Raw genomic sequence first — 59,721 nt, 5'->3', positions numbered from 1 at the left:
CAGTGAAAACCGCTCGGCCAAACCCTCATCCTTAGAAAAGACTGGTTCAATAACCGAGCTAAGTTGTTACAATTTTTTCTGACTGCGACCCCTCCACACGTTGTAAAGTTCACGAAGTATGCTCGCTGTGATCACACATCGCACACAAACTTTTATTAGGGCAATGAATACATCGCTTTACTGGGCGAAAGACAGTCTCGGGGACACAGGCTCGAAAATTCGGTAGGTTTTCCATCGGATTCGAACTCGCAAAGTACGGCACCCAGTCACCTAAGAAATAAAATATCTAATGACACAGTAGAACTCAGTTGAATTAAGTTACTTTTATTATATTCAAAACAGAATGACATTAAAATATATTGGCTTGAGGCAAGGAAGACGGTCTTGAAACAAAGTACTGTAAGTCTCGGTTAGGGTACACCCAAACATGCACATGAAGCAAGAAACGGTAGATAGTCTGAGCTACATTGGAGTGATCAGAATCCGAAACAGAATACATAAAAAATAAATTTGAATTTTGATTGTGATTTCGATCTACACAGGGGGCACCAACCTCTATGCAAACTCTTTCACAAATGAGCGTTTACCTAGCAAAAGGGTCAGTGGAAGTTATAATGCACTGGTATCTGTGAGAACAGTATCAATCCTGGCCGACATCTTCATTGTCAAAGTGTGTACAGCTTGATGTGGTCTGGCATCTAAAGCACAGGACACAGAAATTCATCTGATTACTGATCTAACTAAAAGGATCATGGATAGAGTTGAAAAAAGGGTCTCTTCCTGAAATACTTCTATTTTTTACTAATACATTCATGACTGGCCCTCCGTGTTCAGACCAACACACATATATAAATACGCTCTAATAAACCGATGTACACAATCTACTCATGGAAGGGGACTTTGCGCGTCTTCGTGTCTTCCACGCAAAATATTCACAAACGAATCACGTGATCTCTATGCTCATCAGGGACAGGCTACGCACTCGTCCGAACAGACTGAAATAGAAAAAAAATAGGGAAACATAGATTTAACACCCACTAAGGCAGTTTCCTTGTGCACTAATATGCAATGGCCATAATCTGACCGAGTTTTCTCTGAACTTGACATACAGTGTGCTGGCAGTAATTATATGTGTCAACTTTTTTTGAGATGGGATCGAATACAAAGTTAAAGAGTTACTACTCTCTCATTGGTGGAAATTACGTTTTTCATAAACGTTCTGACAGCGAATATACTATTGGAATACCTGTATAATTGTCGGTTACGGTCAGTTTATATAATTTAGGTCTTGTGTGTCACAGATATAATATTAGACTCCCTTGAAGACGTTAGCCCCAAGACGAACAATTTCTAAATTTTGGGCATATAATGCAGTCTCGGCCAAGAAGAAAACTTGTTAACGTACATGGCGCCGGCTTATATCATGTGTAGTGTCGTTCGTGTCTCGAAATCAAAAGATGTAAATTTATTTCGCAACCTTCCCCTCAAAAAAGTTTAAACCGTTTTCCTTAATCATGGCGATAAGATCCCTGATATTTTTCTGATATCAATGTAATAAAGCTACAAGTCACAGGACACCGCTCTGTTAGCACTCCATATTTACACTTACCGTCGTATTCACAAATGTATGACTTTGGTCTGTAGTTACAATAGTCGTCGTCCCAGGAAAAGTTCCTTGCTTTCCTGTAATCAAATGGGAAAAAATGAAATTAAGGGGATGGAGTTTCTCTAGTCAGTGAGCTTTAACCCAGGAATACACGCTCCTGAATATAAGACGGGCTTGTGCTTGCAATTCCCAGCCATAGTACAGCAGGGTGTAGACAGACAGATAGCCTCGGTTTCAGCTGAAAACTGTGTGTCCCTAACGACTCTTAAAGCTTCGCTCTACCTTAACGTTTCCATTGGGAGTGTTTTATGTTTTATGCATGCCACAGACACTGGCCCCAGAGGGAGTAGCCATGCTGTTCCTTGAGTTTATTACTTGGTTTGTACAGGTTTTCCTTCAAAAGATACACGTTGGACATTTAAATACCACACAAACTGCAACCCTAGGCCTAGTCTTTGTGTGTAGACTGATTAAAATTTAGTATCATGAATGGACCTATTACAGTCTCGAAAGTCGCTTGTCAAGTGATACTGTGATACTGCTGACACATCCTCATAACACAGAAATTCATTGATCAACTTATCACCTGTACTAACGAATAGATAAGTTCTCAGATATTTTTTACGTTGGAAGGCCAATAAGTCCATTCAACCTTATCATCGATGGCTTCCCATTATCTCAGTCGACAAACAAGTGCACTTTATTACTCCCTTGGGCCATGATTTTAGCCCTACATACATTATTCGTTGTGAGTCGATCCGCAGGCTGTTTGATTCGATCAAATCTTTGCCGAGCAAAACAGCGAGAAGTGATGACAGACAGACGCTTGCGTCGGGCACACCTGTTGAGCTTAGCAGCATCCATCGGTAAATTGGCGAATTTTCTATCACATAGTTGACTTGGAAAGTACGTGTTCCAATGGCGTCACTTGTTTCACAGTGGTGTTAGTTTCATTAAACAAAATCAATGTTTGTATCATTTTACTTTCACTTACCAAAGTTGTACGCAGTCTTGTCCCTCGGGATCCCGCTTCATGTTGTCGTCTGGTTGATCATCGGTCCAGTCCTGGAAGACGTTACAGTCATCGGCGTAGAAAGGGTGTCCATCGGAGGTCATAAGGGTGCCCTCTTCCTCAATATCGTTGATGCCAATCCAAATGCCAGAACCGACGTATCTTTTAACAGCGCTTCTGTTCAGGTATGCTTTCATGAACGAGGATGTTCTGGCATCGCGGATAACGGCTAGTCGCCCGCCATCGTCTTCGCATGCCTGCCGAGCCTCGTCCCAGAACAGAGATGGTTCGATGAAGAGCTTGTATTGGAGACTCACGCACAGTGGCCCAAAGGTGGTCGGCACTTAAAAATCAAACAAACAAACAAACGATGTTAGCCCTTTGAATATTCTCAGAATGGGATTTAATTTATGAGAAAACCTGGGTAATTCCGCTGCCAAATGCTTAGTATAATTTTTTCATGTCAACCCATGGAGTTTCCTGTCTTCGTTTGTTTTACTGTACAATTATTCTCTGCTTGACAGTGGTAGCACGAAATTTTGGCTTTTGTAAGCTGACACAAGTTTTTTTGTACGCAGAGAAACTTTGCCATCCTCACCACCATATTGTGTATCTTACTTTGATTGAAAAGTAATCATTGTCTTTGCATGCTACACATAATACTTCTTCCCTTAGAAGGAACCTTTGAACCACGGGACATATCTCAGATTAATCTCTCACATATTTTACAAATAACACCCTTGTGCGTCTTTACATGATAAAGCCGATAGCGAGTGTGAAAATGAATCGATTGTACTCGAAAGAGCAATTAAAGATTTACAGATATCATCATTATCACTCAGGAGAGAAACATGCCTTCCCGTTTACAGAAACTTCACGAAGCAAGTAAACGAAAATATTCTCCATCTGTACGGTTTTCTAAGTTTTAATTTGATTTGTGGAAGAAGTTTGCAAGTACCAAACAACCACGGCTCTAGGCTACTTCAATGTCAAGTCAAGTTATATGACCGATGCAAGCAAACCTGTCGCATCTAAGAACTTGATTGTGTTTCGTTGCTGGCGCGTGACCGATCAATTAATTAGCCAATTGCTACACAGCACTTGATTGCTGTTAGTGTTACGGTCATGGCGGTCACGAAAGCCAAGCTGAAGTGCTTTGCAGCTTGATGTAAAATACTTTTTACACATCTTCAGAGTACTTTGGGCGGATAAATTATAAAAAACGATACTTGATTATCGTTTAAAAATTTCGTAAAACAATTCAAGAGCTAGTATAAGGAAAACATTGAAACGTATGTAGCTTTTTAATTAACTATAACCATCATTGGCTAAATCAGCACACCCGGATTTAACTGTTTATCGCGGACTGACAGAAGATGGCCAATCACAGCACCGCTGCTTTCAAATGTATCGCAGCTGTTGTAAGATATGGAAATTCTGTTCTTGATCTTCCCCCATTTCTTATGCATACTAGCGGCTTTTGCCGTGTATCGAACCACAAGCGACTGTGGTTGCGGGCCTCGTATAGCAGTTATGCGTTAGTACTGTGTGGTTCCAGTACGAAAGAACAATGGCAAAGCTTTACTAATTGATTCGTATTTTGTTTCTTTGTTAAGCCGATTGGGACCTCGCCTTTTTGTTCAAAATAATTGAAACGGAGAGATTGAAATTGACCATGGTGACCTCACGGCGGGATGGCTATAAATTTTACTACACAGTAACCAATATAGCGATGACGTACGGAGTAAATTCCAATGAAATAAACTACGAATTTTCCCGGGTTGATGGCGTATGATGGTCTTTCACCGCCTAGATACTGGTATCTTCGATCGAATATAACGCAGTTGCTTTGTAGGAGTATGGGGTTATGTAGCAAGATGGACCGAATGAGTTTATTTTATTATCATCATATACTTAAGTTTTCTGGAATGGCTAAGAAAAGTGACACGAAGCAAACTACAAGGAAGAAACCTGTTTTGTAGATTTTTTTTTAGGTCTGACTCCTAATTATGTTACGTGCCACAACTAACTCACCCCGACCGAACCGAATACAGCTGGCAACGAGTTTTAATGAGAGGCACGGAACAACTGGAATTTTTAGAGCATCACAATGAAGTTTACGAGTTCAGGTGGCCAAGCAGCTAACGACAATAGCGGTATGAAGAGGCCGTGGGCATTGAAAAGGGATGCATCTAAATGTACAAACATCGGCATGCCGTTGCCGTAGATACGTTTATTACGAAAACGACCATTTCTTCTGTGGCGGAGATTCTTTATGTGCAGTCGTCCAAATCGAAAATGTGGAGCTATTTGCACTCAACCACAAATGGCTTTGGCACTCAATTGCAAACACATTTGTCGTGTTGGTATGAACAGATGTCTTTCATGTCGTATTTAAATGTCGTAAGGGGGGCCTAAGATATTCGGGGGAGGGGGCTTGGAAGGTTGACTCCGGAGCATTATTTTTTTCTCCCTGCTTCACCGAAATTATTTTTCAACTGTTTGAATTCTGGCATCTTTGTTTTCACTTCCCCGTCAGCTACTGGATCTACATCCGTCAAGAGGCGCAAACAGCAAAAAGCAAAAGCTGGTCGCTTCGACTTTCAAAGTTTTAAAGAGTTGCTAATTTGTAGTCGCCGGGGAAATCATTCTCGCTCCGTTTTCGTAACAGAAACTACTAAATGCTGATATACAAGTGATGGCTACTCACGTTCCTGGTCAAGCTCGCGTTCCAGATCTTCCACAGGTTCCTGACTGAGAGCGCGTTCTTTGTATCCAGAGAGCTTTCTTGCAAATTCCTCTTTCGTGAGTCCGACTGCTTCACCGGTCAAACTAGATGCGATGAACGCCACCAATAGAAATGTTACTACACCCATGCTGCTTTTTCCAAGTAACCGGACTTTTTTTCCTGTTTGAGGTAAAAGAGAACGAAAAGGGGAATCTGAATCAAATGTAACTGACAAGGATAAAAGCCATATGAGTTTAGGTGTCACTTGATGGTATTGATTAAAATATGTATTTGGTGGTTTTGGCGTTCTGCTCTTGGCAAAGAGGAACTTTTTTCTGAATGACCGTAAACCTATCTGTGGATGTCAATCAGAGAGAGAGAGAGAGAGAGAGAGAGAGAGAGAGAGAGAGAGAGAGAGAGAGAGAGAGAGAGAGAGAGAGAGAGAGGGGGGTGGAGGGAGGAGGGAGGGAGGGGAAGAAATGGACAGACAGAACGGGTTAGAGCGGGAACAAAGACGAAGAAAAGAGCACCTGTAGGAAAGAGAATAAAAGTGTTTACTTGAAAAGAGCGAAAATAGACGATTTCCCATATACTTACCTTATAACTTTCGTGTCACCAAAACTTCGAGTTTGTTCCTCTTCACAATGTTCTGCCCTCTTCTCTGGTCTGCAAGTCTACCGTGTTGCAGTATCGCTCGGTATTTATAGCATTTGGTTTGAAGACATGAAACTGATTAACAAAGTTGCATAACATGTCAACCCTAATCCTTTATGGCCAGTGGTCCAAAAGGGAACATTCACTACCCCCGAAAAATTAGAATATTCTTTGTGACGTATCCTTTGAAAGTAAGACATTTTATTGCTCAAGGAATTCCTAGGACACTGAGAAACACGTCGGTTTGTGTTTGTGTGTTTGTAATTGCAATACTTAATGTAAAAAACCCGACGTACTGCGTCATATGTGTGACGTCATCGACATAATTCTGTCGGCAATAACTGGTGGAACAAGGCGTAAACTTCATATTACGTCTTGTTCATTTTTATTGTTCTTTTTTCTTTCTGTTTTTTCTTCTCTTGATGAAAGCTCTTCCTGTCATGGATCGGATTTATGTGATTTAGTTTTCCTCCGAATCGCATGTGAATCATTACCTATTCTTCCAGATGCAATATCACACTCGAATCTGACATCAATGGTGATGCGGATCAAAAATGTTAAAAGATGTGCTTGCGTCACAAGTGTAAAAGAGAAACGTCATTAGCTTTTTCGATGTTTGCTGAGCAATGTTGTGGTGTTGCTTTTAGACCGTATATCCGATAAATTATCTCAGCTTTCTTTTACTACCATGTATGTGCACATCATTTGGTTTAGTCACAGTTTCTACAAAGTGGTAGGGCAAGACTGGTGCAGGCAGCCAAAATAGCTGAGTGTAAACTCCATCTGTTACTTCTGGGGAAGTTATAATAACGATTTTTATTTATTTGCTTTTTTGTTTCTTACTGTTAGCACAGTTAAGCCAGATGGTCAACGCATATTTAATTCTTCCTACATGTGTAAATTTCTCCCTCGCATATCACCTGGCTGTGTCCGAAGACCGCTTTTTCCCCTTGGGGCGCAAGACACTAGCTGGTTATAACGCTCGAGCTAACGGAACAAAAACGGACACCACTCGCCATTTAGGTGTGCGGTAAAGTTGACAGAAGCTTAACACTTCATCCTTTCAGAGCGGTAAAATGCACGCCCCTTTCGACAGGGAAGGAGTGTACACTTGAACCAGTGTGTGGAGGGACTGTGTTTGAAGTTAACCAGGCGACAAAGATTTCGCTGAAAACTCATTGTGGCTAAGAGTCAACTGCATGAACATGCAAGTACATTTTCATACTACCAATTTGAGTCGCGCTGCGATGTGAACGCGTCAAAGACTTTTGTCGTTGTCCATTATTTCATAAATAAAAGGTGAAAATACAGATGCGACGATGCTATCACAGATAGACTTATACGTTTCACTTGTTCTTTTCAACCGTTCTGATGCTCATTTGAAAATGAAACCTAAAGTTAAACTCAGCAATGAAACTGTTTCGACCTTCTCCATTCGCCCGTCTTCGCCATTCGCCAAACTACACAAACGAAACATATCTCTTTCACCCTCGTGCACAAGCGCGGGTGCCCAATCGTAACGCAGACGTGGCCTCACCCACAAACCCTAAAATAGTGTTAGCAGGGCTCGCAATTTTTTAAAAAACCGGATGCATTACGGTAAATGTCCTGCAAGTATTTGGAATGACGGGACAACGTTTAGGGGGGGGGGATCGTTTTAATCAGCCATCAAAACCCAATTTGAAGTACATTGTGCGACAATGTAAAGGAATCCTCCTAAGCCGGTTATTCAACTCTGAGAGAATAGTGAATACGTATCCTGGGTGACAGCTAAGTCAATCCACGCATGGTCACAGTGAGTGAGACAATTGTTTAACATAGAAAGAAAAGTGGACGGGATGTTCTTACTGGTCTTTAGGTCTTGCTGAAACTTTATTTGATGTAGTCTTGTATCTATAGCTTGACTTGACGTCTGTTCATTGTTGTCAACGTCATGGCACATTCCGCAATGGCATCGATTCCAATGTTGGTAAAAGCAAGGCGTCACGTGGCGTGGTTGAGATTCTAATTATAGTAAGGTGCAGCGAAAAGAGCAGTATATTATCGTCACTGTATTACTCGCCATGGGGAGAGGGAGAGGAGGGGGCAGACATCGGAAAAGAGACAGAGACACAGGCTAACAGAGACAAATAGTAAGAATAAGCTGAACTTAGAGAAATCGGGAGATAGGACCAGACCGACAAAGGCGGACACATACGCAGAGAGACTGATGGGCAGACTGACATAAAGACGAACGGGTAGACAGACAGATTGACTGAGATGCACACGACAGAGACGGACACCCAGGGAGATTTACAAACCCACGGTCCCTGTGATAGAGGGACCGTGACACACCGAAACTGCACGTCGCACACAAACGAAACCTATATTAGGGAGCGTTCAGTTTTTACGGCCTGGGGGGGGGGGGCCGGCAAAATCTTGTCGCCGGTGTTCAAAAAAATATAGACCCCCCTGCATTTTTTGTGAAAAACAGATGACCCCCCCTTTGTCAGACGAAAAAAATTGATGACCCCCCCCCCCTGAAAAATAACCAAAACCCATATGTCAAATTTACCCGCATGGTTTGGATTTGAACTCCGGTACGCGGCGCACTTTATTCGTGTAGCAGAGATGCCAGTGCACAAACTTCTCAGCCACATCCATTGAAACGTCTGTTAATTAGGACGACTGTAAGGCAATTTTTAACTTCATTTCCATAGACAACTCATGTCTATGGACATTGTATAAAGTAAACTTTATTGGAGTGGTTCGCCAAAGGCAGCCATGGGCCATTACGTAAAGTCAACTTTATTCTAGTGGGCCACCAAAGGTGGCACGCCGGTAAAGAGGGTCGATCATTGCTATTGCATAAAGTAGACTTTACTGGACAGGGCCGCTGAAGGCGCGCGGCCATTACCATTATTCAGTGCATGATCCCAGGGGTCCCTCAAAAATGTTTCTAATACAAGCCGCGGCTTCAATTGGGAATTTTACGGTAAGATTGCCGTGGGGTATTACATAAAGTCAATTTATTGTAATTGGCCGCCGCAGGCGGCCCGCCGGTAAAGAGGGTCAATCATGGCCATGGCATAAAGTGAACCTAATTGGAATGGGCCGCCAAAGGCGTCTGCCCGTTAAGAGGGTCATGGGTAATACATAATGTATATTTATTGTAGTGGGCCGCCGAAGGCGGCCCGCCGGTAAAGAGGGTCGATCATGGCCATGGCATAAAGTGAACTTTATTGTTGGTATAATGTTTTTGAAAATGTGGTGACCCCCCCTTTCCTACCAGTGAAAAAGCGATGACCCCCCCCTTTGCGGATTCCAAAATTACAATGACCCCCCCCCCCCCGGGATTTTTGCCGCCCCCCGGCCGTAAAAACTGAACGGTCCCTTAAATCTCTTTCACACATGTGCACAAGCGCGAGTCAGGCAAGCCTAACCCGCAAACCCTAAAATCGATGTTCGTAGGGCTTGCAATTTGTTTTCAAACTGAAAGTTTTACTGCAAATGTCATACTAATTGGAATGACGTGATAGCGTTTGGGAGATAGTTTTAATTGGCCATCCAAACCCCAATTTTGAAGTACTTAGCGCGACAATGTGGAAATCCCCCTAAGTCTGTCATTGAACTCTAATAGAATAATGAGTATCCCCAGAGACAGCTAAGTCACTCCATGCATTGTCAGGTCACAGTAAGTAAGTTATTGTTTAAACATAGAAAGAAAAGCGGACGCGATGTTCTTACTAGTCTTACGTCTTGTTGAAACTTTATTTGATGTAGTCTTGTTGTCTGACGTCCGTTCACTGTTGCCGACGTCATAAAACATTCCGCGATGGCATTGATTCCAAAGTTCGTAAAGAATGGCGTTGCGTGAAGAATGTTGACATTCTAATTGTGATAAGGCGCAGCGAAAAGGGCAGTATACTCGCCATGAGGAGAGAGAGAGAGGGGGGGGGGCATCAGAAAAGAGATAGAGACAGACACACAGAGACAAGAAGAACAAGTCGAACAGACAGAAATCGGCAGATAGAAGTGGACAGACAAATGCAGACTCATAGAGAAAGACAGAAAGGCAGACTGACAGGGATAGAGACAGACGGGTAGACAGAGAAACTGACCAACTGAGGCATATAGACAGTGATCATTATCACATCGCCAAATTACTCCTATGTCAATGAACATGGCCCTGATGAGGTGTCTGCCTTAGAGTATTTAACTTTCGAACTTGACTTTCCAAACTTCCCATTAGGGTGTTGATGGCATACTCGATGTATGACGTGCTTTCAATTAAAAAGCTGTCCCCAAATATCTGAGTTTCTTCGGCCTCGGGGCCGATGGATTCTTAGGGAGTCACCCTGGTTTTGACTTTGGTGATGGGGGCGGGGGTCACTATGTTTTTGAAATGCTCAATAGGGGATCAGTGTGTTTTGAATTCCAACATGGGCTTATAGTTGCCTAAAGTACATCGTACCAGCCACGAATTTCATCATTCAGTTGCATTTTTCGGCGCGCCCTTTGGGCGCGTAACTTTAATATATCAGACAGATATATCAGAGATATCTCGATGTTTGCATATTGGAAGTCTGTTGAGCAAAGCATTATACCAGCCACAAATTGCATCATTCAGTGACAGTTTTCGACGCGCGTCACTAAAAAACTTTAATATATCAGAAACATCTGGATGTTTGCAAATTGAACGTCTGTTTTGCAAAGTGTACTAATCATTATTAAATTTGAAGTTCATGTGAAAAGCATGACACATTCCTGATCCTTTTTTCTGTTTTCTTTATGAGAATTCAGTATAAGAAAGCAACTTGCACTAATGTGATATTTTTCGTTCTCATTGATGAAACTATTTTCCTTCCTGTCACAGGTTTTCAAGGAAAATGTGCTTTTCTCATGAGTAAAATGATATTTGATAAAAGACAGTTTTTGTCTTTATTAGCTGTGCTTTTATGATTTAAAAGGTTCTCTCAGATATTGTGCATAGCAAATTTGGCTGCAACTTATTAAAATAGCTCTCTTGGATTTCTAAGGAGATGTACTTGGATGACTGATACCAGTCATCATAGTGCTGCTGTTTCTTTGATATTAGTGATCGACATCCATTTATGTACAAAAGTTCTTGATCTCTGGTTATGCATAGAAAGTGTGAAATACATTCACAGGTCATTCAAAATACTGTATTCAACTTTTAAAATTGAAAATTTGAAATTGCTGTATAATAACTGATGTGTCAACATTTCACCAAAACACAGAATGACTGAATTATATATATATATATATATATATATATATATATATATATATATATATATATATATATATATATATATATATATATATATATATATTACCGTTTTGTTTTGCCTTTGCCTCGGGGAGGGTCATCCTGTTTTCGAAAGTTGGAATAGGGAGGGGGTCAGCCACTCTTTGACGACCGCAAAAAATTACACACCGCCCCCTGTCGAAAGAAACTGACAAGTCCCTAAACTCAAACGACGAAGGATGTTTAGTCTATGCTTTCAAATGTACTGTGTCTCAACCATTTGAAATGCTGCTGGTATCCACCTCGCTGGTATCCTAAAATATGCTAGCTGCTTATTGACGCACTGTAAACTATAACCAGACCTGGAAAAATCCACCTCCAAATTACACAAAGACCCACGTCTCTCTGGAATCTGCCACCTTCCTATCAACGTGATATGTACAGCAACAGAAACGTAGTGGGCTGTTTCAGATGTCTAAGTGACTGAGTCGTTCCATTATGTATCTTCAACGTAGGCATTACAAGATGAAGTTCGTATGATCATATGATGTTTGTAAGTGTTCAAATTCGTCAAGAGCGAATATTAACATGGGTGGCAGACTCCGCGAAGGCAAGGATACAGAGTAGAGCTACTTGGGGACCTACAGAGCTCAAAATATTGCATGCTCTTTTAAACACCCTAAAATTTTGCTCCTCGATGAAAACTTATGCTTGTGACCATCCTTAAAACAGCAACTGTCACAGTATGTATTCAAAATCAGGTAATCGAGGCGTCATTCGTATTTTCTCATCAGTGTAAACACAACTTTACAGTACAGTACCATTCACCACATTTAGAAGTCCTGTTACACGCTCGAGAGTATACGGGATTTCATGTTGATGGTGATGACGTGGTACCCTTCATAAGTGGATAATTGAGGATGTGGCCGGAAGCTGTCAATTTTAGTGAAACGACTGTGATCTTCTCTTTGCAATTGTTGCTCGGAGAGTACGTCATAACCGGGACTTGTTTACCGGCCGGTGATAAGTCCCTAGTGGGCCGTTGGAGGCAGGCTGTTCCCTGGTCAGATATCTGCCCCAAGGTTGGCGGTACAGCATCTCGTACAAACGACACCGTTTGAGCTCGATTACATACTCTAGTCAAGCATGGTGAATGGAATTATTGGTTGGTGAAAATTAAATTTGTAGAAAATGCAATAATGGTAAACGTTTTCAGGGAAGCCATGGATTCCATGCTGTAGTCTACCACCACGGTAAACGGAATTTAAACAAAATAGTTGGTAAACATCATACGCGTTGGCGTAGAAAATGCACTTTTGGTAAAGTTTTCAAAAAAGCGTCTCTGTAACACGATGTGGTAGTCGTGTTGAAATTCGTAAAGAGCGTATATTAACATAGATGGCAGACTCCGCGAAGGCAAGGATTATGGAAAGCCGTTGGGGACCCCTCGGCGAAAACTCTTTCCCCATTGAAAATGCATGGGTAGAAAACAAAAAAGTTTTCCGTCGAAATATACAAAAAAATACCACCCGGCTACAACATAACTTTTAGCGGCGCCCTCAACTTCAAATGCGACAACAACAACTCAAACTACATTATGTTGCGACCACAAAATATCAGTCAGCGTCAACATTGCTAACACTATGCAACTTGACCTGGATTAACACTGCCCGCAGCGGTAACAATCTATGAGGCACTTAGTGAGATGTCGAATGATAACGTTGGTGGCGAATGCCTAACAGCGATTGTGGATAAAACAAAAGCTCGTGCGGACTCGAAATCTCTAGCTTCTCATAATCAACATACGGACGCAGAAACTCTATGATAACGATTCCGCACTGAACTGCCATCGCGAAATCTTATCATCTTTTGTGGCCGCAAAATCTCTACTCGCTCATTACTAAACGTAGACGCTGTTAATATGGAACCTATAGAAACCGGTACGGAAACTTCATATACTCGCATTGCGGTGTGACAAAACTTACAACGTACAGACGTTGCGGAAAAAAACTACAAGTTGAAGCTACGACAAACTCTACTCTGGTTGCACACAGTCTGTTGCAAAAACGGAGAATGCGGAAAAATACCATATGCAATGAGCATGTTTGGTGATGAAAGGCGATATTATGGGCAATTACGGAGTACCTGCGGTGCGACAAACTAGTTCGTTCTGGTGCGACAAAACAGTAAGCTTGCCAGCGATCGTGTGCGGAAGAAAAGCAATGTGCAAATGAGGAGTTAGTTCTGGTGCGGGGGGGGGGGGGGGGACGATATGCAATGAGGTGTATGTGCAGTGCGGAAAAAACTAGTTCGTTCTGGCGCGACAAAACCAGAACTTTGTGCGGAAAAAAACTAAGATGCAAATGAGGTGTATTTTTTGGTGCGGAAAAAAAGAATATGGAAATGAGGAGTACGTTCGGTGCGACGACAAACTAAGTTAGTACGTTCTTCTTTTATAAATAGTGTGTAGGACCGAACCGGGCCTTTCCTATGTCACAGCGTAGACCCTCTTTTTAGTGTCTATGGTCCCAGTCGCTTGGAGTTGCTGTAAAGTTTGTGTAGGAGAAGATTACTGCCCCCGTCGCTGGGCTTTTCTAGGCAGCAGTTACCTTTTCCCCCTTCAATTTACTATTGTTTTTGATATTTACATGACCAGAGGTGTGGAGCAAGCCTAGTAAAAAGGGTATCTATATTACTTTACACTGAACACGTACTCCTCGCGCTTGTGTCTCGATAGGTGTATGCTATGCTATTAGAGACGAGGAAGGTAACTCAGTCACGATTCGGGTACAGGTGCACTCTGCAAGAGTTCGAACTACAAACCGTACAAAGCACAATCTCTACAATTTTTTGTTAGGGCAGGTCAAACATTTTTAGTTTAGGCAAAATAATTACATATAACTCCATATTCTCTACAGAGTGATAGGTCGAAGTGCTTAATCTGGGTCAAACACTGTGCTGGAGTCTAAACAGGGGTCAAACGTTTAAATTTCATCAACATATCCTTGGTCAAAAGTCTACATGAGACAGAAACGGGGGTCAAATCCATTGTTATATGTATACCTTCTCTTTGGCAGCGACCTTCCCCTTCCCACCTATCTCGCGTTGGAAATAATTTGGGTCTGAATTTAAAAAAAGGACGTTAGAAAACGGTCTCCTTGAATGACATGGAGTGTCAATGAGTCAAGTGTAGGGAAAATGGTGAGACTTGCACGATATAATATGTCATAAAGTTAACACTTATATCAATACTGGAACAACTATCTTAGACGCTAGGGGAAATTACAATACTACATAGGTAAAGAAAAGTAATGACATGTAATAGATGCCTTAAAAATTACTCAAAAAATTAATGGCTAATCAACAGTTTATTTTCCCCTTTATCACAAAAACCACAGCGATGACCGAAATCACTATAGTGTCAGAATACTAAAAGGGAAACAAATGAGGAAAAAGGCAGTAAAAGCCAATTTCAGTCAAAGGTACTTTTTAAGTATTTAACTAAAGTTGACAGGCTGCGGACGCAAGAAAAGCGGCAAGTACATGGAAGATTGTTCCAGAAGGGGCGGCAGCACTGAGAGCATGATCCCATTCTTCTAAGTATAAAGTGATCAATTTTGTCGTTTGTAAACTGCGAAAAAGCACTCTCGGCGCTGCACATTGGGTTAAGTGCAAAAACACAGAGGTACATGATACGGAATCATTAGCAATATATGCGTCAAGTCCATGAGATAGAAAGCATTGAAGAACTTTGAATTAAAGGTAGAATGCGCCTCGGGGACAGATATTCGGACTTTCAAACATTCACAATACTGTCTCGGTCAACCATTTGTTGGCGATTGTTTTGAAGCTCATGCAGTAAATGAACTATCTTTTCGAGAAAATCGAAATTTTTGTTTTACCCCGTAGAGTGTATTACATTGAATGGCGGCCATTTTAAATTTCAAGTGTCGTGAAATATTGGGTAATTTGTTTCTCTTGTGCCAAATTTTGCAACGACGCCCCTGAATTTTATTCTTGATTTCAGAAATTAGTGACAGCCTTGGGGAAAGTTTTGGCGACATTTTTATATTTTCGATTTCGAGGCGCGAGCTACCTTAACAATGCCGAGTTTTTCTCTTGTCACCCTGACACATGGTTAAATACGAATAACCGAGGAAACCCGTCAGCAAGTGTAATGTAAAAAGTCTATGAACACATGAGCATATTCAGTTGAGTATTTTGGGAGGGGGACTTCAACAACCATTGTAATCTGAATTGTCTGCAACATCACATCAGATAATCAAATGTTCTTCGTTTGGCCAGTGACTTCGTGCGAGAAATATCGGCTAGCGATCACTTTCTGCATCACTGAGACAACCCTATTCAGCAATCGATCGGTACTAAGTGCTCGACTTCCGCCGAATATGGTCCTCTGGGCGTCAACACAGATGGTGGTGTAGCTCTTGTAGAGACGGTAGTTGAAGTTTTGAGACTGTTGCTGCCGTTGGCGCTGGCTAAATGATCTGCCGGTATGACGCTAATGACTTTATTAGTCCTCTTCGCCACACAGGTATTATTTAGACTCAGGAGCTTGCGGTACGCCTTCCGAAACTGCGGATTCATGATGCCGTAGATGACCGAGTTGAGTGCACTGCTGGCGAACCACAACGTAGAGAGCCCGAATGGTCTGGGACTCGAACTGTTCGCGGCGTGGACGAAGGCCAATACAATACTTGGTAACGGAAGAGTGCAAAATGCCACGAACACTATGAAACCTAACTTTGCTAATGCAAAATCTCTGCTTGAAATAACGCTCGAATTTACGAATACCTGGTTGTTTATCGCCCGACGAGACGATTTTCGTGACGTTAGCCATATCTTGAAATAGCAGGAAACTATCATTGGAAATGGGATAGCGACCGTTAGGGTGGTAAGGTAGATAAGAAAATAGAAATTCTGGCCAGAGCGATCGAAGAGGCAGATCATCTCACCTGAGAAATAACGGTATCGAGAGATGCCAAACAACGGTGGAGTTGAAGCTAGAAGTGAGTAGATGTGAACCATAACGGCCCCAACAGCACTCTTCCTCCTCGTGAAAAGTCTTAAAAACACATTTTTTCTGCAGACGCACAGGTAGCGGTTGACTGCAATGGCGAGCATGCAGGACACAGAAGCGAAGCAACTCTGCAACATCAGAAAGCCGTAGAGCTTGCACAGTGCGTTACTCCCCTCATCATGAGCAAATTCGACGAAGCAGTGGCCCTTTGTCGCAAACGAGAGGATGGTGAGTGAGCAGAGCACGCTGGACATGAATAGGTCAGCGACGCAGAGGCTAGCGACAAAGAAATTGGTAGGTGTGCGCAGTGCTCTGAACTTCCATATTGCGGCCAGCAGTAAGGAGTTTCCGACGGTGCCGGCGAAGAAGACGATCGTGAGGAAGGCGATTGCGCAACTACGCTGTGTAAGACCGTTGTTGACGATAATGTTGTAAATCTGTTGAGTTTCGTTGTCTTCGGACATGATGTTCTGTCGGACGCAGATTTTTCCGTTGTTGCTAAGCATGCTTATGCCAAATTCCATCGTTGCCAAGGGGTCCTGGCGTGCGCTTCAGAGCAACATCTGACTGACTGGGCGACGGTTCAGGTAGGTAGAGCTCTCCAAAATTTCGTTTAATTTCGCCCAGTAAGTTTGAGATCGAATATTTTACGTAATCTTATTTTAAGAATAATGGTCTGCGATTAAAATTGACCGTTCATGCAGTAATCCTCCTCTAAATAATGTAAATATGAACAAAGTAAATTGACATTGCTGACGATAGTGGATTGCATCGTTAGGAGAAAGTTGTCGGTATTATGTCCTGCTTTCTGATGTTAACATTTTCGTCTCACGGCCTTATCTTGAACAATTTTAGTAATTTCCGTAACAGTTTATGTATAGGAATAGATTTTGTGAATATCGCTTCTGGAGGAGGTCATTTGACAGTACGATAGTGTTTGAAATGCAGACACCTGAAAACCGGAAGTACATTAAGTTTTTAGGCGATATCATTGATGACAACTTCGTTCACAATATTCTCATTAGACGGTCGTTTAATCAATTATTTGTAAGGGAGCATTAAGTTGACAATCTTATGTGGCTTTCTTAATGTATAGTCATGCAGAATAGTTATAACCGTCGCGGTATTTCAAAAACAATAACATGCAAGTTATCCTCGAGCCACAGTCACTTGCGGTTCGATACATGGCGATGGCCGCTTTGGTATGCATTAGAAATATAGGAAGTCGGGAAATGGAATAGCCGCTATACGCACGTACAGCCGAGTTCGGAGACGGATTTTCCTGACAAAAAGCTATAGTTTACTTAATAAACCAGCATCGATGGCTTCCAATACGTCTCTGAATCCATACCTGTTATAGTCTATCGTCAATAAAGATCTTCTTGCATTTTTGGGTACGATTTCCGATTCTTCTCTTGATTTTTCTCTGAGTGTCTACAATGTGACGTAGTAACATGAAAACAACAAAGTCCCCTTCCTATGACCCGTGTCTTAAGCCATAGCAGTGACTATTCACTTTAGCCTCACCTGTACACACTAGAGAGTATGATAGTCTAGAGGGCAATGATGTATACCAAGTAGGCTGAAGTTCATTTCAAGTATAGGGAGTCTATTGGGAGTTCAGATGTGTATTAAGTTTGTGTGATAAAATCCTATCATAGACAAATGAGAGCATGCTGACATTAAGTATTACGATTCCACAGAACAGCTGATATGGAAGGATGTTTTGAGATAGAGAAAAATCCTTTGTTTTATATAACAATATCTGCTACTGATATCTGTTACTATATTATGCATGTATATCCATTGAAGAGATATTTTCAAAGAGTGTCCTTCTATAAATTTCACGAACTAAGGTGTCCTAATCATTGACAAATATATACTTTTAAAACATATGTATAAAAAATGATAAATTTACTGGTTTTTAATATGCATGTATATTAATAAGTGGTGTGAACTTATTCTTTCAGATCAACTCTACACATGAACTGACGGCCAGTGAGCGTGATACGTGACTGTCACAAGACTGAAACATTTAAATTTCTTTTTGAGATGTCATTACAACAATGATTTATTGCCACTGAAGACATAAATCATTTATTTTATTACAATCTAGATTTGCTGCAATTTTATGAATTTGATTGAAAATGAACCCAAAGTTCCGTCATAAGATTGTGACAATGATATTCAAAAATGTAGAAAGCGAAAAGCTGTTTGGTGTGGAAGATTCAGAGTCATTTATCATAAACATTACATGTTGATAGTATTGTGAAAAAAATGAAGAGCAATCTGTATCTTCTTGCCAGAATTTAAGCATTTTTACCAGTTTCAGCAAGGCGTCAGTTTTGTAACAGTTTCATTTTACCATATTTTGATTATGGTCTCGGTGTTAGGGGTTGTTGTAGTCAAAAGGATATGGATCACTTGAACTGTCTTTTAAAGCGGGCAATGCGACTAATTTTGAATTGTGACATTGGTACCTCATCCATTGAAATGTTTACACTTCTACAATGGTATCTGCTATCCCATCGCTATAAGTACAACCTAGTAGTGTCTGTTTACAAGCGTATGTTGTGGCCAGTCTCCTCCATACATCCGGGATATGATAACAAAGTACAAAGATCCACAAAGATCTTTAAGATCTGTTAGTAATAAAGCTCTACAAGCTCCATTTGCTAGAACCGAATTATTAAAGCAGTCTTTTTGAGTAATTACCCGTACAACAATGTGCCTACAGCAATAAGAAGTTGTACAAGTGTTAGATTTTGTTAAATTTTATCGACAAAGCTTTTTGTACACTTTTACATGAAGCCTGTCTGTGTTTGTAATGTGGTTGTTATCCTGTACTTTGTCTTCAGTGTATAAGTTTTCTTTGTGAAAAGAGGCGTATACCTATCATGGCTATAGAATATTGTTGTTGTATTGTTATAAGATATTTATTGCATCAAATTGTAAAGATTTATAACACGAATTTTAGTTTCGGTTAATCCATAACCTCATCATCTATAAAATCTGTACTTTCAGAGAAATAATTGTGAAAAAATTTAACTCAGTTATAGCTTTGAAGCTGTGATTCTTATATTTTTTCCCGATTGGCTCAATATGCAAGTGTGCATTTCAGAAAAAATCAGTGACATTCAGTAATAGTCCATTTATGTTTATAGTAAATTTATATTGACCACTTCAGAGATACAAGGCTTCAGTGAATCGCCTCATTTTTATGCTTAATTTTCTGCACTTTTATAGGGGAGATACTTTCTCCAGCGCAAAAGTTCAGGATGAGATTCTTTGAGAAACGCGACAATGAGTATCGTCGCTAGAGGGCAACCTTCACGCATGCGCTTTAGCTGTTGTTTGCGGGATTTGCAAGGACTACCTGTACCAGTCAGTGCTATTTTAAGTTAACATTTCCGTCTCACGGCCTTATCGCCAAAACTGAGGGCACAGCGTTCAAGTTGGATGTCTGTGTAAAAGGACAGTGACAAAATCAAACTTGGAGAAGAAACATGTAATGAGCATGACCGGAAAATTCAGGAGTGAATGAGTTGTATTTTCTGTCAAAACGCACGAGACAACATTTTGACTTCGCGATTTTTCTGCGATATAAACAAATAAGACACTAAATAATGTATGATTTGGTAAATCTAACTATCTATCTCTCAATTCGCCTAGTTATAAGTAACATAAAATGAATTCTCGATGAGCTATAGGCGAAATATCTTTACAATGTGTTGCGCTAGATTTAGTGATTTTTTTTTGAAATTTTCGCGTTCCATACCACCCACGAAGGAAAATCGATTTTGCGCGTCTCGGGTATCTGCGTCCGCACTGAAAATGTGATTCTCAAGAGCTGCTCCTAAGCTTTACAGGCGCAGTTGACTCGAACAAGCTCTAGTGTCTTGACAGTCATTTTTTCTCTACCAAACTGAGAGTTTTCATTGAACACAAGCAAGAATTGCATTCCTCTCTCTCTCTCTCTCTCTCTCTGGTAGCCCCAGCTAATAATTGTATTTATAGCTTTACATCGTCAATGCTGTTTCTACGAATATCAGATGATTGGTGGAAAGATTGGTCTTATGTAATACTCCTATGTGATGTCATGGAGACGCGATTGTCTCCTTTTTTACCCTGAGAAGCAAAAAGATTGCTTGACCACGTGATTACTTTCCGTTTATCCATAGACCCCGCCACATGGGCTAGCCATGTTTTTTTTTTTCTCAAAAAACTACAAGATAATAAAGATTTTAGAACAGCGACTGAAGCCATTTCTTCCTCGCATTTGGAAAGAAACTCCATAGCCTTCCATATTTGTATACGTTTACATAGAGCAAAATGTAAAAGTTTTACATCAATGTCGACTTATGAAGTGTCGAAACAACTTTAGACAGTAAAAGAGCATAATACGTCCATTCACGTGAGTTCTTGACATGCCATTTCAATAAGTCTACACCTGTCTATACTAGTGTGTCCGTGTGTCCTTTCGAACACCCCGTCGGACTGGAACCAAATTAGGCCTATACGGAAAGTGGCTCGATTTTGAAATTACAAGATCTAAGTATGACATATTTCAAGGTATATTGTCAGTTTTATTACAATGGCATGGCTCATTTGCATTCCACGTTGAACAAACTGTGATAACATGAAAAACGGCTTGTCCTTGTTATTCTATTGCTCAAGCAGCGTCAGAAACTGAGAAATTCAGTAAATTACCCAGCCGATGCTTCACTGTTCCTCCACACGCTGTAATGTTCATGAAGCACTCGCACGACATACCCGCTTTCGTACATCAGACACAAACTTAAAGCTTCAGATAGCCTCGGCAACAGTTGTGTCTACTGACAGAACTATCCACACAGAGTAGAAAATCCGGCAAATTCTCAATCGGATAGGAACCCAAAATTTACGGAACCTATTCATCTAGCGAAATCAAAAAAAAACAAACAAAAAAACGTTTGGCTAAATAAAACCACTTCATTCAAATGTAAAAACATAATGACACTAAAAAATTTCGACACTCCACAAGACCTATTAGGGATAATTGTTTTGTTAAGTGTCGAAATGTTAACGTTAACAATTGACTGACGCAGAGATGTAGCAGTTCAAGTTGAATTTTTACAGATTCTTACCGATTGTTCAAATTCAAATGCTGTAATATATTGGTAGTAAAATTGACTATTTCTTTCTTTTCTAATTTATTTCTTTACTACATGATACTCTTCCTTCACTTTATTTTTACTTTCACAACTTGAATCAGAAAACATAAGTATGTTATGGTTAACACAGTGTATGCCAGAATGTATATTTGATAAACAGAGAGTAACAACGTAACTTTGTTGCATTTATGGAGCCCTGACTTGAAATCGACAATCAAAACCTCTCGTTTCAGTTTTCGGGCACACTGAGTGACGATAATGTTTTAGTAACATTATGTTGTTACATTTTAATGACGTGTTTCTTATATAGCAGAGCGGTTTCAAGTGCCGATGTCTTCGCTAGATGAACAGGTGCCGTACGTTCTGGGTTCGTATCCCATTGAGAATTTGCCGGATTTTCTACCCTGTGTGGATAGTTCTGTTGGTGAATAGAATTGTTCCCAAGGCTATCTGAAGCCCAGTTTAGCGATGTATTTGTTGCTTTAAAGTTGGTGTCCCATTTACGAAAGCGGCCATGTCGTGCGAGTGCTTCATCAACATTACAGCGTGTGGAGAGATAGAAAAACATTGGCTGGATAAATTACTGAATTTCTCCGTTTCAGACGCTGCTTGTGCAATAGAATCACAAGGACAAGAAGTTTCTCTTGGTATCAAAGTTCATTCAATATGGTGGGAGGCCGTAAAACGCCGGTCACACACAGCCCTACCATGCAGAGTTAGCAGAGGAGGTGCCCCTTAGCTTGACAGTCATAGATGAGGGCTGATGGACAATTCAGTAGTGTCTTGACTGTCATACTTTCTCTCCACCGAACTGAGAGTTGTCATTGAACACAAGAATTGCATCTCTGTCTCTGTCTCTGTCTCTCGTTGATTAAAGTTAATAACTTGATGATATAGCTTTATATCGTCGATGCTGTTTCTTCGAATGTAAGCTGATAGGTTGAACAATTGGTCTTACACAATTCCCTTGTGTGATGTCATGGAGACGCGATTGTCTTCGTAGTAATAGCATAGGTGACACCGTAAACAGTCCGTGTCATTTCCAAAATTGGTGACTCCGAGTTTTAACCAATCATCGACCAGATAACGTCATTAGTTAAGTACCGGTCAGGCCATGTGACAAACTCAATGAAACTTCCATAGAAAGGTGAGCGGGTATGTGCCGCCCGAATGGTCACTTTTCCGCGGAAAAATCCCTAAATATGGGTCGACTTTTCATTGGAAAAATCGCTGAACATGGGTCGCAAACACAGCGAACCACAGGTGCCTGGGTTGCCGGTGTACATGCATAGAGAGAGATGGGAAGGTTTGACACGATTTTGCCCTCCGGAATCCTGTAGACAATAAAAATCCACGTATTTCAACGCATGCAGTCAAAAAACTACCTTCCTCCGACAGATAAATACCTTTGACGTTTAATGTCCAACCCTGAGACGTGTTAATCGTTATTTAGTCTCTCTTTTGTCCCTAAATTCCTGGTTACGTACATCCTCAGGGTGTTACGTACGTCAGCCATTTTGAACTGGATAAATTACCCATGGTCCAGTGCGCATAAGTGATGAACTCGTGACCTTCGCACGATCAAAACAAACGTAACAATGGTAAACTTTCCCATGACTTGAGTTTGTGCAAAACTCAAGTCTGGACGTTGTGTGCGCCAATACTTGTAGCCTGTTTGATAGTGGATTTAAATTTAGCAATTGCGGGTCACGGGTTCATGTGCAATGCAAATGAACCCGCACTGCACTATGGGAAAGAATGTAGTTATCAAAATGGCTGCCGTACGTAACAGCCTGGTGAACGGGGTTACCAGAGAGTTTTGGGCCGATATTGAGACTAAATGCTAGTTTGCCCTCTTGAAACTTGAGCGTTAAAGGCAAGAGGTATTTCGATATCGGTGTAGACCTTTTATTTGACTGTAAACCCCGTATTTTATAGGATTTTCATTCCGGAGGGCAAAATCGTGTCAAACCTTCCCATCTCTCTCTATGCATGTACACCGGCAACCCAGGCACCTGTGCAGCGAACGTCCCTAAATTTTTTACATGGATTAGAATAACGGTATAAAATCCTCAAGATTCATCGGGCCGGCCGCGCCGAACGCGTGATAGGCAATGCGCGTATGCGGTGATGTGGTGACGCGACTCTCGACTCTCGATCGAGAACCTTCTCTGCAGGGACGTGACCCAGGTTGACCCCACTGAAAGACTGTTACTTAGCAACCAATGTCGTCAGTTCCTGTGCGTCTGATCCTAGGAAGTCATCTGTCATGGCGGCGTTTGGTGTTGAAGGTGTCGCGGGAGGTTTTGCTCGTGGCATTCACACATTTGAGGTTAGGATTCCAGTTTTTTTTTCAGAAAATCCCCATAGTTAAAGTTATAATAAACCCCCGGAAATAAACCTCGATCTTTTATTCAAATGTTACAAAACAGTACGAAGCTGTGAAAGATATCGGGATTTGATTTCATTCATATGTTGTCGTCTGCATGGCTTCCTTGGCATGGCTTCGTTCCAGTCACACATAGCCGGAAAGATGAAATGTGCTGTGCCGAGCGAGCTTAGAGGATATACTGTGCAGTTATTGTGATTTTGCATATTCTAAAAAATGATTCAGGCTACACAGTGAAAATCCATTTCTGTTTTTTGATGACTGGTGGAAATGTGGGCTTATATAGCACAGTGGCAGTAAAGACACTGCATGCATGATAATTAAGGGACTGGTCAGTTTCTTCGGCCTAGGGGGCGGGGGGCCGGTGGATTCATGGGGGTCACCCTGTTTTTGATTTGGTGATAGAGGTCACCATGTTTTTGAAATGCCAAATAGGGGTCAGTGTGTTTTAGGATTTTGACACGGCCTCATAATTGCGTAAAATGCATCACGTCAGCCACAAATTTCATCATTCAGTAATTTGTTGCAGTTTTCGGCACGCCCTTCGGGACTGGTCAGTTTCTTTGGCCTAGGGGGTGGGGGCCGGTGGATTCATGGGGGTCACCCTGTTTTTGATTTGGTGATAGAGGTCACCATGTTTTTGAAATGCCAAATAGGGGTCAGTGTGTTTTAGGATTTTGACACGGCCTCATAATTGCGTAAAATGCATCACGTCAGCCACAAATTTCATCATTCAGTAATTTGTTGCAGTTTTCGGCACGCCCTTCGGGACTGGTCAGTTTCTTTGGCCTAGGGGGTGGGGGCCGGTGGATTCATGGGGGTCACCCTGTTTTTGATTTGGTGATAGAGGTCACCATGTTTTTGAAATGCCAAATAGGGGTCAGTGTGTTTTAGGATTTTGACACGGCCTCATAATTGCGTAAAATGCATCACGTCAGCCACAAATTTCATCATTCAGTAATTTGTTGCAGTTTTCGGCATGCCCTTCGGGCGCATAACTTTAATAATCAGACATAATTTTCAGCACACCCAACTTAAATATATCAGACATACATATATCAGAGCTATATCATATCTGTATGTTCAATACCGGGGTTCAATATTTTTCAGTGTGCTCTTTGAGTGCATTACTTAATTAATCTATCAGACATTTTTAGCACGCCCTTCCAGCTGATGACTTAAATATATAAGACATATATATAAGAGATATCAGGATGTTTCATATTTTTCTCTGCGCCCTTCAGGCGCCGCACTTTAATAAATCAGAGATATATGTCAGAGATATCTTGATGTTTGCTAAGTGAAAGTGTACCATTATGAAATCTGCAGTTCACATGAAAAGCATGACAAATTCATGACAAATTCTTTTGTTTTGTTGTATGTGAGCCACGTCTTAGACACAACAAAAGTACCTTTTACGTCTCAGCTAAATGTTCAATGAATTAGTCAAATGTCACCTCAGATGCCACCAGAGAACACCATTTCCACTAAAAAATTTCATTTTTTGCCTTGCGAGAGGGGGACACCCCCCTCTCGCGCTCTCCCCCCTCGGCCGCTTCGCTCCCTCGCTGTCCACCCGTCTGCTTTCTTAAATTTCCTGCCTACTTTTAAATATAAGGACAACACTTTCTGAGTATAAGTTACATGTACCTCTGAATGTAAGCACATATAAGTTTTAAACAGATAAATGATTAAGTGGTGCCACACCCACATGCGGCGCCCCATGTGAAAACAGTGCATAAACCTATAAGAATTTTACAGACCAACGTGTTTCCATCCAATAGATCTCATGGGACGGAATATACTTCACTGAGACAAGGTATTCTCTATTTTCATTGTAATATGTGAAGTATTGGAAGATTGCACGAAATTTAAGATTAACTTAGTAGACTATATAAATTCCTTGCTGTTTTGTAACAAATTATTGTTTTCATGACAGTGCAAGGTAATATCACTTTATTGGTAGAAATCGAATAATATCTGAAATTATTGGAAATATTTGAACTTGAACAAATTCAATGACATTGCAGCTCACGGCCCTTTAATACTTTTGTTTGCTAGTATTCTACTTCAAGTTGACAACTGGTCAGCTTATTTTTTTTTTTTTTTTTTGATCGCTGCATTTTTACCTGACTATGGGTCTGATTTTGTCAAAAAATCCCTATAATAGTGGGTCTATTTTTGACAATACACATGGGTAGACGTTTTAAACTTGGGCCGCACACCCCCGTATGAAAATATTGAGAGTACCCTCCCCCCCCCCTGCGAGTACGCGCCAAGTGTGATCGGCAGTTTTTGACCTCTTATTAAGCCTCTGTCTTATGAATTTCGACAAATTTCTAGTGTCACCAGAATCCACGTGTTCTTCAGAATATCATGGCCAACGAGGAGTCCGATAAGTGAAAAATATTCGAAATATTTACGATTCATTTCTACCCCTAGTTTATCGATTTCTCTGAAGTACCGAGAATCATTTTGTAGACGTTCGTCATCGCTATTAGAAATACTGTTTTCAAGGTTATTTGTGTTGGTACGCGTATGGCACTTTGCAAGAAGTAAGAGCGATGTCAGAGCTTTAAAATGAAACCTATGTTTTGGTTGTCTGACGCAGACTAAAAATGGTACGCGATTTTGAAAATGTGTTGACAGAGAGGCAACACAACTGTTCGACATTATGACAGTATGGCGCGTAATCAAGGCCAATATTCAAACTCCCCATTTTCAACTATACAAAGCGACATTCAACATTCAAACTCCCCATTTTCAACTATTCAAAGCGACATTCAACATTCAAACTCCCCATTTTCAACTATACAACTCGACATTTTCAACTTTCGAACTCCCAATTTTCAACTTTCGAACTCCACACATTCAACTTTCGAACTCCACATTTTCAACTATGGAACTAGAACTCAACATTTTGGATTCGTATTCCCCATTTTCAACTATCGAAGTCATAGGTCCCCCTAGACCACTAGCCAGCGAACACAAGCCAAAATTAGCATACATATAGTCAAATACGACTTTAAAAAATCGTCGGTGTCATTTTACATGAAACTACTTATCACTTTGTTAGGGAGTCCCAAACATATGGTGACCTCGCAGTTAATTTTGGACAACACCGGGTTCGTTAGTGACCACGTCAGTGGTAGTTTGTCTAGGCTGCTACTTGACCTTGACCAGCCCGACTGACGGGGAGATGTGTCACGTAGGTGTGAGAGTCTTGTTAGACTTTTGTCACAGTTAAGTGGCATTTGAATGTGTAGTGAGCGTATTGTCCAGCTGGTGCAAGCCGCTCAAGGTGAAATACATGATGTTGAACATAGTGGTCACGGTGTAATAAAGGGAAAGTGGCTTCACACATCAGCCATCTCGTCTTGTATGTGCTTTGGTGTGTTTAGTGTTAGCTCTGCATTGCACTGGGCTGTGTGTTACCGGCGTTATACGGCCTCCCACTACATGTGGTGGGAGGCCGTATAACGCCGGTAACACACAGCCCTGCCTAGCCCTGCGTACGATGCTGTGTGTTCCGCTACAGCTAATCGCCACGCTCACCAGGCGATTAGCTGTAGCGGAACACACAGCATCGTACGCAGGGCTAAGCCCTGCCATGCAGAGCTAGTTTAGTGTTTGAGTTGTGTTTTGGCTGTAATAGTGTGGAAATTAACAAGCGAGTTGTTAATTTTAAAATAAGCCATGGCGAGCCACGCATGCATGCTCTTGATTAGACGACTAGCCCTGCGTACGATGCTGTGTGTTCCGCTACAGCTAATCGCCCCGCTCACCAGGCGATTAGCTGTAGCGGAACACACAGCATCGTACGCAGGGCTATTAGACGACATGATAGCGACCGAATTAGGCCTAAGTGATGGCGGAGGTCGGCGGTAAATCTTGATAGCATCACAAGTGTTTCCAGTCCATATTTTTGGACCCTCTAGAACATCACATAGGAATAACTCTAAAACTCCGAAACGTCATGTGACGTATCTATGACGCGTTCTGACGTAGTATAGCCCAGAAGGAAAAACGTGGGTAACTACAATGAAGCAAGTTAGGGATGCCTAGGGAGAATGCGAATCCTAAATGTTGAGTTCGAGAGTTGAAAATGTAGAGTTCGAAAGTTGAAAATGGGGAATAGCAATCCCAAATGTTGAGTTCGATAGTTGAATGTTGAATGTCGCTTTGTATAGTTGAAAATGGGGAGTTTGAATGTTGAATGTCGAGTTGTATAGTTGAAAATGGGGAGTTTGAATGTTGAATGTCGCTTTGTATAGTTGAAAATAGGGAGTTTGAATGTTGAATGTCGAGTTGTATAGTTGAAAATGGGGAGTTTGAATGTTGAATGTCGCTTTGTACAGTTGAAAATGGGGAGTTTGAATGTTGAATGTCGCTTTGTATAGTTGAAAATGGGGAGTTTGAATGTTGAATGTCGAGTTGTATAGTTGAAAATTGGGAGTTAGAATATTGGCCTTGATTACGCGCCATGACAGAATACAGTAGAATTTTTGATCGCTGCTATCTCCGATAGAAATGGGGTTTTTTGAGCGATCTGTGTAGGTACACGATTTATATTTCGCAGGACATAAGGCAAGAGTCGGGGATCACGGCAATATTTGGGATTTGGTTGTCGGAGCCAGACTAAAAATTGTACGCGATTTTGAAAATGTGTATTGACAGAGTGGCACCACAACTGTGTGACATTATGACAGAATAGGTAGAATTTTTGATCGCTGCCACCTCCAATACAAATAGGATTTTCTGAACGATCTGCGAAAGTACATGATTTATATTTCGCAGGACTTCAGGCAAGAGTCCAGGGATCACAGTCATATATAGGATTTGGTTGTTTGAGCCAGACTAAAATTGGTACACGATTTTTAAAATGTGTTCACAGAAGTGGCTACACAACTATTCGACATTATGTCAGATTACGGCGCGATTAATTGTTATTTCGCAAACGACAACCGTATTCCCATGAAATGTGCAACGCGAAGTGTTTCGGTAAAACCCCTCTTTTACAACTGACAATATGTTTGACACGGATCTATGATAATACAAAGAAAAGTTATGTGAATGGTGCAGCGGGAGAGTATACATATAGCGAGATAGAGTTCAACACAGTATGGCGTACGTAACCATGGATGCGTACGCGTGTTAAGGTTGCCAGGAAATACAATTTTTACTGATGGCGCGCTAGCCGTTGATTGGCTAATGATTGGAAAACATATTATGGTATAGCGTCGCCAATTTTTGAAATGACCCGGACTGGTACAGGGTGCATTTTAGCAGGGCGTCAGTGAGGCAGCATGAGAGTGAGGCACAGTGTGGTTTCAATGAGGTCTAGTTACGCAGAGCGAGGTTTCAGTGAGGCACACTGAAGCACACTGAGGTTTCAGTGAGGCAGAGTAATGTTCAGGAGGTGCGCAGGCCTCCTAGATCAGTAAAAATAAGCAGTTTGCGAATTTGGCGGTAGGTTCAGTGAAGTTCAGAGAATTTTGGCGCGGGGTGCGGTGAGCAACAGCAGGCGTCGATGTTTTGGACCCCCAGCTCTTTGTTTGGCACCCCTAGCTGAGTCTAAATCGGCAGTTTGGGCCTTGATTGCACTAGATCTTGAAGCACGGCAAGACATTGACCTTTACATGAGAGGTAATAGACTGATGGCAGGGAGAAGCATAGCTGCTGAAGTTATTTTCGTATTCGTTTTCGTATTCGTTTTCGTATTCGTATTCGTATTGGAGTCACTGACAGAAATTGTTATTTTTAGTGCAGGTTTCAGGTATGAAACGTGCAATATACGATATTTACTGAGGTTTAAATATTGTGATAATTTGTTTCGTAATTTCATCTGACAAATTTGGTTAAATTTACATAAAGTTGCATTTGTAGATTTTAAAGAATTTTGTTCACTTTATTTTATTTGAAAAAAAATACTTAAAATCGGTTGGGATCTGGTAAGGCAGCATCTTCGCTTGCCAATGTCTCTTGACCGGGCAGCTGGATGCAACCCGAAATCAGGTGGTCAGTGCCAAGTAATGGGACTCGTGAGAGCGGATGCAAGGGAGCTGCCCTGGACTGTACCATTGTTTTGCGGGGAGGGCAGATTTTTGTGAGGCGCTGCAAAACGGGTGGACTGTTGAAAGCTATGATGAACGGGGGACTTGTCTAGGACAACCATCTGAATAAAAAATGTGAAAATTGTTATATCCGGTCATCCTTTTGGACTCACTTTAGAATGATCATATCCATTTACAATTTGTATTTCAAGTATTTTACTTGATTTTGATATGGCTCTACGTAAACCTGAAATGAATTATAATAACAATACAATACAATACTTTACAAAACTCAGGGAGTTTGGTAAGGCAAAAATTACAAAATTGCAAGTTACGACTAAGTTGTACGTGCTGCTACAGGGGAGAAAGTAACATAAATCAATGACAATACGTAGTTTATCTTTCAGAGTAAAGATGTGAGCAATATTATACATAAAACCGGACCGACCGATAATTCATGTATTACATTCAATCAGGGCTCAAAGTAGCGACCATTTTCAGTCGCATAGGCGACCAAATTTTATGAGATTGCGACTGAATTTTTTCAAGACATTTCTCCATACCGTATACGTGATCAAATACAACATATATTCGCTCAGTGTTCACGGAGCATTGTCCTGAAAGGCCACGACCCCAAAATACGCATTGATAAGCATAGCCGTACGTTGAGCGGAGTTACTCAAAGGTTTGAGCGCGTTCTCTCCTCTGCACAGCGCTGCCAATGTGTCTGCTGATGTTATCTTGAATGATCTGTCAAAATATCCCATGAATTTAATGATAAATTGTACTACATCCAATCAAGTATCAGAAGCAGTTTTAGTGCTGTCACGTCATTTCAAATGAACCAATCATAATCCCAGCATAAAATGTCATCAAAATATAGCTGACAAGGGAAAACAAGCAACCAGTAGGCCTAACTGCAACATGTTTCATGCGTTCACGTGCGTAATGAATATTTGCGTTTAGTGGCATGTGACCGGCTAGACCATTTCCGGAAATCGTCCTTTGGAAAGCAGATCAAAGCATCGATTTCATCAAGCTTGGACTGGATTATCCTGTTCATAAAGGTTTTTGTTTTCAGCTAGATCTAAATAGCAAGCACCTTTGTTGAAATATCATGGCAAATCTGCCGGTAGCGACTGCAATTATGTAGAACCATGGAGGTAGTAGAGAACAGATCATGGATGGGACTGTGGCGATGACCTCAATGACCCGAGCGAGTTCGATACACGCCACAAGTACCGCTGCGATATCACAGCTAGGATTAAATGCGCATATACGTTTGAGTTTTGTTCTCTTGCCTACAAAATATCTATCGAAAGTTGATAGTTGCTGCATTGCTATTCAGAATTTTTGTTGAAAAAAGTAGCTATCTACGGCTAGCGGCTTAATTGGTCACCCAAAATAGTACTGCTGAAAGTTTTGGAGTGACCTGCAGAACGGAGTTGTAGAGCGGGGCAAACTGCGTAACACTGAAACTGGATCGCACAGTAACAAATGACGGAAACCGATCGAGCCAGTTGCGACAGCTACTGGACTAGCTGAAGTCTATTTATCATAGAATACAGGTATTTCTCGATATTTCGCGATACAAATTAATTTCCATGCATTCTGGTGTATCTTATCATATCGCAAGTTGATCAACATGTTCTGGCAATGACAGTTGACGCAAACGAAAGGAAAGAAAAAGAGATGGGCCGTATTGAAATAAAGATTCTGACAACAGCTCACACATTAATTTAAACTTTATAGGGAAACAAATGTACCGATCGGGACATAGGCCTATGATACCATTTTATTCATCTCGTTTTCTTTTATGACGCTTTCCCACATCATATGAGATGATATTTTCTTTGCGACAGCAGTCTAAATATAGCATGTCATCGACTTAGGGGCATGCGATAACGTTGAGCCCTGCATTCACTGTCGTTATGACGATCACTTTCTCAGAGATATCAGTTTAAAACAAGAAAATTACCTTTTAAGTTTACAACTCGTCAAATTGAGCGGGTCAGCTAAATTTCCATTATAGATACTAATGATGTCAACAGAATGTTTAAGTTGGTTGTTGTGATAAAGTTAATACGAATACGAATACGAATACGAAATGATGTTTGTTTAAAAAATCTTTCCTCCAAAGACTACTACTAGCCCACAGGCGCTAATAGCTTGGTAGTCTGCTAAATAGATCGATTTTCGGCTCGATCTATCGATCCCGTGGTCAGTATGCCCGCCACTGTAACCTAGTGTGTATTTTGGTTACAATGGCGCGCATATCGACTACGGGATCGATAGATCGAACCGAAAATCGATCTATTCAACAGACTACCCAGCTAAGGAGTGCCTGTGTACTGGCCGTTTGTTTTTAAAATCTCTCCTCTAATTATAGCAACGATATCTTTCAATCTAGGGCCTAAAAAGATTGGATCTTTTTCAACTTACATTCTCAAATATTGAAGTATCGATATATTGTCATATAAAAAGCACTTTAAGTTCTGTAAAGACAGAACTTTTATATAATACGTACGAAATTTGGACTAAAAATAAAAAAATTTGTCAGTGACTCCAATACGAATACGAATACGAATACGAAAACGAATACGAAAACGAATACGAAAATAACTTCAGCATCGTGAGAAGCATAGCTGCAGGCGTAAATGTTTTTCACTCCCTAAGTAGGCTGAAATAATTGTTATGCCTCCCTTTATAGATGGCTCTGTAACAGGCAGGAGATTCAGTGTGGCACAGTGAGACATAGTGACGTTTCAGTGAGGCACAGCGAGGTTTCAGTTAAGCACAGTGAAGTTAAGTGATGTTCAGGAGGCGCAACAGGTGCCACATGTACAGATGTTATGGACCCCACCTGTCTGTCTATGACCTTTAACCAATACAAGTCAAAATTAACAGTTTGACTATTGATTCCTCTAGATGTGGATGCAGGGTGAAACACTAACCCTAAAATGAGATGATATTGGCAATTAGACTATTGATTGCTCCAGATCTGGAAGCATGGGTCACCTGTGTTCTGCTTCAGCAATTGAGGAGTAAATAAATAACATTTTACACTTCCAAATCTTCCAAAATAAGCTTATACAGTTTTCAGGAAAAAGAGACTGTAGACTTATATACAAAGTATTCATGAATATTTCTTTTACAAATACAATATATAAATTCAATGCAACAGAGTATTGTGTTAGGCAATTCATTAAATTAGAAGCTGTTAATTTTCCATCACTCAAATGTCAATTGAAGTATTGATACGAAACATTTGTAGGCCAGTAGTTGGAACCCAAATGATTTTTTCAATTGTTTTTGTTTTTAATGTTAAACAGATTTTCTTGCTTTACTCGAAAAAGCAAGTCTAAACATCTACTATATAACTTGCCAACCCTTGCCTGCATGTATGAATGAACTTATCTTGTTTACATATGAATTCAGTTCAAAAAGAATTCACTTATAAACACAAACAATGCAGTTACAAATGTAAATGTTAAGTTTGTAAGCTAAATACCTTCTCAACACGCCTTAGGGAGTGCAATAAGAAAGTGCCCTGGAAATGAAATGTACAATAGTGAAAAACTAAATTATCAAGTTACAAATACATAACTTTATATACGATTGTCTAGTGATATTTTCAAGTATTAAAATCTGGTACCTGGTATATATATATATATATACACACACATATTTATATATATATATATATATATATATATATATATATATATATATATATATATATAAAATAATAATAATAATATAATAATAATAATAATATACTTGTAAAGCGACAAACTCCACAGAAAAGTTATCACAGCCGCTAAAAGATACATTACAATAAGAAAATGGATAACTAATAAAAATGTAATTGATCGAGAAAGTTAAAAACGAGCAAAATCATAATAAAGTCTAATCAATAGAGAAAGCCAACTTAAAAAGGTGTGTCTTAAGCGTTCGTTTAAAAGTAATAAAATTATTACAAGAACGAATGTTCACTGGAAGCTCGTTCCATAGAATTGGGGCTGCAGAACAGCACGCCCTATCACCATACTTTTTGTCTTGGTCGCGAATGTATTGAGTCGAAATCGTTGGCAGAACGAAGTTCGCGCCTAGGTACATAAAAACTTATTAAATCTCTCAGATACTGTGGACCATCACCATATAAACGTTTAAAAGTAATAATTAAAATCTTGTAAATGATACGCTGGTGTACAGGTAGCCGATGTAGTTCCTGCAGAAATGGTGTAATATGATCAGAACGCTTTGACCGAGTTATAACTCTGGCTGCTACATTTTGAACATGCTGAATGCGACAGTGGTAAGCCATACAGCAAAGAATTACAAGAATCGATACGTGAGGAGACAAGCGAATGGATAAGTTGTTCAGTGGCAGATCTGGATAGGTACTTACGAATGAGGGCAATGCGTCGAATATGGAACATGGAAGAGCGACAAATATGACTGACATGAGATTTCATAGTGAGACCGGAATCAAGAATGACGCCAAGGCTCTTTGCTTGACATTGGGTTGAAATCAGCGCATCACCTGTATGAAGACTTCGCTCAAGACTTGAATAAATGTCAAAATTCTTAGAGAAAATTACAATTCTGTTTTATCATCATTACGGTGTAGAAAATTTGAGGACATCTAGGCTCTGACATCTGAGACACAGGATTCAAGATTACTTACAGTGACATGCTAATTTTCACGTCAAAAAGACATGTACAGATTTGAGTCGTTGGCATAAAAATGATATTTACACCCATGACGAGCAACTACGCCGCCTAGGGGGGATGTGTAACTTGGGCCAAGGACTGACCCTTGCGGTACACCTGTTTTCAGAGGATAATAGGGCGACTGGGTAGAATTTATGATTACCGCTTGTCTTCGATCGGAGAGATATGACTTAAACCACATCAAAGCAATATCAGAGACACGGAAACGATGGTGCAAACGCTCTAACAAAATTTCATGATTAACCGTATCAAAGGCGGCAGAAAGATCTAACATAACTAAAAATACATCCTGCTTATAATCAAGTGCACATAAAATATCGTTAGTGACCTTTAATAAAGCTGTTTCAGTAGAGTGTCCTTGTTTATAAGCCGATTGTAAGGGTTCATCTAAAGAATTTGAGACAATATGAGCTTTAAGTCTACGAGCGACAATGCGTTCGAGAACCTTTGGTAGGAATGGGAGATTTGAAATCGGGCGATAATTCTTAAGAGTGTTATGATCTAGTGAAGGTTTCTTCAAAAGAGGTTTACGACTGCATCTTTTAATTCGGATGGTACAAAGCCAGATTGTAAGAGTTATTAAAAATATCTGTAATCAATGGTAAAAGAATAGTAAGGACATGCTTATCCTTCAGGATCCTGGTGGGAATAGGATCAAGACAGCAGGAGGATGAGGGTGAAGAGCGAATAATCTCATCAACCTCATCAACAGTAGTGAGCTGAAATGAAGCCAGGCGACACCCAGGTCCTGAAGCAAAAACAGGTGTACAAAATGGATAGTAACATTACCAATCGTTGAAGCAATATCAAGGATGAGCGATTGTACACGGTTTATGAAGAACCGAACAAACCGATCAGCCAGTTCAACAGAGTCATTATAGTCAGGCAAGGTGGATGAGTTTGAATGTTGTCCAAATAGACTGGTGACTATCTGTAAGAGCTTCTTCTGATCACCGGAGCAGTTTTCAACCAGGCCAGCAAAGTGACATTTCTTGGCGGTTTTAACCAATTGTACAACCTTTGTTCGAAGTTCTCTATAAATCTGACGATGAATTTCTAATTGTGACTTTCTCCAGGTTTTCTCAGCTCTCATCCTAGCTTTCCTCGCTTCGATGATTGAAGTCGTGATCCATGGGACAGTTTGGCCATTTGGAACGACTCGTATTCGCTGAGGAACATGATGGTCAAATGTGTCACGAATGATAGTGTTAATTAAATTTAGCTTGGCTGTTTCATCGACGGCTTCAACCCTCTGATTGCATTGGGAAAGGGCACATGAAAGTTCGGATGCGAAGATTTAAGCAGAGAAAGATTTCAAACTTCTTGTGTTAATACGTTTTAATGCCGTCATGCGAGTCACAGCAGTATCCATCGAGAAAAACAATGGGTAATCGGAAATAGAGTGGATTTGCTCTACTCGGACATCAGAGATGACTTTATCCACAATGCATGTGATGACATGATCAATAGTATTGAAACCTCTCAGAGGCACTGGATTGGTATTTCCAAATTATGCTTTAATAATATGACACGTCCTGACACGATACAGAGAGCTAACACAACCTAAAAACAACATGGCCACCTCACTCCAGTCTACCCAGCATTCCCCTGTTCCTTAACTACCAGAGAGGGCGCCATCCAACTTAACCATCTCATTATGACCAGACCGATGAGTAGGACTAGCTACAAGTTGGCTCATAGAAAAGGTGTCTAAAATGTCAGCAAATCTAACGGCGTTCAGGCATCTAGGGTCATCAACATGAATATTAAAATCACCAACAATAACCAGTGGTGAACTCTCCGCAAATGGCTAGACAAGAGGTTTGTAAGATCATCGATGAAACTGTTCATAGTAAGTCCATTTGATTTACTCGGAGGAGGTCGATAAACTGCTATTTATTTGCCGTGGGACGAAGGGGTAGCAATTTTATCTGTAGCTGTTTCCATAGTTTGAAAAGAGTCAGTCGTCCGACACTGCAGCAAAGACATCGATGATCTATAAATGACAGCAACACCTCCACCGCGACTTTTCCGAGGAACACTGAAAATGTTGTACCCAGGTGGTAAAGACTCAGTGATAACTGCAGCAGCAGTTCCGTCATCTTTCAGCCATGTCTAGGCCAAGATCAAAATTATCAAGATTATGCTCAAGTAGGTATTCATTGATGACACTGGATTTGTTATTGATTGATTGATAGTTCACAAATGAACACTGAAGTGACTTATAGCCTCATCTGCAGGCTCTCGTTTCCTCGTCAAACTGCTCTTCAGGGGTACGTTGAGAAATTTAGTTGACATATGACGATGGATGTAACAGTTGGCAAGTCTATGATGATTGAACAGATGGTGAGGTGTAGGAATAGTTTTGATTGGCCGTTGCTTCAATCTGCCAGCTATGCAGCCCCTCTTAGTATTTGGCGTCTTGCATATATTAAACTCCTTCAAGCTCTTCCATGTGGTGGAATTCACCCTTGATAATGAGGTATTGTTGTATTAATGTTCATCAAGGTGGAAGCAGTGTATACTAATGACGCTAATGACGGCATGACTGAAGCAATGGCGACCCTGTTGAACAAGGCAACGGCAACATGCAAAAAAAAATTCGATGCACAAGAAGACGACAATCAGCTGAGAAACTTCTTAGATGAGCAGTGCTAGTCACCAAACATTCACGAATAGGTATCCACCGAAAGAAATCAAAAATGTAGCACTAAACACGCGAAAATCGAAGAAATATGGGACAGACAAAAACATTGAGTGCAGCCTCAGCGCATCTCATTAAAAAAAACATATATATATATATATATATATATATATATATATGTGTGTGTGTGTGTGTGTGTGTGTGTGTGTGTGTGTGTGTGAGTGCCATATATGTATATATTTCATACACACACACATATAACGCAATTTGAATCGGGAGTAAAAGTACCGTGGCCGAAAATCGATAATATCCCTCTTCGGAATGTAATTTCCTTCGTCAGCTTTGAGTTGCGCTCTACAGATTTGAGTCACGATCTCAAGACTTGACCTACAATCTGCAGATTGTACTTTCCTTCTTAAGATTTTAGCTACGCTCTCCAGTTTGACCTACGCGCTCCAGATTTGAACGAGCGTAATGTTGGCGTCATCCTAGTCTTCAGCCACAAATGACCTTTGTAGCTGACGCTGAAAACGACGCTACTCAGCGTCAGCTTCAGCGTCGTGTCCGAAGAACACCGATGTGACTCTACCCGATGAGATATAAATGATAAAATTCACTCAAAACTTGAAGAAACAACAATAATATTTCGGAATTTTCTTTTGATTTGTAAAATTTGTTCACAAGTAATATTTTCTCACAAGAATATCCCATAAAAAGACCCATATTGCAGCAGTGGTTGTCATTTTCAGTCCATGATCGGTGGCAGTGTTTATTTGTGTCCTGGTAACTGTGAAGTGCTTTTAAAATCGCTACCATGACCATTCAATCGGACGCAGTCGGCCATAGTCGGATCTTACGCCTGTGAAGCTGATGCTGCTGAGTAAAAACAGATAATTTTCGCATTGCCCCAGAAGCTGAGGACGGGGATGGGGATGCACCAACTTTACGCTCAAATCTGGAGAGCAAAGTTCAAATATGAAGAATAAAAATCACATAGCTCAAATATGCAGAGCGTTGCTCAAATCTGCAGAGCGTTGCTCAAATCTGCAGAGCGTTGCTCAAACCTGGAGAGAGTAGATCATATCTGGAGAGTGTAGTTCAAATCTGGAATTTAAGGTAGAACGCACCTCGGGGACAGACATTTGGACTCTCAAACTTTTACAAATCTCTTCTGATATACCACATGTGGGAGTTCATTTTAAAGCTCTTGGTAAAAGAAAACTTTTCGCCGGCTTAGTTTTTCGAAATTCAAAAATAGTATTTTTCTCCATAGAGTTAACAAAGGGATGGCGGCCATTTTGAATTTCCAATATCGGTAAATCTTTGGTAATTTGTTTCTCTAGTACCAAAATTTGCACGGTGACCCTCTATTTTTAATCTTGATTTTGAAAGAGAATGATTGAACGATTCCTTTAGGAAAGTTAGAGCAAAAGTTTAAGTCTTTCACTTTCGAGGTGCATACTACCTTAACAACAAAGAGTCGATTCACCATGAAACGTCAACGTGTCAATCTTACTGTCGTTGAATACAATGAACAAATCGTTTCCATCTCTGTAAACTTAAAGCAGATGTTTACATTTGTTTTCATTTATATCTTCACATCTAAGTTCAATTCAAGGAAAAGAGAGCCAACGCAGCCAATTCATGATAACATTTAGGGTGATACATGTACTGACGGTGATGAGGGATACTGATGTCCAAGTGGTACCACTGACACCTGTGGAGAAAACAAATGAGGATTTCAAACATGCGATTACCATGAAAGAAATAATTTCATGTGATTGATTGACAAAGAGTGACAATAAGGTCTGAAATATCTTCACAACAACTCGTTTCATTTACTTTTTATCACATTTTTTGTTCTTAAAATGCTTGCCAGAAGTCAAATAGTTTGAAATTATTGTCTTATTAGCACGTTTGGTACACTCTTAAATACTACTAAATACTACGTTTTGAAATTTTGTACATTGTTTTCGTAAGTACGGAAGTAGTCAATTATTTTGACCTCTAAAGACATCGACTAAGTCTGTCTATTTCAGTTTCCACATGCTCAAACGTTATCAAACCTAACATAGACGGAGGTGTTTTCGATAGTCCTCGATTAAAGAGTGCAAGAGTTATTGCAAGCATGTCGTGCAACACTTGTTACAGTTCATTAGTTTATTTAAAAAAGAAGCATAGATCGGAGCACACCAGTATCGTAAAGCCACTAGACGCAGTGTGGGTCTTGGACACTGTAAACAATGACGTGTACAGTTTGAACAGAGAGGAAAAAACACTGAATTTCAAAATCTTGGTTTTTGACTTACGAAAGGCATCGGGATTTGTAGTGTCCCGTACATCGTTTGTGCTGTCTGGGGTTATGTCGGTCTCACTGATGTTTGGTTTTCCAGTCGTTTGGACTTCCGTCACGTTGGGCTGCGATGGTTCACTGTCAGAAAACCATGTGTGCCTAAGGTGTTGGGTTTTAGTATTTCTTTCCTCTTCTGTTGGGAACGATCTCGTATGTTTTTCTAAAACGGCGGTAGTTTGTGGCATATTGGTCGTTTTATTTGTTAGTTTTTGCGTCGACACATGATTCAATTCAACTGTGGTTGTCGACTTCTTTTGAGTTGAAACCTCAGATTTTTCGGTCGCTGTAGTTTGAAGAGTTTCAGTGGTTTTGGAAAGTGAGTTTTGAGTCAACGTAGAGACTGTTTCTTCTGCCGTTTTGAATAAGGATGCCAGTGTTACTGGTGACGGTAAGGCTGTGGTGACCCGTGATGGTCCTGAAGCTGCGGTTTGTAGAAGTTCAGATGTACTGACTTGTACCTCCTTGGTCGTTTTCAACGTCTGTTTATCGGTCGGTGTAACCTTTGACGTCGCTGCTGTTGTTTGTAAATTTTGTGTCGATTGGATCTGTGATGTTTCTGGTGCTGTAGTTTGTGACATTTCAGTCGTTGTGGCCAGTGATGTTGTTGTCACTACAATTAAATTTAAAGTGTGGAAATTATTCATTGTGTGCACTGAAATACTTGAATACTTCTAAAAGTTTCTTAGCCCTTAGGTTTTGACAAAACTGAAAGACAATATCAATTAGTTATAGAGCTTTGAACTCCATTGTTGGATACTCTAACAAATAGTAAAAACAAGCTTGATATGTGACCATTTCATCTATATACAAACAAAGCTACTTTTGAGTTCCTAACAGTTTTTATCAATGTTTCATTCGAAGGACACCGGCGTTTTAACTGAAAAGCTGAGAACGATAAAAAACACGCCGAAGAGAAATTTACGCCTTGTTCTTCGATGTCTGCGAAGCTATTGTACACGTATGCGGTCTTGACGATTGAAATATTAAAGTTTCAAGTGAGTTCAACCGGTGAATCGACATTTTTGAAATCTAAATGAGTAAAGCCCGACACATTTGGCGACCTCCTCCAGAGCATTGATTTGGAATGGACAAAAGTACAGGGTTCTTAAACAATTAATGCCCTGAATACAACGTTCCGCTCTATAAAACGAGTCATTAATTTCCATAAAAGGATGTCGCAGAAAAGATTGTGTGTAGTTTTATGAGAGTATGTTGTGGTGGTTGACTCATGCCATTTTTGTCTTTGTTCTTTGTTTGTGTGCGTCGTACAATGCCCCCATGATAAAAGCGCCGTTTCTCAATTCATACCCCACTCAAAGCCTCTCTGTTCTTGACCTGCGAAAGCAGAGTGCCGTTTTACCAACCTGCACGGGTGGAAGGTTTTCTGTCAATCGTTTCAATTTCTGATGTTTCTTTCGATGTGGCGTAAGATTCCGTACTCGTTATGACTGTCGACTTCTTTGCGGTTGTCACTTCAGATTCTTCGGTAGCTGTAGTTTGAGGCATTTCAGTGGTTTTGGAAAGTGAGTTTTGAGTCAACGTAGAGACTGCTTCTTCTGCCGTTTTGAATAAGGATGCCAGTGTTACTGGTGACGGTAAGGCTGTGGTGACCCGTGATGGTCCTGAAGCTGCGGTTTGTAACAGTTCAGATGTACTGACTTGTACCTCCTTGGTCGTTTTCAACGTCTGTTTATCGGTCGGTGTAACCTTTGACGTCGCTGCTGTTGTTTGTAAATTTTGTGTCGATTGGATCTGTGATGTTTCTGGTGCTGTAGTTTGTGACATTTCAGTCGTTGTGGCCGACGATGTTGTTGTCACTACAATTAAATTTAAAGTGTGGAATAGCTTGCCATTTGCATTGCAACAGTGACTTCTTTCGATCCATAGCCATTTGAACTGGTTAGCAGTAGACTTCATGAGCAAATCGCCGAATAATCCTCAATATTAAAGTTAAAAAGATTTTTTAACATGATTGCAACTTATTTGGGATAATTAGATGGTGAAATAATGTTGATTTAATCTGCAAATGTAAGCTCATCTACTTTTCTTTTCTTGCAATTCACTTATAATATTGCAACTTTAAGCTACAGGGCACCTAATACTGTTGAGAAATTTTAACAACACAAAGATCAAATTCTCCCAAATTCAGTTCCAATCGTGTTAAATGTTAAATAGCACAAAGCATACTGTCTTTCGTTATCACTGGCACTGAAGTGGTCGCTTATCAGTGAATCAATATCGGTTTTCAATTTCGCCGATAGAAATATGAAGGCTTTCAAATGTCTGTAGCAGTCTTACCAGCAAAGTTGTATGCGTTCGAGTACAAAGTCGACGCATTAAAAACCAGCTAAAAACCGAGCAAATGTAGCATATGAACATTTCCATTAAATTAGATTTACATCGGTATGCACAACTTGGTCAATCTAAAATACAACTCTACACATCATGTTTAATAGTTCCGGAAAGAAGATCTAAGTTTTGAGAAAGGTCTGTATATTTGTGAGAGTTATATCGGAAGGAATGGGCTTACATCATGTTTTCCAAGTGCTTTCTAATTGAGAGAGAGTGCATTACAATGCAATTGTTATCAACTACAAAGGAAAAGGTTAAATGTGACGTTTAAGTGTTTTAGACATCGTTTTTGTGTTGGAAGAAGATTGGGAAACTACATGTCAGTGTATAAGTCATGTTATTATGACGAGACCAAAACTAGGCGTTTACTAACAAATATCTGCCACCTACTCGTGTAGCAGACGATACTTCCTAAAAGGCAAGAATTCATCTGATTAAAATGATGTGCATCGTGTTGCACTTCTAAAATATTACTAACCTGAATGTGTAGGCGTGACGTTTTCAGTCGAGACCATAAGATCATTGTCATTTAATCTTTTACCACATTTCTCGGGATCTCCGCGTCTGGCGAAAAAAAAACGATTCTGGCCGTTAATTTTTCTAAATTAGTGGACGAACAAAACACTTGATAAATAGTGGATGAACAAAGATCACTTGGAATAACTGAAGTCGGACCCTCCTCGTGTATTGTCGGAACTGGTGTATTGTTTTACCTTTACCCGCCGTGACCCTGTCAAAATTCGAAGACTCGTAAGTATATTCGTTTCAAAGTAACTTCATAGTAAGCCTTGACTATCGGTCTTGATATAGATGATGGAGATGTAAATAGGTAAATAGATAGATAAGATGAATGAATTTAGACAAATGTGTCCTCGGTTTACTTCTGAGTTTATAATTAGAACATTGAATACGACATTGCAAAAAAGGAAGAGTTGATACAGAGGTAAAAGGAAACAAAATTAACGTTATTGTTCATTCTAAGGTTTATTTGTCGTTCTTTGTTACCATATGTCAGTCTAGTTCATTTCATAATGAAGCAAATCAAAGAAATTTAGTTATTTTGTTTGAAATAATCAATATTCGATGGAATTGGGACGATTTTGTTGTGGTTTGTGAATAGTGGTGATTGTAAGAATCAAAGTAGAGCTTACTCTGTTGAATGGTACAGTCAAGATTACATGCATAATAAGATCTTAAGACACGCGGAAACATCGTTTAGGTCTAGGTACAATTTAGTAACTTATACCCTATCATATTTGGCTGTTATCAGACAAAATGGGTCTGCTTCTTTTGTAACTTTTCTCTGAATGTTGTTATTTTCTGTGTCGATGTCGTCTGTGTCCATAGTGATACTGATCCGAGAGATTTCTGACTGTTTAGTGAAGCATTTAGTAGTTAGAAGTTAATTAAGGGTTCATTTGCATATTAAATGAACTTTGTAATTATTTTCATTTTCATTTCTTTGTTAAGATTTATCTGACGTAATCTAAAAATGGGGGCTACATAGGATTGGGTGACCAAAACAGTTGCAAAACACCTATACAAAGTCAGTCCACCATAACACACTACACAAATTACACAACGAGCAAAAGAAAAAGCTACGTTAGATAAATCTTAATAAAAAAATAAAAAATAAAATAATTACAAAGTTCATTTAATATGCAAATGAACCCTTAATTAACTTCTAACTACTAAATGCTTCACTAAACAGTCAGATATCTCATGTTTCCATAGGAAACCATTATATGAAAAAAATGATATTTCATAACTTCTTTAATATGCAAGCCACACTAACCAAAATCTAATCAGTTCTTGCCATGAGCATATGGTACCTATCTATCACATCTCCGTTCAGACGGTCTTGACTTATCGTGTAGACACATAAACACACACACACACACACACACACACACACACGGACAGGCAGACAGAAAGACATCGCTATGACGTTAGCTCACGTGTGTAAACACGTGAGCTAAAAATTAAAGTGCGTTACCTTCCTGGGTCGACGATTTTCATAACTTTGCCTCCATTGTTGTTAGTGCGTTCACTGTTGGTGGATAATATGTATAATTCACCTGAAATTGGAAACATAAGAAAATGTATAAACTCATGGACACCGTTTAAAGTTAAAAGTCGGTAGTCAGCTTCAGGTAACTTGGTCAGGCTCACTTGGTATAACAAACGATATATCACGAAAAAGTCTGTGAATGGTAATTGGTGGTACTTAATAACAGGAACCCTCTCTTGCGCGGTGCATTTAAAGATGTACTTTCGTGGTGTTGAAAATGTTCCTTAAAGAAAATGTCATCTTACCCGATTCATCTTCGCCGAAAGAAAGTATTTTGGTTGGATAAATTCCGGTGAGTCCACTGTTACAAATACTGGAATCTCCCATACACAGCCTTTCACTTTCCCATGCACCGGTCTCAGGATTCTCTGTCAACTTGAATAACTTTCTGAAATACATGTAAGAATAGTATCTTGTAAGATTTGACTCACTGAGAAGATGTCACCGAGATCCTATTTCAACCAGACGTACATCATAGTGTTCTGTTTCTACCCTGGTGTTACTACTACAAAAAATGTCAGGGATCAGAAATGAATGATTTCATGACCGCTTGGCTGCTTCTGTCTATCAACAACATTGCGAGTTGGCAAACGACGAACTACCGCACAACATTTAAGCTATTCGTCGCGATTCAGTTAATATTTTTGGTGACATCTAGTCATCTAGTGGAGAGACCGTTGGCGTACCGCTAAAATATTCAAAGTTACAAACAATACTATTAGCAGTTTGATTAGGTGTTGCAGCGCAATGAATTGTCAGATTCGGTCATCTCAATCAAAGTAAACTACCTCGCGAGTCCTTATAATCATTATTTAAATCTGACATACCCATTGTAGAAGTCACCGAAAATATAAAGTCCCTGCAGATTTGGTGACTGACATCCACGGTAGACGTAGCCACCAATCACACATTTACCGACTGAGCGATCGTAGACATGGATTGGAAGAACGTCATCGCCTAGAGAAACAAGTGTAAATATTTATTCTTTTTACGAGAACTATTCACACTGGCAAATATGCACGGTGCTCGTTATGGCACATTTAGCTATTACGCACCTCAAAAGTGAAAGTATTAAACTTTTGCTCAAACTTTTTGTGAGGAAATTTTATTGCATTCCCTTTCGAAATCAAGAATACAAATCAGGGAACACTGTTCAAAATTTAATACTAGAAAAACAAATTACCAAACATTTCTCGACATTTGGAATTCAAAATAGCCACAATGCCTGTGTTAACTCTACTCGGAAAAATACAATTTTCGACTTTGAGAAAAATAAGTCTGTGAAATCCATAAGTTTTAAAATGAGCTCCATAAGTTATAGACAAAATAGTATTGTGAAATTTTGGGAGTTTGAATATTTATCCCAAGACGCATTCTTCTTTAATGCAGTATGGCCTTGTTAGTGAGACAGCAAAGATTTGAATCAATTTGTCACTTTAAACAACCTCCAAAGGTTAAAAGAGTGCCTGAAAAGTCAGTATACATCAGACTAAATAAAAACGTTGGAAAATGAGCCATGTCATTCAAAGAAGAAAACGCCTTAGGCTGCATTCACAAAAAGCGGTGGGGAGGGGGCTGGAGGAATTGAGGGGAATTCAAAAATTTATGGGGTTGTGGAGGGGGCTTGAAAGTTTTGCACTGCCTATAGGGGGACCAGAAAATATGTTAGTTCCCTTTTTACCTTTACATTGTCCAATTCCAAAGTTTGTCAGGTAAGTCAATATAAACTGAATAACATATTAATGTCATCCAATTGTTCTAACGTCAGTTATAATTAAACAAAATCTAGAACCATTTTGTCACATTTCATGACTTTTATCTCGAAAAAACAGGTGGTGTTGAATATCTGCGAGTAGAACTGCCCAATACATGTTTATATTTTGTCTTTGCGTGCATCTCTAATAAGAATGCGGCTATATGATAATTGGGGTGGGGGACTTGACAAATTTTGATCATATAGACGGGGGAATTTGAGAAATGTTTTTGGGTACTGAGGGGGAGGGGTCTGAAAACAATAAGATTTCAATCGCGATTCCTCCAGCCCTCCCCCCAACGGTTATTTGTGAGCGCAGCCTTAAGAAATTTTGGAGTCTCCCGGCCCAAGCCCAATAATACTTAGTCTATTAACTCTTTGTTCATGTCTTAGCATATGAGGAATTTCCGTCTATGAGATGTGTGGACACTGAACAGTATTCATAGATCACAGGGGCCGTCGTACCTTCCAAAGTAGGCCGTAGAAGACTTTTTCAGGCAAGGTCATAGGACACAGTATGCCTATTGCTCTCCAAAACAGGCCATAGAACGAACACAGGATGCATATAGCTTTCTAAAACAGACCATATGAAACCTTACCAAGAAAAGCACTATTGCACATGTTCTGGTCATAGCAGCTATAACCTTCTTTTCCTCTCCATCCATAGTTACCCCCACTGACAATAATATTAATTTCTTCATAGAGATTCTGACCAACGTCCCCACAGAATATTCTGCCCTTCCCTTCTCCAGTATCTGGGTCTCCACGATCTACTGAACAGCGCCATGTATTACGTGTACCATAGGCATAGGTTTCATTCCGTGCATTGGGAACATGAACGAATGGATTATCTGGTGGAATCCCATAGAGGAGGTCATTCTCCTCTCTGTCGACGTCTATTCGCAAAATAGAACCATGAAGAGTTTGCCTGCAATAAATTTAAATATATTTAAAATAATTTTGCCGATTAAGATAACGTTCCATTAATTTTGAATTTAAGCATGCAATAGATATCACTAGAGGTACCTACTGGCATCAATAGAGTTACCCTTTATGCATCAATAAGTTACCAATAAATATCAACTGAGCTACCCATATTGGCATTAACACAGCAACCTATATGCATCATCAGAACTACCAATAGAAATCTGTAAGGTATCTACAGGCATCTATAGAGCTACCTACAGGCATCAACAGAACTGCCTACAGGCATCAAGAGATATAGCTATAGACATAAAAAACCACCTATATGGATCAATAGAGCTACCTACAGGCATCTATAGAGCTACCTACAGGCATCTATAGAGCTACCTACAGGCATCAATAGAGCTACTTACAGGCATCAACGGAACAAAGTATAGGCATCAAGAAATATAGCTATAGACATCAAAAAAGGCCACCTATATGGATCAACAGAACTACCCACAGGCATCAAAAGAGCTGTACCTAGAGGTATCAATACAGCCACCTACAGGAATCAACGATGCTACCTACAGGCATCAATCAAGCTATACCTAAAGGTATCAATACAGCCACCTACAGGAATCAACGATGCTACTTACAGGCATCAATCAAGCTATACCTAAAGGTATCGATACAGCCACCTACAGGAATCAACGATGCTACCTACAGGCATCAATAGAGCTACTTAAAGGCATCAATGGAGGTACTTACAGGCATTAATACAGCTACCTAAAGGTACCAACAGAACTACTCATAGACATCTAACACGTGCGCTTTGAGTTTTGTGCAATTTTTTTAACTGCTAGCTGCCTTTTACCATAGGGACGTTGCTTTAACACTTGTTATTATTGTTATTTAGCATTATACAGTCTATCTCGTGAACTTGTGGAATTATAAATTTATTTCCGTTGTAAAACTACCTACTTGTTGACAACATTTAGCGATATTCGCAAGTACAGTCGCAGAAAAGCTGATCAGGGAGCATGAACTATGGTTTGACTGATCAGGCTGATTTCAGTATAGGCCCAATCAACATTAAATATGTTTTCTGTAAATGTAACTTCTTCAGAAACTTAAAGTACGCCAGATGAATCAATCATTCAGTAATCTAAATATGTTTTACCAATGTTAAGAGAAACTGTGATAAAAGTATTATTTAAGTTAACTGCCATTGTATATTTCTGAAAACAATGATACAAACTATCTACATCAGATAAGTTCTTAAACAATGGAAATTACCCTATTATGTTTATTATATTTACTTGGGAGTTCAAATTCACAAAATCACGCGAATCAGAAGATACAAAACAAGAAAGTAACGAAGTATTCGCTGCAGTTCTGCTGTTAAATCTCGCATAAATGATAAGCATGCAATATGGAGGTGATAATCAGATATCTAATCTTAAGTTTTTAACAATCGCGCTGAATTTTTTCTTATTAAAATATCTTTATAAGAAAACGTCGAGAAATCCAACTTCGTTCATTTAGTTGAAAGACATGTGGTTTTGATCATCCGTAGAAATCTACGTATCACATTTGCAAATCTCGAAGCAAGTTGCCGTGTAGTCAATGAAGACAAACTTCGGTTCCCACAAGATTAAATCATTCCACAAGGATTAAACACTAGGCGGTCGTTGACCAAACATCATGTAAACCTTGCTACTGTAATGTAATACGTTATTCACAGTCTTTCATCTTTTAGCGGATTTGTAAATGGTTGAAAGAATATTTTATCTTCAATTAATATCTTAAGAGTACGGTATGACAGAAACCACCCCGTCTTCCGGTATTGTTTAAAACAATGTTCTTCGAAAATAAGACTGACGAACGACGATCATCGCTCCCGCTCTTCACCGAGGCAAACCTATGCCTAGACATGGAAAAGGCTGTATCGTGGGCGATGGCCAGTGTTAACTTGTCCTCCTAAAATATATCCTACGTGAAGCACCAACAAACTCTCAATGTCTCTTGCAGTCACCACCTTGAAGAATCCGAGTACCTCTGAGCAAGCCAAACGAAAAATGCCCATGGCTAGGGGTAAGTCGTCCTCTCAGTTCTATCAACTTAGTTGTGATAAAGGACAAATGCAATTTTATCAATCAACTTGTGCGTTATGGGTAATGCTTGTGTAAAAGGCCCATATCTCGGAATTAGGTTCATAACAGTTGACAATAAATCTTAAGTCTTCACATATAGTGAAATATTTTTATTTGAAAACCGGAAAAATAAACCCCTGTCATAATTTGCACTTTTCTATAGACGCGGACCTCATTTATACTATTTTGAGTATTTCGACTAGAAGCTCCTCCGAAGCCCCAAGAACAACAACAACAACAACAATAACAACAACATCAACAATTACCGCAACAACAATAACATCTGAAGATGTTTCTCTGAACTGAATATTTCAAAGAAGAGTACATCGTGAAGAAATTGGAGGAGATTAGAACAGTGACAACACGATTGCGTTGGTTGTGTCATGGGCAGTATAGAGGAAACTGCTGTCTATGGTTGTGTGACGTCAATATTTACTCGTGGAAACAATCTAATTAGGTAGGATTAAGCCATATATAGGTTTAATCCTATCGCGGAGGAAAACAAGTGTGACATGTTGACCTGACCAGGGACCTTTACCTAACAATTTATCACACTCCTTTGATTACGCTTTGTGTGGAAAGTCAATCCCTTTACCACAAGTCTGAAAATATGACTGGTTTCTCAATGACGAGGCTTGATATTGATAAACAACAATAAACACAATAGTGAATGCTGTGCATGTAATTTAAATGTTATTTTGTCATTTTAATTACAAGTTTCAGGTTTTCAATGTTATAATTATGACGTCAATAAAATATTTCTTAGACTATCCATTTCTAGTCCACCTTTAAGTCAACAGCACTGATATGAACTTGTTTGGGATAACTATTCGAGCTGAAAAGCAAATAGTTGTTTTATTGATTGGACTACTAAAAGAAGGGAAAGTCACAATTGACACCTTTACTGTCAATAACCCGCACATGATCTCAAAGCCATCATAATAATAGTACACGCATGCATTTCTGTCACTCTTTATCACCACACAATTGTCCAAAATCGTTCGATTTGTTCAAGACTAGGCACATTGATCAGTATTTCAAATTATTTTCATTTGATCACAGTCCCTCAAAGGACTGTAATTTGACTCACAAATTTTGACCGTTGCCTATTTCACCAAAGGCGTCTCCTCTCCCACCGCCATCACCGAGTGTAACGTACAGGTAACCATCGTCTCCGAACATAAGTTGACCTCCGTTATGGTTTGCTCTGGGTTCGTCATCTTCTAAAAGAATGCGTTCGTAGTGGGGGTCTGCCTTGTTAGCGTCTGTGGTTAGTACTCTCATTTCGCTTACTCTACTTAGCTGGGTACCATCAGACAGTACAGAATAGAAAATGAAAAATCTTCCGTTGTCCTTATACTTCGGATGAAAAGCAATTCCTAGTAACCCACGTTCGTCTCCTCGCCTTGTGCTGGTCAACACAGTGTCTTCTAAGTCCAGAAAAGGTTCAAGGACTTTTGTTCCGTTCATGAAATATACGTAAACCTTGCCCCTTTGTTCAGCAATGAAAAATCTATGGCTGCCGTCGCCAGCATGAACGGCAGCGATCGGGTTTCGCAGTCCACGAGCGAATTCCTCAACACAAAGACAACCATGGGAGTCACTCACAGCCACTGTTATCTCCTGGTTTAGTTCTTCGTTATACATGACATCAGGCTGACAATAGTCCATATCGACAGCCGCAACGGCATCGCAAAAGCGACTTGCGGATTCCTGTAGTAAAGAGGTTAATCGTCCATCTGTGGTAAGAATGTTAACTACCTGTGTGCACTCCTGGGCGAAATCTAAGCAGTAGCTTGTACATAGACCTGGAAAAGAGGCTATAAACGACGTCTCTTCAGCTCCAAAAATGTGGGCTGCATAAGGCGAACATTCTGTACAAAGAATTTCCCGTGTATAATTCTTGCACTCAATCGAAAGAGCACTTATCTGAGCAATGATCTCTTGGTAGTCCGACTCGAGTTCGCTGTCCCGAGCTGTCGTACAACAGCCAAAGTCGGAGTAATCTCTGCAAAAACTTAGATCTTGGCTTGCATCGAACGGTGCGTAAAAATCCAAACACTGAGGATGTTCCCAAGTTGGCTGTATTGATATTGCTACGACACAACAAATCAGAGAAAATGTGTTGAAAAGAGCCATATTGTCGGCTTCCGAGGTTTTCGGTTCCTTTCTTTAAGACGACGACTGTCTGTATATTGTGTCACGCCCGTTTATGCCGTCAAACATCGTTGCATTTCAAGCCTATCAGACAATACATCGCGAAGGTCGACGACTTTGAATACCTCTGACCTCTTTTACAATCTTTGGTCTAGTCTATTTATCACTTTGAAGGTGCGGTCCGTCAACAGCTCTCACTTGCATTCAAACACACAAAATACTTTTATTCAATGTAGTATCAATACCCGGGGCCGGGGAGACCTCATTACTTTCCAATAAAATGTATGCATCCCGCCGAATGGGTTTGGTTTTTCAGTGATTTGGATTCCATAAAGGTGCGGGATTGCTGGATTGCACAAAAAGGCCAACTTTGAGATATTTTATCAGCTATTCAGCCACGAGGGTTGACAGCCTCGACAGTCGTAATAATCAGCAGCTATTCAGCTATTGCAGTTATTATAGTTGGATCATCACAACAGCCGACTTTGCCATATGTAGTAGCTATTCAGCTACGAAAGCAGTAGGCCTATATGTTGGAACATTATCATATACCCATGCCCATATTGCTACATCCTAGTGACGTTCAACGTAAAATATCAGCCGTGATATTTCACGGTAAACGTCGAGATATGCACGATGAACGTCATCAGTTTTAGAGTTTTCCCGAACTACATTAGCAGTTTGTTGGTAAACAACGTAAACAACAAAATGGCTGCCGCTCCCAGCCTGCGAAGCGATGTCGCCGACGTAAAAACTTGAAGGGCTTCGAGGAACACGGGTATTTCTGGTTGCAAAATACGGAAATATCACGTTGAGTCTTGAAATGTTTTCCCATGGTATGTTTCTTGGTCAAGTTCTAGCAAACATTCTGCCGTTCGCACGGCGCCGGCACTGTGCACGGTCTCCACCAAACAGGTAGTGAGCGCGTGGCGTGACAACGATGTCGCGCGCGCGACGACTGTTGACATGGCAACTCTAAAGGTAAACTAACAAAATGGCGTCCACCCTCTGCGCGAGCTCCGTGCCGTACGACGATCGAAATCAGGATAGATTTAAAGCTGAGCAGTTTTTGATCGGTTACAGTTGTAATAGCATATTGCACCTTAAAATGTTCCTTCTGTATGACGATTTTTGTATCCCGGTGTCTTTCTTCTTGGGTTTCATTGAGATATGGACGATGTCGCGCGTGATGTTGACATCTTCGTCGTATATACTTTATGAATGAAGCCTGTTCACATAAACATTCTGATATTTATGCGCAAGGCGTAACAAAGTAAAGCCTCAAAATTAAAGGTTTTTCGTTCTATTAGTAAAAATTCCCAAAAATTATGGGCATGGGTATATGATAAATCGGTTATTACCCAATATCGCCTGTTCCTTGTGTGGTATCAGCATTCGTGTCATTTGTGCTGCGACAGACACTCGACTTCGTCTCGTGTCTGACGCAGCACAAATGACACTCATGCTGATACGACACAGGAACAGGCGATATTGGGTAATAACCTCTAAGTAACACTTTAATTTGGGGCAGTGGCGCGTGTGACAAAGCCCCCTAACTCACCCAAAAATATGGCAAAATATGGGAAAGGCCCCCTAGCTTACCTTTAGAATGTGGTGCACCGAATTTTGGTCTATGGCGTGTGGCAAAGCCCCCTAGTTTACTTGAAATGTTCAAAATGTGGTGTGGTCCCCTAGCTTACCATAAAAATGTAAATAAATGTGGCGCGACTCCCAAACGCGTGGTGGCGCCTCCCCCTCACTTACAACCCCCCCCCCCCAATAAAAAAAGTGTAGTGCACCCCAACATTTGGGACTGTGGTGTAGTGTCGCGGCACCCCTAACATACCCCCAAAAATTAAAAATTGTCGCCTGAGCCCTTTGCTCGCCTGGTAAGCTTGCAATTGTGGCGCAAACTCCCACCACTCAAAACCATTTGGGACCGTGGTGGGGTGGCGCTGGACCCCCTAGCTAACCCAAAAAGTTAAAATGTGACCCCTGAGCCATTTGAATCCTGGAAAGTTTGCAATAGTGGCACACCCTCCCCCAACATTCGGGACCATGGTACTGTGGCACCTGCGTGGCACTGGACCCTCTACATTACCCCAAAAAATGTTACAGGATGTGGCGCACCCCAAGTTTAGACAGTGGCACTGTGGCAACCAATGATTGAATGTGTCTTGGGTCCCCTTTCCATGCCATTGCCAAGAGATGTAGGAATGTGGCGCATAAGTTTTTTTCTTCAGAAAGTGAAAAACTTTAGAAGGTAGCACACTTGGAGCCCCTGACCCGATGAAGATAAATCCTATGGCTGCCTTTAGGATTTACTCATAGCGGGGAGTGATGTACACGGTACAGTCACATCGGATACGAAAGTCTTCTCGACTTAGTTGCAAATAACAGGGAACAAGTGAGATTATTTGCAGACGGGAAGCAAGATAAGATTCAAGGGATAATGTGGTAAGGTTATTTGCTATATATTTCATTACTTTTCATTTTCTTCGGCCAAAAATATATAGTTTTTCTATAGTGATAGAAAAACTATAGCATCGGTCCAACCTGGCTTCGTCTATCAAACAAACGGGGAGGGGACATTCATATTTTTATGAGTTCGAGAGTTTTATCACTATTTTATCACGCTACAATATTCGATAAAGGTTTAAGTAATGGGAAATGTGACAATGTGCTTTAAAAAATATACACTACAGTAACGAGGCCATACTGTACCGTCCAGCTATACTGCTAGCGCCGAGCCACTCGCCAGGCAGTGCATGTTGTCCGTCAAGACGTTACACTTAGCGACGAGTACGAGTTTGAAGGAGAATTGACATCTATTACGGCAGTCGATAGTGTATCGTTTTGCAAGTATTAGAAATAGCGCGAGTGATACTGGCCGTGAGTACTTGGCCCGCCACATAATGTAAATGATACTGTTTGTGTTCGTTTGTCCGGTACTTGCGTAAATTATGGAGTGAAAAATGTGATGATTTCACAAGTATAGTGCTAATTTTCATCCTCTCCTTGCCTTCTCAAAAGATTAGCAGTGAATCCCTTTCATCGGCGATGATTTAGAGTGAAAATTGTCGTATGGAATAGTGTTTTAACTGACGCTTTTGGAATGAAAATGATGAAATTTGTGGATCTGCAGTGTATGCAATGCAGTCGACCGCTGCCAATCGTCCAGCAAAGAACTAGAGGTAACATGCCAATCATCCATTTGAAATCGACCCAGCTGACATCGCGATCGTTCTGCAATGGCTTGAGAACTTACGCCGCCGAGTTTGTTTACAACTAACTCGAAGGCCTCCGTCGGGCTATCTTTCCTCTTCTGCAATTCTGCAACCACGGAAATTGTATTAACCATTTCAGTCGGATTGGAAGGTAGACCTCACTCACAATCTGCAGTATCTGTTCAACTCGTGAAACAGTTGTCTAGTTTGTATTCAACACCACACTGTCTTGGTTACACCACGATCCCACTAGAGGGACCGTGGTTACACTTGTCCAGCGTTGCCTCTTAATCTCCCTTGGGGTTATAAAATTGCGTTTACTATAATGACAGCGAAAAAAGATAATGAAGTATCACAGACGCAGCACAGGTGTTACATAATTCAGATAATTTTTCTATTTCGGTTGTTAAACTATTGGCGTATAAACACTCCATGATTCTACAGGTCTACGCTAGAGATCTGGGGCAGTAATCGATGTACAGGCTAGGTCGAAGTCAAATGTTCTTTTCACTATACGCTTGATAGTGCATATATGAAAAGGTCTGAAATATTGTGAAAATAGGGTCCCCAATCGATTACTGATGTTAAGTTACCGTAGCGATGTTGAAACATTACAATTTTTTTTTTAGATAAAGATGCTGCACGGCACGGCAGTGAATACAGGGCCGACAGGGGCTAAAAAACGCGTAAAAGGAACTGCCATCATCTGACTGTTGTGCAGAGGATACGCCCAGCAATTTTCTGAACTGCTGCGAGAGAGAAACTGGTAGCTCTGCGCATGGACAAGCAGTGAGTCACATACAGGCAACCAGGTCATGATATTGATATAAGCGTAGCAAGGGAGAGAGACTCAGTAATGATCGACAGTCACTCAGTGTGCATGATCGGAAACTATCTGCACGAAGGCTGCGTTGTTTGTGTCTGAGTCTATTGTTTAAGCCGGCCGCACACGAGAGAAATTAGCTGAGCAAAATCCTCGCGAGGAAAATTGCTCAGCAAACTTCTCTCCGTGTGCGGTCGATTTTTGCGCGTTGCATCACTCTTTTGCGCGTTGAGTAAAATATCCAACATGTTTGATATTTTTTCCTCGCGAGGAAAATTACTCACCGTGTGCGCTCGACTGAGTAATTTTACTCACGACTTTCTACCTACGCGCATGCGTGGAATCAAATGACAGTACAAAATGGCTGCCCCAGTGGAAAACGATAGTTATATTAATGATGCAGTTATTGAGGATAAATTAGTTGAAATCTGGTCAAGTTATCCCGCCTTATACGACGTTAGATCACCCGATTTTAAGAATAGGGACAAAAAAGAACATGCACTTGTAGCGATAGGGACGAAGCTTGGAAAAATAGGTTAATGGGAGATTCGCATATTTGTGTTCTTTCAAGTCAAACATATAACTCCGCTCCGGAGATTGAGAGTTTCTCTCCCCTTAAAATTCCCTCATTTGTTAGTCTCGTCGTGCCGCGCTTGCGCGACTTTTATGTTGATAAACATCTATTTTAGTACACCTAGAACTTCTCGGTTTTTATCGGGGTGAGATAGTAACTGTCCAACCTTACTCTATGCAACCCCGTTTATATATCAATTCTGTCGAAAATCTGTGTACGGTTGTGTGTAGATTCCCAAGTATGCTCGAGCGATCAGAGTAACCGCGGGATAAATACACGAAAATCACGATCAATGTGATTTTAACATAATGTAATCCCTTTTCAATATTTAGCAGATATTTAAATTAGATCAATGGATCTTTTTATTGCGTGTTAGTTTTGGCAAGTTCGTTTTTGCGTATAGAAAGGCAACTGATTTAGTGAGGCATCTTGGGATATGTTTTCAACAAGGGGGACACCCTCACGAAGCTTGCGCCGCACGACGAAACTTATAAGCTGATTAAACATATGCGAAGACCGTCACAAAATAATTTGAATAATAATAAAGGCACAGCGACATGGTAATTAGCATAACAGGGGCAGGTAAGTATCTTCGGTGGGGAGGGGTCACTTTTTCTTTTTAATTTTATTATGGCGGCGAAGCACTTTGTCACCTGTTACAAAAATGCTAAATGGGGCCAATATCTTATTGTTGTATGGCGCCTTTGATTTCGATACTGTGGCATTCATAGGCAATTATGTGATTTTCAGAAAAGGGGAACATAAACAGAAAAAGAAATAGGAAAAAACCAATCATGAATTTTAGCATATTATTTTTTTTTATATTTATCTTATAAAGATCAGGATAAAATCTGAATGTTTCGCCTTTTTGATTTATCAAGTAAGGGTGGGTAGAGAGAAGGAAAGGCATGTTTGCAGGAAGTATATTTTACTTTTATAAATTAGTTATGGCTTCTCTCATTTTAATAAAAAATAATTTTTTAAACAATTGGCCGAAATGTCAATTTGAATCAGAAACCAATTGGCGTGTACAATAATTAAAGGGAAATTTACCCTGAAAATTAATTTCAACTAATTTATCCTCAATAACTGCATCATTAATATAACTATCGTTTTCCACTGGGGCAGCCATTTTGTACTGTCATGTGATTCCACGCATGCGCGTACGTAGAAAGTCGTGAGTAAAATTACTCAGTCGAGCGCACACGGTGAGTAATTTTCCTCGCGAGGAAAAAAATATCAAACATGTTGGATATTTTACTCAACGCGCAAAAGAGTGATGCAACGCGCAAAAAATCGACCGCACACGGAGAGAAGTTTGCTGAGCAATTTTCCTCGCGAGGATTTTTGCTCAGCTAATTTCTCTCGTGTGCGGCCGGCTTTACGGCAGTCGGCCGGGGCAATCGGCCGCGGTTTTGGCATCAGTTCCAATGTCTCTTCTCTGATCTGTCGTCTGGTTATAAATGTTCACAAACTCCGTTTATTTCTTAAAATTCAATTATCTTGATAAAGTGGTACACTGTACACTCACGATTTCTTTGACAATTTACAATGTCAGACGTGATTTTTATTCCACGCTAAGTAGGTAAGCAATAAGCAAACGCCGAACTGCCCAGTTTTACAAAGCCTATGCAACTTTTGTTCTGCGTTGAGTTCCAAGTTCATTGACTTTAGCACCAACTTCAAGGTGAAACACAAAGCAAATTATGTCGTGTTTTGAATGAGAGTTTACATAATAAAACAAAAACAAAAAACAATTACTACTATATCAACTTGTTTACTTCATCAAATTATCCCTAATTAGTTCCAATCGTGTTATAAGTAAAACTTTGTACAGTAAAGACTCTAATTTAAATGAAAAAACGTGTTACTAAATGTAATTATTTTCATTTTACAAAATTTACCATTCTTACACCAAAAATTTCAGAGATTAAAACGTTTTTTGGTGGAATATTTTAACCTTCCAGTATTTTCAATTTTGTAAAACTTATAAGTAGCATTTAATGTAGCCTGGAATTTATCATTTGCATACTTTCTAATGATCGTCATTTTGTGTGCTCTTCGGCAGGTGCCATTGGCATGGCCAGAAGTCGGATTTGACTGATTAAACAAAAAAGTCCATGTTTCACAAACCCTTATAGACCATATTTATACAAATATAAATAAGTGTTCCATTTATACAGGTACAATTGCTGGTGATATTTCAGATCACCTGCCAGTCTTTGCTATATTCAATAATTTGTTTTCAAATGGAAGTGTATATGGCAAATTTTTTTACAGGGATTATAAACATTTCAGATTGGAAGATTTCAAACATGATTTATCACAGCAATCGTGGAACGATATTTATTCATGTACAGATGTTAATGATGCATATAACTGTTTTTATTCAACCTTTAACTATTACTGTAATAGACATGCACCTGTTTGCTCACGATCTGTAAAAATGTCATGAAACGAAAACCATGGATTACCCGTTCCATCAAAAATTCAATTCACAGGAAACACATCTTATTTGCTGATATGGTGCATTCGAATTACGAAGCTAGAACTGTGGTCAAGTATAAAAAATTCAGAAATATCTTAACAACCGTGCTAAGAGTTGCCAAGCGTAATTATTACGAGTCCTTGTTTATTGAAAATAGTAAAAATTCTACGAGAACATGGAAGATCATCAATGAATTACTTGGTAAACGTAACAGGAAACCTGGTTATGTCTTTACCAGAACATTTATCATGTTCTGCATGCGATAATGAAAATACAGTTACTTATAGTACAAAAAATGACATTCTTAATGGGTTCAATAAGTTTTTCACTAGCGTTGGACCGGATCTTGCCAGAAAAATACATACACCTCACTCTTCCTCTGCAGATTATCTGTCAAACCCCCTAAAAAATTCGTTCTTTTTGTATCCCACAACAGAAACGGAAATTGTTAATTTGTTGACAAGTCTTGATGTGAAGAAGGCAACCGGTTATGACGACTTACCTGCAAAACTTATTCTCCATGCAGCAGAGTATATTGCACAACCTCTTTGTTATATTTTTAATCTTTCTTTTAAATATTGTAAGTTTCCTGACGCATGAAAAATAGCAAGAGTAGTTCCTATCTTTAAAAAGGGTTCGAGGGACATACCAGGAAACTATCGTCCAATCTCGGTATTGCCGCTCATAAGTAAAATTCTTGAACAAACTGTGAATAACCGATTAGTTGGCTATTTGAATAATCACGGTGTTTTCTATAAGCATCAGTATGGTTTCCGAGAAAAATATAGTGCCGAACTTTCTCTTATTAGTTTAATGAATAATTTACTTGAACAAGTCGACCAAGGGAATTCTACCATTGGGATTTTTATTAATTTCGCCAAGGCATTCGATACCATAGATCATTCTATTCTTCTCTCAAAACTTCAACATTATGGTGTTAGGGGAATTCCACTACATTGGTTTACAGACTACTTAAATAACAGATCACAGTATGTTTTTGTTGATGGATGTATGTCTCAACATTTACCAATTACATGTGAAGTACCCCAGGGCTCTGTACTTGGCCCTACACTAGTTTTGATGTACATCAATGATCTTCCTAATTCTTCAAAATTTTTTGACTTTAGGCTTTTTGCCGACGATTCCAACCTTTTCCACACTTTTTCACGTGAAACACGCTCTGTAAATCTTTCTTTTGTGGATGTACATTTACAAGACGTTGTTCAATGGTGCGAAGCTAATAAGCTGACAGTTAATATAAGTAAAACAAAGTATGTACTTTTTCACAGCAATCGTAACTCTGTAACACTACAAGGCAATTTATCTGTAAAGAATGTTATCATAGAAGAAGTTCTACAAGCATGTTTTGTTGGTGTTGTTTTTGATAAACATTTGACATGGAAATTTCATATTAATGAGATAAATAAAAGTATAAGAAAAAAGTAGGAATCATATTTAGGCTAAGAAATTATGTACCACAGCAAATTCTAGTACTGCTCTACAAAGCTTTTATTGAACCAAATATTATGTATGGTCTTGAGGTATGGGGAAGTACATATCCATCATATTTACATCAGATTTTTATCACCCAAAAAATGC

The 59,721-nt window shown here is 40.0% G+C and overlaps 3 protein-coding genes across 3 annotated transcripts; all 3 read right to left on the bottom strand.

The window, feature by feature from the left end:
• Positions 1-306: 306 nt before the first annotated feature.
• LOC139149920 (lectin BRA-3-like) lies at positions 307-6,081 on the bottom strand. Its single transcript, XM_070721970.1, has 5 exons — positions 5,944-6,081; positions 5,329-5,526; positions 2,601-2,961; positions 1,610-1,683; positions 307-995 (listed from the first exon to the last, which is right to left on the bottom strand). The coding sequence occupies exons 2-5, from the start codon at positions 5,492-5,494 to the stop codon at positions 964-966; spliced, it is 633 nt and encodes a 210-aa protein (XP_070578071.1). The 5' UTR covers positions 5,495-5,526; positions 5,944-6,081; the 3' UTR covers positions 307-963.
• Positions 6,082-15,616: 9,535 nt separating this feature from the next.
• LOC139150718 (melatonin receptor type 1A-like) lies at positions 15,617-16,795 on the bottom strand. The gene has a single exon (XM_070723132.1). It carries the CDS (start codon positions 16,793-16,795, stop codon positions 15,617-15,619), a length of 1,179 nt encoding a protein of 392 aa, XP_070579233.1.
• A 21,932-nt stretch (positions 16,796-38,727) lies between these two features.
• Positions 38,728-51,088, bottom strand: LOC139149919 (HHIP-like protein 2). The gene is made up of 9 exons (XM_070721969.1): positions 49,944-51,088; positions 46,394-46,722; positions 44,869-44,998; positions 44,287-44,429; positions 43,967-44,048; positions 42,449-42,534; positions 40,983-41,435; positions 39,575-40,228; positions 38,728-38,982 (listed from the first exon to the last, which is right to left on the bottom strand). Exons 1-9 carry the CDS (start codon positions 50,990-50,992, stop codon positions 38,879-38,881), a joined length of 3,030 nt encoding a protein of 1,009 aa, XP_070578070.1. The 5' UTR covers positions 50,993-51,088; the 3' UTR covers positions 38,728-38,878.
• Positions 51,089-59,721: the final 8,633 nt, after the last annotated feature.

The sequence above is a fragment of the Ptychodera flava genome, chromosome 14 (genome assembly GCF_041260155.1).
Source record: "Ptychodera flava strain L36383 chromosome 14, AS_Pfla_20210202, whole genome shotgun sequence".
Classification (NCBI taxonomy): Eukaryota; Metazoa; Hemichordata; class Enteropneusta; family Ptychoderidae; genus Ptychodera; species Ptychodera flava.
Note: the sequence above shows the minus strand (reverse complement) of the source record. Positions and strands in the feature narration are given on the sequence as shown.

Bases quoted from the DNA above. Each gene is read 5' to 3' on its own strand.
- LOC139149920 (XM_070721970.1), bottom strand. From the start codon at position 5,494: ATGGGTGTAGTAACATTTCTATTGGTGGCGTTCATCGCATCTAGTTTG. The intron at 1,684-2,600 runs GTAAGTGAAAGT...ATTTGATTACAG, and splicing joins CAAGACTGCGTACAACTTTG to GAAAGCAAGGAACTTTTCCT. The intron at 996-1,609 runs GTAAGTGTAAAT...TTTCTATTTCAG, and splicing joins ATACATTTGTGAATACGACG to TCTGTTCGGACGAGTGCGTA.
- LOC139150718 (XM_070723132.1), bottom strand. From the start codon at position 16,795: ATGCTTAGCAACAACGGAAAAATCTGCGTCCGACAGAACATCATGTCC.
- LOC139149919 (XM_070721969.1), bottom strand. From the start codon at position 50,992: ATGGCTCTTTTCAACACATTTTCTCTGATTTGTTGTGTCGTAGCAATA. The intron at 41,436-42,448 runs GTTAGTAATATT...ATTTAATTGTAG, and splicing joins CGTCACGCCTACACATTCAG to TGACAACAACATCGTCGGCC. The intron at 40,229-40,982 runs GTTGGTAAAACG...ATTTAATTGTAG, and splicing joins AAAACCTTCCACCCGTGCAG to TGACAACAACATCACTGGCC.